At 48.5% G+C, this 72,089-nt stretch overlaps 1 protein-coding gene across 3 annotated transcripts; it reads right to left on the reverse strand.

Annotated features, from left to right (window-relative positions):
* Positions 1-8,765: 8,765 nt before the first annotated feature.
* LOC138249668 (uncharacterized) lies at positions 8,766-45,154 on the reverse strand. Of its 3 annotated transcripts, XM_069203627.1 has the most exons (7): positions 45,049-45,154; positions 28,216-28,254; positions 23,234-23,266; positions 20,559-20,603; positions 18,304-18,348; positions 10,385-10,516; positions 8,766-9,015 (listed from the first exon to the last, which is right to left on the reverse strand). In XM_069203627.1, the coding sequence occupies exons 2-7, from the start codon at positions 28,246-28,248 to the stop codon at positions 8,884-8,886; spliced, it is 420 nt and encodes a 139-aa protein (XP_069059728.1). In that variant the 5' UTR covers positions 28,249-28,254; positions 45,049-45,154; the 3' UTR covers positions 8,766-8,883. The 3 variants fall into 3 exon arrangements, with proteins under 3 accessions (XP_069059728.1, XP_069059729.1, XP_069059730.1); XM_069203628.1 differs by lacking the exon at positions 20,559-20,603; XM_069203629.1 differs by lacking the exon at positions 28,216-28,254 and having other exon boundaries at positions 45,049-45,145.
* Positions 45,155-72,089: the final 26,935 nt, after the last annotated feature.

The following is a 72,089-nucleotide window of genomic DNA, read 5'->3' on the forward strand; positions in this document are numbered from 1 at the left end:
TTTATCTCACCAGCTAAGGGTGAGCTGTGAAATGTAAGGACATTGCCCCTTCCTTGTGGGCACAAACCTGTGACCTTCCCTTCTATATGTTACTACCGATGATAGTGTATTTACTGTTTAGTCAAGTAAACACTGGGGCCTGATTGCTGCCAAATACTGCCGTTCATGATGTGTGACAAATATGAACTTCTGGGAACTCAGTCTTTAATCTGGTCTGTCAGTCAGTGTATGTTTAGATCATCAGTTGCATAAAATATGTAAGATCAGTTCTGTGAACTAGACTGAAAAGGCTCAACACTTTTAAGTTCGAAATAGAGCATGAAAGAGCTTTTGACAGCCCCCAGCCTTTAACTAACCCCCCCACCATCAAAGTACTTAAATACTTCAGGAGTGCCCTTACAAAAGCTTGGATTTTTAGAAAATTTCAGCGAACGCTGCACTGTAAAATGCACCATTTGGCAGCATTTTGCAAAGTTCTCAAAGTGTCGAAGCTTCTGCCTCCCCAGTCTCGACTGAAGAAGCTCCGTTCTCCTCTCACGCCTCAGCCCCGGTTCAGTTTTGCACATTTGAACCGGGCATCTGGTGCCCCAGTGATGGGCGGCACTAGTAGGACAACTGGGTCCCACCATCCACAGAACAGCGTGGGGTCTCCCACTTATGCTTTCACAAATGAAGCACTGCATTCTTATTACAGTAATAATACTGTATTATTCACTACTATTGTAATGAATGCACCTCCAGCAGAAGCAACAAGACCTTCACTGGCAGCTGAGGTAAGTGATTGTAAATGTGTGGTGTGCCGGTGCTTGCGGGTGAGAGTGTGTCTGTGCGAAAGAACATGTGTGTGTCAGAGCTTGTCTTTACGTGAACATGTGTGTGTTAGAGCATGTCTTTACCTGAACATTTATGTGTTAGATCCTGTCTTTACGTGAACATTTGTATGTTAGAGCATGTCTTTACGTGAACATTTGTGTGTCAGAGCATGTCTTTATGTGAACGTGTGTGTGTTAGAGCATGTCTTTATGTGAACATGTGTGTGTTAGAGCATGTCTTTACCTGAACATTTGTGTGTTAGAACATGTCTTTATGTGAACATTTGTATGTTAGAACATGTATTTACTTGAATATTTGTGTGTTAGTGCATGTCTTTATGTGAACATGTGTGTGTTAGAGCATGTCTTTACCTGAACATGTGTGTGTTAGAGCATGTCTTTACCTGAACATTTGTATGTTGGAGCATGCCTTTATGTGAACATTTGTGTGTCAGAGCATGTCTTTATATGAACATTTGTATGTTAGAGCATGTCTTTATGTGAACATTTGTATGTTAGGGCATGCCTTTATGTGAACATTTGTATGTTAGAGCATATCTTTATGTGAAAATGTGTGTGTTAGAGCATGTCTTTACGTGAACATTTGTGTGTTAGAGCATGTCTTTTCCTGAACATTTGTGTGTCAGAGCATGTCTTTATGTGAACATTTGTATGTTAGAGCATGTCTTTACGTGAACATTTGCATGTTAGAGCATGTCTTTATGTGAACATGTGTGTGTTAGAGCATGTCTTTACGTGAACATTTGTGTGTCAGAGCATGTCTTTATGTGAACATGTGTGTGTTAGAGCATGTCTTTACGTGAACATTTGTGTGTTAGAGCATGTCTTTACGTGAACATTTGTGTGTCAGAGTATGTCTTTATGTGAACATGTGTGTGTTAGAGCATGTCTTTATGTGAACATGTGTGTGTTAGAGCATGTCTTTACGTGAACGTTTGTGTGTCAGAGCATGTCTTTATGTGAACATGTGTGTGTTAGAGCATGTCTTTACGTGAACATTTGTGTGTTAGAGCATGTCTTTACGTGAACATTTGTGTGTCAGAGCATGTCTTTATGTGAACATGTGTGTGTTAGAGCATGTCTTTATGTGAACATGTGTGTGTTAGAGCATGTCTTTACGTGAACATTTGTATGTTAGGGCATACCTTTGTGTGAACATTTATATGTTAGAGCATGTCTTTACGTGAACATTTGTATGTCAGAGCATGTCTTTACGTGAACATTTGTATGTTAGGGCATACCTTTGTGTGAACATTTATATGTTAGAGCATGTCTTTACGTGAACATTTGTATGTCAGAGCTTGTCTTTACGTGAACATTTGTGTGTTAGGGCATGTCTTTACGTGAACATTTGTTTGTTAGGGCATGTCTTTACGTGAACATTTGTGTGTTAGAGCATGTCTTTACGTGAACATTTGTATGTTAGAGCTTGTCTTTACGTGAACATTTGTGTGTTAGAGCATGTCTTTACGTGAACATTTGTATGTTAGAGCATGTCTTTACGTGAACATTTGTGTGTTAGAGCATGTCTTTATGTGAACATTTGTGTGTTAGAGCATGTCTTTATGTGAACATTTGTATGTTAGAGCTTGTCTTTACGTGAACATTTGTGTGTTAGAGCATGTCTTTACGTGAACATTTGTATGTCAGAGCATGTCTTTATGTGAACATTTGCGTGTTAGAGCATGTCTTTACGTGAACATTTGCATGTTAGAGCATGTCTTTACATGAACATTTGTATGTTACGGCATGCCTTTACGTGAACATTTGCGTGTTAGAGCATGTCTTTATATGAACATTTGTATGTTAGGGCATGCCTTTATGTAAACATTTGTATGTTAGAGCATGTCTTTACGTGAACATGTGTGTGTTAGAGCATGTCTTTACGTGAACATTTGCATGTTAGAGCATGTCTTTATGTGAACATTTGTATGTTAGAGCATGTCTTTACGTGAACATGTGTGTGTCAAAGCATGTCTTTATGTGAACATTTGTATGTTAGGGCATGCCTTTATGTGAACATTTGTATGTTAGAGCATATCTTTATGTGAACATGTGTGTGTTAGAGCATGTCTTTACGTGAACATTTGTGTGTTAGAGCATGTCTTTACGTGAACATTTGTATGTTAGAGCATGTCTTTATGTGAACATTTGTATGTTAGAGCATGTCTTTACGTGAACATGTGTGTGTTAGAGCATGTCTTTGTGTGAACATTTGTATGTTAGGGCATGCCTTTATGTGAACATTTGTACGGACACATTGTCCCATAGACACAGAATGGATAAAACCCTTTGGTACATCTGGCCGCTAGTGCCGGTCAGTATCTAAGAATGACCGAGATTGATTGCTACTGTATATGAGTGAATCAGAGTGAGTGAGATTGAGCGAGTGAGAATAAAAGTGACTACAAATGAGAGATTGGGTGACTCAGAATAGAGTGTAAGTGACAATGGGCATGAAAGACAGAGAGTGTATCTGTGCGTGACAATGAGTGAGCCAGAGTTTGTGAGTGTAGGTAAGAACGATTAAGAGTGATTTCAAGTGAATGTGAGTAGCTGAAAAGTATGAATGAGTCAGAGTAAGAGTGAATGTGATTGAAAGTGAATGAGTATAAATGAATGGGAATGAGTGAGTGAAAAGGTGGGGTTGAGAATAAGTGATTTCAAGCAAGTGTGAAGTGTGAGTACCTCAAAATGGGAATGAGTGTGAGTGAATGAGTGCCAATGAGTGAGCAGTAGTGAAAGTAAGAGTGAGAAATAACAAGTGAATAGAAGTGAATGAAAATAAATGAGTGAGTGAGTGTGTGTGAGTGAGAATGAATCTGTGTGAGAGTGAATATAAGTGATCATGAGTGAGAATGTGGCTTCCTTCTGGTGAGTCTTCCATTGGCCCTGGCACACGGAAGATAATTCTTGTCTTACAAAGGTGCCTATGGCAAAATACTGGCAGTGGCACATCGGAAGCAATGTTCCGAAACAATACTGGCACTCTCACAGTCGAGGTGATTCTTGGCATGATGGGTATCCATTGTAGAATACTGGCGTTTGCATGCCAGATTTAATTCATGGCATATGGGCACCCTTGGACAAGGCTGGCACTAGCACACTGGCGGTGATTCTCTGCCGAAGGAGGGCAGCCAAGGCATGTGGACAGCGGCGGCAATGACAAGATGCTGGTTGTAACATACTAGAGGTGTGGGTTTACCCAGGACTTATGGTGCCCTTAATCACAGAATTCTAGCACTGACAAATGCTGGGCTTGACATAATGAAGTCATTTTTTTGCACATAGGGGCACCCATCACACATTTTGCAAAAGCAGGGATCAACTACTGGGGAGCATCAGGTTTCACTGGCCTGAATAGTTAATGACCCCCCCCAATGCCTGAGCCTTTTAGCAAATCAATGTGAAAGTTGTGCTTTAAGAAGCATTGGTTGACTCCAAACTTCCTATGGAAAAGATCAGGTTGAGGTGCTCCATTCGCTCAATAGAGTTCAGGGCAAGGATTTTGTCTCACCACTTTCAAAGACCATACCAGAACAGTAGGATTGTTGGTATCAAAAAAAGACATTTGTAAGTGCTGTGTTGTTATTTTAATCATACTGTTCGTCTGGCACGTCAGTGGTGTCAATTATTGTCATGCCAACAGGATCAAGGTTGTGTGACCTCCCTTCCTGGGAACACTCAGGGTCAAAGGTCATAAGTTGTCACTTCCTCTGATGTGCTTAAGGTCAAAGGGTGTGTGATGTCACTTCTGCTACCCTTGGCATGTTTGTGAATTGATACCCATGGAGGACCGCCCTGCTTCTACCAGACAGTTGTCCTGCTGTATACTTCGAGAAGGTGAGTTTTTCATCAGGAATAAACTGGTCCCTGTATCTGGCCTGCGCTCAATCATGTTTACCCTGAACCTGTGACTCCCCCCCATCTTGCGCAACCAGATAACCTCCAATTCTGCTTGTGCTTTTGGGCGCTTTCTTACCTAAATCTTTCAATCTCCGCTTCTACAGATTAGATTTTATCATTTGGGTTTCATGTTATTTATTAACGTTTACTTTAATTTATAAACTGGTGTGGAATTTATTGTTTTGTGTTTTCACTTGATCATTGCTTGTGTGCTGCATACATACTTAACAAACACATTAAAACTGCCTGGAAGTTAAGTCTTGCTGTTTTTGTACCAAGCTAGCAGGTGGTTTAAAATAGCTTGATTTAGTAACTTTTTGTTGTTCACCCTGACAAGGATTGTGGTTGTATTTGGAGTAGGGTTTCACCCCTTCAACCAATAACCCAATTTCACTCAACCTGGAAGATGAAAACATCAAAAGTGTTCAGTATACGCTTGGTGTAACAGATCTGTGCAGGTGACGGGGTTAGAGCAAATGAAACGTGTTAACCATCAGACATGAACAGGCGATGACCGAACTGAAAGGAAAGAGTCGCTGCCAGCAGAGGTTTGGAGGCGTGGCAGGAAGTTAGCAGCAGTTGATGGAGCCAGGAGTTAATATAATGGAGAAATACCTGCTTTATGGGAAAAGAGAGGTGTGGGCTGTTTTTCTCTCCTACACAAGATTTCTTTCTGCAGGGTGTAGTGTTCTGCTGGACACATTCTAGTGTTTGCTACCCAGCCCCCTGAGAGGGTTGGCCTTAACACTCACCCGCTCCTGTCCACCACAGGCATCACTGGTCAGGAGAGGCTGGCGCTGAAGGAGCGCGAGGGCCCGTGCGCGAGCCGAGTCTAGACAGTATACCTACGTGTCTGTGTGCTCGCTTTACTAAGCGTGGGGGCCGAGGGCCCACGACACAGCACAGGGGACATCTCTCTTCTCATTCATTGATTGATGAAAGTTATGGAGGTAACTGAGCAATGTGCGGAGAGAGTTATTGCTGGGCGTGGGGAACAAACAAGAGGTTGTTATTTAGGAATACACGTAGCTATGATTAAGTTGCTGTGGGTACATCTAACTAAAAGAGGATATGAACAGGGACGCCAGCACCAGATTAAGGGTGAGGAACAGAGAGCAGAGAGCAGGTGTCTGGACCACAATAAAATCCCTGAGGTTTGCCAGGAGCAGACTGAGGACATCTGACAGGTCAACATAAAGGCTGCTGAGCGGTTGAGACATTAGAAGTATTTGAGGCTTCCAAGGGTTTAACTAGTTCAAATGTTCGGGTGTCTTGAGGCCAGGAAAGAGGTCTTTGTATTATAGTTTTATGACAGGATGAAAAATAATGCAGTGTTCCATAAAGTCATGCACTGCCTCAATGAAAAGCGACTTTCATACAAACAAAAGTTTCTTGTCCAGAATCAGCAATTTCTTTTCTATTGCTGTGTTGCTCAAGGAAGACACAGGGGCTGGTGAACACATCTCTGATGTCCTTTCACCTAATACATTGGGTTGAGATGTCTTTCACTGAGAGATATATTTCTGAAATGTGACTTTAACCATTACACAGCAGTTATTGGTTCCTTGTGCCATCCTCTCATGGGGGTGTCTATGGCCCCCACACCTCTCCCCCACGTGTGCTGAGGAATCTCTGCAGTCCTGAGGGTCTCACTGCTGCCAAAGGGCACATGGGTAGCCACCACCATCACGTCTCCTGCGCGATTACCATGGCGGGAGTGGCTGTTGAGCACGCAGCGAGCAGTGGCGTAAAGAAACTTGAGGGCCCCCCTCATAGTACATGGACAGGCCACCCCGGAGACCCAGTCAGCAGCTCTCAGGCCAGGGGCTCACCGCCTGCGCATAGTGCATTGTGCAGAGGGGGCCCCTAGAGCTCGGACTCCCCCCAGCAGCACAGGGGATGCAGGAGCTCCTGCTATGCTACCGGCTGTGAGTTCAGAGCTTCAGGGGCCCACTTACAGCTCTTAGGCGTCCAACCTGGGGTGTTATTGCTTCAGCAGGATCCACAGCACCCACTGAATATGACAATAGCCTTTTCCCTGTTCAAGAAAGGAAATAACTTGCATATTATGGTTGCTTTTTTGTAATTTAAATTAAGTTGACATTTTAAATGTTGGTTTCCAACTATTTTCCCTCTACGGACTCTGGCCTAGCCCGCCGAGACTTTCTTTCATTTTATATGAGTTAAATTTAATTTTCGAAAGCTCTCTATCAAGTTATGACCCAAACATGCCATCCCGCGTGCCAGTCAGGTGCAGGCATGGGCACCTCCTCCAGAGCGTGGCTTCTCCGTTGGTACTTGTTTGTGTCTCATGAAGGCAGCATAGGAACAGAAGGTAAACACATGGATGGCTCGCCTTGCCTCCTCCTTGCCCCTTTCCCTCACACCGATTGTAGTGGATCCGATTTAGTTTTAATGGGAATCAGGAGTTCGCTTAGCCTTCTGGCTTGCAGGCCTGTGCCCCCGTCACCTAGTGGCTTTTAACCTACTTAGCTTACTCTGTTTTAGCCCATTTATTTAATTATTTCTTCCAAGATGGTGGCCATGTTTATATATAGGAAGATGTTTTGATTTCACATTTCAGTGCCACTCTGTGAAGGCGCCACTATCAGCATCAATAGCAAGTGATATACGTAGGTATTCACACCATGTCCCTTTCCCACTTACGTGAGACATGAACAGGATATACGTTTGGAGGGAATTATTTATATAATTGCCGCCCAAAGCATGTCTTCTTATCTATTGTTAGGAAGCATACCTTCGTCAGGGGTCCTACAAGATCTGTATAAGTACATCTCAAGCAGACAAGGTTATTAGAGGGATTCCTTACAGATGCCATCAACGCTATCTATGCTACATGTTGCCTTGAGGCAGACCCAACCTTTGTGACCCCACGGAGTCAGATCTAGAGACCTCATTCCAAGGTAACGAGGGTTGGGTGGCTCTTCTCACGGACATGGTACTGGCAGATTAGGTTTAACACACCTAGCTCTCTTCAGGATAGAGATTAGGTTCATCATGCTATGGTATTAAAGCCTATTTTACATCCTATGTTTATTGCAAGATAGATGGGGTCTTTGTATTCACGACTCTCATCTTCACAATTTTGTTTCTTGCATTGTTCATTACCTTAATCATTGCAGCTCATGCATTTTACAGTAAATTGCAGTCTTATTGATCAAACCTGTTGAAAGCGTCACTGCATCTCTTTCCTTGACTGTGTGTGACTGAGACTTATTGTTCATGTAAGAAAACGGTTCTCTCCGTTTAACCATGACTCCCCTGAGATGTCACATTCTTGAGTCCATGCGTAAAGGCTGCCAGAAATCACTTTTTACTGTTTGGGTTTTTAGTGAGGTACTGCTTGTAAGGCGGGGATTTGCCTGACAGTTGTAGGAATGGCCTCGTCGCGTACAAACAAAAGTGCTGTCACCCCTAAACTAGCCGTCTTGCCTAGAGCAAGAGTCTAACTACGACACTATCTCACAGTCAACGCCTTGAGCTGCCTCACCCTGCACCTCAGGGTCTCTCCCGCTCGACAAGATTTCCGTAGGATGCTGAAAACCTGGCTCTTCGACTGAGACCCTGGACCGTCCCAGCACCAGGATAGCCTCACGGGTGACAAGTCACGCTCAACAAGTCAACTGATTGGTTGATGAATTATGCATTCCTGGGCGGCACATGCGAGTTGAGGGCTAAGGGTGAGGGTTGGGACCAGTGGTTTAACATTTGATGCCATCCGGGTCAAAGGGTGCATGATGTCACCACTGCTAACCCTGGCAATTTGGGACATTGACATCCATGGTTTTTTGATCAATCCAAATCTCAGGATGAACTGGTGTGATTATGCATGGACAAGCTCTCTTTTTGTGCACAAGCTGCAAAGAATCGTGTGCAATCCAACTAAAGAGAAGACATCTGCCAGCTCCATGTAAACTAGTGCGACCTCTAGTGGATGGAAGTGTGAAGTACATTCGGGCAAGCATGAGGCTTTCTACATTACCCTCCCAAAGATGACAGCATCAATTTTGGTAGGAAAAAACACTTTATGCAGACAATAATTTACTCATAGCGGTACATCATAGAGACTTTACAGACTCCACAGTCTTTCACCAAAAACATGTTTTGCATTCTATGTGGGTGATTACGCTTCAGGCGTGTACGCAGCGTGCCCAGGCACATATTTGTGAATCACATCTATTGGAGCAGGGTCAGCAAAGGTCCAGGTGTTAGCAGGTATCATCGCTGAATCATTAGAAAAGTTAATGATGGTGACCTGCAAAAAGAAACACGGCACTGTTTATTTATTGCACCTGTGTGTTTAATGAAGGTTCCAGAACCAACACTCAGGCCCTCATCTACAACGTTTTTGCGCAGGGCAGTGCTGCAAGGCTTTTTGATGCGCTGCCCTGCGTCACAAGGAAATGGCTGGAAGGCACTGTATTATTGACATACGGCACATTTCTGTCCTTTCTGCCTGCACCAGCACACAAATTAGTGCCTAGTACCTATAGAGGCATGCTTTCACCAGGGTGCATGGGTGTCTGCATTGTTGGCACAATTGTTTTTCTGCAGGAATGGACTCCTTCCTGCACAAAAACAATGATGGGATGTATTTTCCTCTTTCTACGTGTGCAGCAGAGAGAGAGAGAGAAGGAGTGTGAGAGAGGAAGAAAGAAAGAAATTGATGGAGAGGAAGAGGGGAAGAGACAGAGAGAGCAAGACACAGAGATAAAGACATAGAGAGAGGAAGAGAGAGAGGGAGAGAGAGAGGTGAATGGAGACAGAGAGAGAAAAGGAGAGCAAGAGAGAGACAGAAAGAGACGAGAGAGAGAGATTAGAACAGAGAGACAGAGAGACAAAGATGGAGATGGAGAGACAGAGAAAGACAGAGGGAGAGAGAGAGAGAGAGAGAGAGAGAGAGATGGAGACAGAGAGAGAGAGAGGGAGACAGAGAGACTGAGAGAGACAGAAAGAGAGAGAGAGATGGAGACAGAGAGTTGGAGACAGAGAGTCAGAGAGAGATGAAGATAGAGAGACAGAGAGAAATATGGAGACAGAGAGACAGAGAGAGAGATGGAGACAGAGAGACAGAGAGAGAGAGAGAGATGGAAACAGAGAGAGAGAGAGATGGAGACAGAGAGAGAGAGAGAGAGATGGAGACAGAGAGAGAGAGATGGAGATAGAGAAACAGAGAGAGAGATGGAGACAGAGAGACAGAGCGAGAGAGATGGAGACAGAGAAACAAAGAGAGACAGAGAGAGAGATGGAGACAGAGAGACAGAGAGAGATGGAGACAGAGAGAGAGGGATGGAGACAGAGAGAGAGAGAGAGAGAGAGATGGAGACAGAAAGACAGAGAGAGATGGAGACAGAGAGACAGAGAGAGAGATGGAGACAGAGAGACAGAGCGAGAGAGATGGAGACAGAGAAACAAAGAGAGACAGAGAGAGATGGAGACAGAAAGACAGAGAGAGATGGAGACAGAGAGACAGAGAGAGAGATGGAGACAGAGAGAGAGATGGCGACAGAGAGACAGAGAGAGAGATGGAGAGATGGAGTAACGAGACAGAGAGAGAGAGAGGGGATGGGAACGGAGAGAGCCTCATGTTGACTGTCAGTGTACTTTACAGTGCTTCTTCTCACCTCCGCCTCCTTCGCATCTTGTTCCACCCCAACACCATTTTGTGATGACGCATTGTTGACGTCCTCGGCATGGGCGGGAAGGCCCACACTCCCGAGGGCACCGTCCAAACCCAGGAAAAAAGCCGAAAAACCCTGAAAAGATACAAAATAATTCAAAGTAAATTCCAGGTATTCATTCCTAGATGCAGATCTTTGTTGCCATTTTCAAGTCACGCTCTAGACCTGATACACCCTTAATTATGACATCAGTCCTATCAAGATATCATTCTCATGACCTGCAGGAGCCATCATGCTGCTGAGCAGCCAGACACACATGTGGCCTATGAAGACACATCTCCCTTGCTCTGGTGGTCCATGTCCTGCAGAACTGAGGTGGTGGGAGGGTGATGCTCTATGCCACAAGAGGCAGCATGCCCATCAGAGCTCTTTGTTACAGGCCTTCCCTGAATCAACCACTTTCCTTAGACACGCAAGAGCACCCCTCAGACCCAGCTGCGCCCCTCCACCCCTTGTGGAGCCTGTTCATGACATCTTCATCACAGCATCTCGTCTGTCACTGCAGGTATAAACTGCATCACCAAAGTACTTCCCATTTCATTTGTGTTTTTAATTTTTATGCATGTTTGAATGACACTGGCATCGGTCTGCGGGTTAGTCCATGGTATAAAACAAGGCCTGCAGACCTTGACATCTGCTGATGAGCGGAGATACCCCAAAACCGGTACCATGATGCTTGTTTTCCGGTCCACGGAGAAGGCCTGGTAGTACAGACTGTACTGTTTCCTTTGGAAGCAGGGTCAAGACTGATTTTCATATGCCTGAGCCAAATTGAAGTGGTGTGGCGAGCACAAAAACAATGGATGTAACCCAGATCTGTGATGGGGGAGTGAGTGTTTTGCGATGTTCAGCAGTCCGCCCTTCGTCTTTTTGTGTTGCTTGACATCTGCAGCAGCTGTCCTCTGTGGCCTCAGTCACCTCCAGGCACAGTCTGGTGACCTATAAAGTCCAGACAGATACCTTTGCAGGCCTCAGTCACCATCTCCCAGGCCCACCGAGGGACTTCTCACCCTCACGTACAGTTGTGGTGAGGCACATGTAAAACAACAGAGACTTTATTCTCCAAGCTATCCTAAGGCCCGTTCAACCTAACACCTTCCCAGAGTGCTAGCACTAAACTGAGGGTGCAGCGCCTACACGTCTATCTAGTGCCTACAAGGACGACCGTGAAATACATGTTCCTCTACCTCTTGCCTCCACCTCTCGCAGGAATTACGAACAATAATGTAAGCAGCAGCTGTTCACTCACATCTTTTAATAAAACAAAGAAATATAAAGAAACCTTGATGCGCAATGAAGATCAAAAGCTTCACCACTTAAGACTCTTGTAATTCACTGCCTCTGCTCAGTGAACATAAAAGAGTGAATGAGACGCTTCTGTCCATGTGGTGAAGACGCTGCAGCTTACCAGCAGCCTTGAGTCCCTCTAGTGGAATCACCCAGGATGTGCGGTTTAGTTTCCGGCCATCTGGGCGCCAAAACGCTGCTGTCACTTCCGCTGCTAAGATCCGCGGTTCCCAGCGGACTCTGAAGTTTGTGCACACTTTAAATGATGACATATTCTGGACATTCTTCCTATTGTGTAACTAAGCACAGTTTACTTTATAGACTCACAGTGAAAGTTTGTGTAAATGAATCAGCCGGTTGCAGTCACACACGTTGAATGTCTACACAATGAGGGTTCTCAGAACTATTAACATGGCAGGCTTAGGTCCTGCAGTCCTTGACCTGCTACTTACAGAGATATTGAGCTGTGACCTCCTGACCTCTCCTCAGCTGAGTATGCCGCTCACCTGAGTGAAACGAGTGACTGTCACTGAACACTTCTGATGGTCGCTGGACTAGGAGACTGCATCTGTGGAGCTCAGAAGTGAACATCTCTCTGGATGTAAAGTTCTAAGTCCAGCCTCCCGCATGAGGCCTGCTTCTCCACACACCTCTCTCTCTTATTCTCTCTCAGCTCCACTGCTTTCCCCGGCTCCGGCTGTTTCCTATCAGGAGTTCACCTGACACTCGGGACACCCAACAAAGACTTCATCTCAAGAAGACAAAGGCCGAGATTCATGGGCTTTTGGGGCAGTGGAGAGCAGCAAGGCACCCTGCTGTACTGCGTCAAGGTGAAACGGCACGATTGCACCATATTTATACAATATGTCACATTCCTCTCCTCTCCTTGTGGTGGTGCTGTTTTGGTAGAATAGTGTCTGCGTTATAAGTAGGATTGTTTTTGTGCAGGAAGGGGCAGCTTCCTGCACAAAAAGCAATCCTGAGAGGTGTTTTCCTCTTTCTAAGTGTGCTGCAGAATGCAGTGTACATAGAAAGAAGAAAAACAAGAAGAAACAGCGATATTTCTCATCATTATGCCTCCTCTGGGGAAGAATAAGGTTTTGGTGCTGCCCCAGGTTTACAAGTCCTTGTAAACCTGGAGCTGCGTCAAAATCCATTGGTGTTGCATGAGAACACCCAATGCAACGCCCGTGGAGCACCTCCCTCGAGCAGACTAAGGCCACGCAGAAATTTGCGCTGCTTTTCCTTACTCCACATCTATGAGGCCGTGAAATTCCACTCAAAGTGGCTTTACGTGGCCTCATAGATATGATTTCAAGGTTTATCTCACTGTTACAACACTAAAAGTGACACAACTGTGGAGCAAGGGGCTCTTATATATGCCCCTAAATGCTTTTCTAAATTTGCAACTGAACTGGGGCTGGAAAATGTTCTATACTAGTCCAAAGTAATGGCATAACCCTGTAACTGCTGGGGTTAGGACCATGTGCTGGAGTATTTTCAATACTAGTCCAAGGTAATGAGATAAGCATGTAACTGCTGGGGTTAGGAGCCCGTGCTGGAGTATTTTCAATACTAGTCCAGGGTAATGAGATAACCCTGTAACTGCTGGGGTTAGGACCATGTGCTAGAGTATTTTCAATACTAGTCCAGGGTAATGAGATAACCCTGTAACTGCTGGGGTTAGGACCATGTGCTAGAGTATTTTCAATACTAGTCCAAGGTAATGAGATAAGCATGTAACTGCTGGGGTTAGGAGCCCGTGCTGGAGTATTTTCAATACTAGTCCAGGGTAATGAGATAACCCTGTAACTGCTGGGGTTAGGACCATGTGCTAGAGTATTTTCAATACTAGTTCAAGGTAATGAGATAAGCATGTAACTGCTGGGGTTAGGAGCCCGTGCTGGAGTATTTTCAATACTAGTCCAGGGTAATGAGATAACCCTGTAACTGCTGGGGTTAGGAGCCTGTGCTGGAGTATTTTCTATACTAGTCCAAAGTAATGAGATAAGTATGTAACTGCTGGGGTTAGGAGCCCGTGCTGGAGTATTTTCTATACTAGTCCAAAGTAATGAGATAACCCTGTAACTGCTGGGGTTAGGACCATGTGCTAGAGTATTTTCAATACTAGTTCAAGGTAATGAGATAAGCCTGTAACTGCTGGGGTTAGGACCATGTGCTAGACTATTTTCAATACTAGTTCAAGGTAATGAGATAAGCATGTAACTGCTGGGGTTAGGAGCCCGTGCTGGAGTATTTTCAATACTAGTCCAGGGTAATGAGATAACCCTGTAACTGCTGGGGTTAGGAGCCCGTGCTGGAGTATTTTCTATACTAGTCCAAAGTAATGAGATAAGTTTGTAACTGCTGGGGTTAGGAGCCCGTGCTGGAGTATTTTCTATACTAGTTCAAAGTAATGAGATAACCCTGTAACTGCTGGGGTTAGGACCATGTGCTAGAGTATTTTCAATACTAGTCCAAAGTAATGAGATAAGCATGTAACTGCTGGGGTTAGGAGCCCGTGCTGAAGTATTTTCAATACTAGTCCAAAGTAATGAGATAAGTATGTAACTGCTGGGGTTAGGAGCCCGTGCTGGAGTATTTTCAATACTAGTCCAAAGTAATGAGATAAGCCTGTAACTGCTAGGGTTAGGAGCCCGTGCTGGAGTATTTTCAATACTAGTCCAAAGTAATGAGATAAGCCTGTAACTGCTAGGGTTAGGAGCTCAATACTAGTCCAAAGTAATGAGATAAGCCTGTAACTGCTGGGGTTAGGAGCCCGTGCTGGAGTATTTTCAATACTAGTCCAAAGTAATGAGATAAGCCTGTAACTGCTAGGGTTAGGAGCTCAATACTAGTCCAAAGTAATGAGATAAGCCTGTAACTGCTGGGGTTAGGAGCCCGTGCTGGAGTATTTTCAATACTAGTCCAAAGTAAACAGGAAAAATGCTGTCACTTAAAGTGCCTGATAAGCAAACACCAAAAGCTCTCTGATGGGTTAACCCAAAGTGTGATTCACAATGACAACAAGGCCAACTTCTGAACAGGGCTGACTAATTGCTCGTGGGCTGTTTCAAAAAATGAATGGCACTGCAACTGAGCAATGAATGAATAAACGAGGTGATTCATACAGCACGCAGCTACTCCGCAGAGTCCTAGTGCTAAAACTGTGACAGGCCCATTCACCTCTCTCTATTGGGCCAAAGAAAACTCTCTCCTGAAACGAGCTTCCAGTAATGGGTGAAGGGGGATGACCCAAAGCCCCTCCCCATGTGTATGTGTATCAGCATTATCAATTTTTGTAACATAAGTCTTGAGAAACAACTAAAGCTATCTCTAGCCCAGATCTAAAAAGTAAGCAAATTCTATTGGACAAGAGAGCTTATTCTCTTTTTTGGCCATTTCGGATCCACTGAGCGGTGAGCGTAACTTCTGCACTTCCATGTAGCGTAATCACGCGGAATTACCCAAACGCTCCACAAGAGCATGCAGAATTACGAGAGAAGAGTAATTCTGCAATTAGTGCTGTTTTCTGGATGTGATGCAAATGGACTCAAGGATGCGTCTTGCACTAATGAATAGCATTGATTGCAAGAGGTCATGACTACGCACATTCATGTCTAGACTTCCATTTGTGGACTCCATTAAAGGAGGCGGGTCATGGTCCACTCCATCAGAAAACCCTTTGAAAGGCTAACTTGGGAGAAGGGTGACCACACTCTGACCCCTAGGCCCACAGAAGGGCTCCGGCAGGGTCTGCCCATTGATTACAAACGGTGCATTCATATGGGAGGGACGGACTTCTGTAGCCCACTTAGTTTTCCTTCATCAAAATCCACCATTTACAAGTCTCTTTCCCAGACTGGTGAATAAACCCAGGGCCCTGGTGACACTGGATTCTTTTCCAGGCAGTCTTCCTTATTTCGGGGAAAAACGCTGACATTTCCTTCTTTTTCTGAGAAGACAAAAAGTGTCCAGAAAGGGCCAGTGGGACTGAGCATTGTCTGTTCCCATTGTGCTGATGCAGAGGTTAGACGGGTGGAAAGCTGTGCTGTGGTACAGAGTCTCTGGCCCCACAGCAGTGAAGGAGGGTCTGTGTCTATGGGCACTAAGGGCCTGATGTAGCAAAATTATATTTTGCGAGTTGGAAATAGCGAGTCACAGCGACTTGCAATTTGCAACTTGCAAAATATTATGCAGAAAGGTGTCTCAGACACCTTCTGCGACTCGCTATGGGGTCGCAGAGACCCACCTCATGAATATCTATGAGGTGGGTCGCAGTTTGCGACCCCATAGCGAGTCTAGGCACTCACAGGGATGGTGGCCTGCTGGAGACAGCAGACACCATGTCCGTGACTGCTGTTAAATAAAGCAGTCTTTTTTTTTCTTTTTGCAGCCCGTTATCCTTAAAGGAAAATGAGCTGCAAAAAGAAAAAATTCCGAAACCATTTGGTTTCGATTTTTTCAGAGTAGGCAGTGGTCCATAGGACCACTGCGTGCTCTGAACATTTTTTTTTTGGGGCATTCACAAAGGGGAAGGGGTCCCAAGGGGACCCCTTCCCTTTTGCGAATGAGTTACCATCTACTTCAAGTGGATGGTAACTGCGAGTAGGTTTGCGACCGCTTTCACGGTCACAAACCAACTCAGCATGGCGATGCGGTCGCAAATAGGAAGGGAACACCCCTTCCTATTTGCGAGTCACAGCCTCAAATTGTGAGTCGGTACCGACTCGCAATTTGAGGTGGTGCATTGCGTTAAGCCTTTTGAGCCTCGCAAACTGCGTTTTTCGCAGTTTGCGAGGCGCAAAAGGCTTCCTACATCTGGCCCTAAATGTTCGCGTGTGGTATTTGTAGAACCGATAACCCTGGAACCAGAGACACACCTGTGTCTCTGGGCACTAAATGATCCTGTGTAGTATTTGTCAAACCAATAATTCTGGAACGAGAGAGACTCCTATATCTCTGGGCAGTAAATGATCCAGTGTGGTATTTGTAGAACCGATAATTCCGGAATCAGTAAATAATCGGGTTTGGCATTTGTTGAACCGATAAATCCGGAAACAGAGAGAATTGGAATTCTGAGTGACATCCTTCTACCTAGAGATATTACTCTAGGTGAGATTGCGCTGCTCGTAATGAGGGACTTAGGGTCTGATTTAGAAGTCGGGGGAGGGGTTACTTGGTCACAACGGTGACGGGTATCCTGTTTGCCGAAATGTAAATCCCATATAAGATAATGAGATGTAGATTTCGGCGGATGGGATGTCCGTAACCGTTGTGACAAAGTAACCCCCGACAATGTGTAAATCAGACCCTTAGTCTTCCAGACTTTCTCTGCTCTAACAAACATCACCTACAAATACCCATCGAGTGGGACGGATATTTACTGAGGATATAACTAAACATCAAGGCCCATATTTATACTTTTTGATGCTAAACTGCGCTAACGCAGTTTAGCGTCAAAAAATTTAGCGCCGTCTAACGCCATTCTGAAGCGCCATGCGGGCGCCGTATTTATGGAATGGCGTTAGCCGGCGCTAGCAGACCGGCGCTGCCTGGTGTGCGTGGAAAAAAACCACGTAGACCAGGCAGCGCCGGCGTAGGGGGAAAATGGCTTTAGGGCATCTTAAAATGGGGCAAGTCAGGTTGAGGCAAAAAAATCGCCTCAACCCGATTTGCGCCATTTTTTCGACGCCCAGACGCCATTTAAATGACTCCTGTCTTAGTAAAGACAGGAGTCATGCCCCCTTGCCCAATGGCCATGCCCAGGGGACTTATGTCCCCTGGGCATGGTCATTGGGCATAGTGGCATGTAGGGGGGCACAAATAAGGCCCCCCTATGCCACAAAAAAAATTAAAAAAAATAAAAAATTATACTTACCTGAACTTACCTGAATGTCCCTGGGATGGGTCCCTCCATCCTTGGGTGTCCTCCTGGGGTGGGCAAGGGTGGCAGGGGGGGTCCCTGGGGGCAGGGGAGGGCACCTGTGGGTTCATTTTGAGCCCACAGGCCCCTTAACGCCTATCCTGACCCAGGCGTTAAAAAGTGGCGCAAATGCAGGGTTTTTTGCCCCGCCCACTCCCGGGCGTGATTTTTGCCCGGGAGTATAAATACGACGCATTTGCGTCGCCGTCATTTTTTTAGACGGGAACGCCTTCCTTGCATCTCATTAACGCAAGGAAGGCGTTCACGCAAAAAAATGACGCTATTTGCCCATACTTTGGCGCTAGACGCGTCTAACGCCAAAGTATAAATATGGCGTTAGTTTTGCGCCGAATTTGCGTCGAAAAAAACGACGCTAATTCGCCGCAAACGGAGTATAAATACGGGCCCAAACATCTTCATAATCAACACAGTGATGCTGTACATTACTCTTGTTAACCAGAGCTTGGGCCACACGTTCTATGGAATGATTGTGGTTTGTGCTGTTGGGGATTATGTGAAAAGCAGGATGTGTTGTGCTGCAGCAGCATCATGAGGGAGAGTCTCCAGGTTACATCCCTTGGAGTGTGCGTGGGGGATGGGGGTTCTTCATGTGGTGACTACAAGGCTGCATTGCTTTGTTCCAACTCACCTCCACCGCCTCCACCTCCTCCCCAGCCACCGTGGTCATTATGTCCTTGAAATAAGGAATAAAAGGAAAAATCAAAACATGCATTTCCAGCTGGACATCTTTATTCATAATTTTTTTTTAAATACATGAAAATTTGGTTTCACTTTTGATTCCTGTTGCGCACCTTATTATCATGGCGTACTCATGTGGTCACCCATGTTTTCTGGCACAAAACCCGATCTACTAGCAATAGTAGGCAGGGTGTTGCACCAATACACAATGCCACTTGAAACCTGGCGGTCAAAAGTGGAAATGCTTTTATTTCTCCCAACCTATTCCACTTTGCATGTGTGCTACACTGTACAGAACACATTCAACTGGGGAAATGTTTTATCATTTCTCTAGGCATAGCTGTTTTGTACTAAAAGGCTACCCTTTCTGTAAATGTCCCATGCTAGAATCACACAGGCACCTTTGCACTATGACGCAAAAGTGTGTGTATTATGCTCCATGCAACATTATGTGCCAGCACTAGTGAAAGATGAGGACAGTGCCATTTCTTTGTAAATATGTAGCTGAATTTGGGGCATTTTTTAATGCAAATTTGGTGCAAACTTAACTCCATATTTATACTTTGACGCTAGACCTGTCTAACGCCAACATTTTTGAGTTAAAGTCATTTTTTGCTAGTGGGAAACTACCTTGTGTCAATGAGATGCAAGGCAGGCGTTCCCAGGCAAAAAATGATGATATGGCCTTAGCGCAATATTTATCCCCCCATGCTAAAATCAAGCACAGGGGGGGGGAAGGGGGCCTTAAATAATGGTGCTAACCTTGCTTAGTCAGGGCGGGCATTAGAGGACCTGTGAGACTATTTCAATGGTCAGAGACCACAGAATGGGCCCACAGGTGCCCTTCCCTAGCCCCAGGGAAAACCCCACCCACACCAGAGGGACAGCGGAGGATGGAGGGACCCCATCCTCCGGCGAGTAAAGTAAGTGCAGGTAAGTATGTTTATTTTTTATAAGAAGTGCCATGGGGGGCCTTACTTGGGCCCCCCTACATGGCACTGGGCCCAATGGCCATGGCCAGGGGACATATGTCCCCTGGCATGGGCATTGAAGTGGTGGGCATGACACCTGCCTTTACCAAGACAGTAGTCATGTCCATGGGAGTTGTGCGTCAAAGGATGACGCTTGTCTGGTTAGAGGCGTTATTCATGCCTCCACCCAGACTAGTGTAATCTTTGATGCTCAACCTCCTGTTTCCCCTACGCCTCCCCCACCCAGCTAGTGTCCTTTTTCATGACACTAGCCGGGTCTTACCGGCTACTATCATTCCTTAAATATGACGCCCGGCCGGCATCTTGGAATGGCACTTTGCCGGAAGTACAGTTTGTCACGCAAAACTGCATTAGCGCAGTATTGGGTGAAAAAGTATAAATATGCCCCATGGTGGTTTCCTCCCCTCTCTCTCTCACGCAATGCAGTGCAGCCATTTTGGGTGCAGTGCCTCATTGTGTGGAATTTTTTTGATAATCTGAGGCTAATATTTGTGGACGGATTGTGAACGCTCGCCCCCCTGCTCTCAGGAAAACTTGAGGTCCGCATAGCCAAACATGGGGGCCATGCACTGAAACCAATCTCACTGCACTCTGTGCCTTGTCTCTGGACCCAAAAAGAAAAAGGAAGGGAAGGGCGGATGCCATTGGTGGAAATGATGTGTCATTCCTCAAAAATTAACCCAATGCTTTTTAGGTTAAAGAGATGACTACTGGTAATAAGCTCATTTGAAAAAGATGACTGATAGTGGCCAGGCCCTGATCCCATAGCAGATAAGGCACTTCCTGTGTTTATAGGCAGTAAACTATCAGGTGTGGTGTTTGTGGAACTGATAATTGTGGAACCAGAGAAACTTGGATTCCGGGCGGCATAATTCACCCAGAGATATCTCTCTGGGTAAGATTGTGGGACACAGTCAATTACATATACCCATCGAGTGGGACGGATATTTACTGAGGATATAACTAAACATCAAACATCTTCATAATCAACACAGTGATGCTGTACATTACTCTTGTTAACCAGAGCTTGGGCCACACGTTCTATGGAATGATTGTGGTTTGTGCTGTTGGGGATTATGTGAAAAGCAGGATGTGTTGTGCTGCAGCAGCATCATGAGGGAGAATCTCCAGGTTACATCCCTTGGAGTGTGCGTGGGGGATGGGGGTTCTTCATGTGGTGACCACAAGGCTGCATTGCTTTGTTCCAACTCACCTCCACCGCCTCCACCTCCTCCCCAGTGACCATGGTCATTATGTCCTTAAAATATGGAATAAAAGGAAAAATCAAAACATGCATTTCCAGCTGGACATCTTTGTTCATAATATTTTTAAATACATGAAAATTTGGTTTCACTTTTGATTCCTGTTGCCCACCTTATTATCATGGCGTACTCATGTAGTCACCCATGTTTTCTGGCACAAAACCTGATCTCCTAGCAATAGTAGGCATGGTGTTGCACCAATACACAATGCCACTTGAAACCTGGTGGTCAAAAGTGGAAATGCTTTTATTTCTCCCAACCTATTCCACTTTGCATGTGTACTACACTGTACAGAACACATTCAACCAGGGAAAAGTTTTAACATTTCTCTAGGCATAGCTGTTTTGTACTAAAAGGCTACCCTTCCTGTAAAAGTACAATGCTAGAATCACACAGGCACCTTTGCACTATGACGTAAAAGTGTGTGTATTTTGCTCGCTGCAACATTATGTGCCAGCACTAGTGAAAGATGAGGACAGTGCCATTTCTTTGTAAATATGTAGCTGAATTTGTGCCATTTTTTAATGGAAATTCGGTGCAAACCTAACTCCAAATTTATACTTTGGCGCTAGACCTGTCTAGCACCAAAATTTTGGAGTTAAAGTCATTTTTTGCTAGTGGGAAACTACCTTGTGTCAATGAGATGCAAGGTTGGCGTTCCCGGGCCAAAAATGATGATATGGCCTTAGCGCAATATTTATCCCCACATGCTAAAATCAAGCATGGGGATAAGGGGGCCTTAAATAATGGTGCTAAGCTTGCTTAGTCAGGGCGGGGAATAGGGGACCTGTGAGCCTATTTCAATGGTCAGAGACCACGGAATGGGCCCACAGGGGCCCTTCCCGAGCTCCAGGGAAACCCCCACCCACAACAGAGGGTCAGCGGAGGATGGAGGGACCCCATCCTCTGGCGAGTAAAGTAAGTGCAGGTAAGAATGTTTATTTTTTATAAGAAGTGCCATGGGGGGCCTTACATGGCACTGGGCCCAACGGCCATGGCCAGGGGACATATGTCCCCTAGCATGGGCATTGGAGGGATGGGTATGACACCTGCCTTTACCAAGACAGGAGTAATGTCCATGGGAGTTGTGCGTCAAAGAATGAAGCTTGTCTGGTTAGAGGCGTTATTCATGCCTCTGCCCAGACTAGCGTCATGCTTTGACGCACAACCTCCTGTTTCCCCTACGCCTCCTTTTTCGTGACGCTAGCCGGGTCTTACCAGCTACTATCATTCTTTAAATATGACGCCCGGCCGGCATCTTGGAATGGCACTAGCCAGGAGTATAGTTTGTCATGCAAAACTGTGTTAGCGCAGTTTTGGGTGAAAAAGTATAAATATGCCCCATAGTGGTTTCCTCCCCTCTCTCTCTCACGCAATGCAGTGCAGCAATTTTGGGTGCAGTGCCTCATTGCGTGGAATTGTTTTGATAATCTGAGGCTATGATTTGTGGACGGATTGTGAACCCTCGCCCCCCCCGCTCTCAGGAAAACTTGAGGTCTGCATAGCCAAACATGGGGGCCATGCACTGAAACCAATCTCACTGCACTCTGTGCCTTGTCTCTGGACCCAAAAAGCAAAAGGAGGGGAAGGGCGGATGCTATTGGTGGAAATTATGTGTCATTCCTCAAAAAATAACCCAATGCTCTTTAGGTTAAAGAGATGACTACTGGTAATAAGCTCATTTGAAAAAGATGGCTGATAGTGGCCAGGCCCTGACCCCATAGCAGATAAGGCACTTCCTGTGTTTCTAGGCAGTAAACTATCAGGTGTGGTGTTTGTGGAACTGATAATTGTGGAACCATAGAAACTTGGATTCCGGGTGGCATAATTCACCCAGAGATATCTCTCTGGGTGAGATTGTGGGACACAGTCAATTACATATATACATCGAGTGGGACAGATATTCACTAAAACATAACTAAACATTAAATGCCTCATTTACAAGAAAGTGGCACATAAGCTCCAATTCCCCACTTTTCTTGCGTCGCCTTGTGCCCCCCTAACATCACCATGGTAGCACTGTATTTACTATACAGCAGACAATGGCGCACGTTAGCACAATAGTGTCATAATATATGATGCCATTGTGGTGCCTCTCTGGATTAGCGCCGTAAATGATGTTGCTGGTCCAGCAAAGCACCGGGAGATCCGTTGGATACAATGGGAGCATCAGTTCAATGCCTGCCATGGGCAGGCATTAAAAATGATGGGAAAAATGGTGCAATGAAATCTTGTAGATTCCACTGCACCATTTTTCTGAGCCTCCCTGTGGGGGGGGGCCCTTGCATACATTATGCCTGGTGCAATGCCACTCTGTAAATATGTGGGACTCCCTAATGCCGCTTTAGCGTAAAAACAGAAATGAGGCTAGGGCGGCTCAAGGAAGCGCAAGCCCCTAAGCATCTTCATAATCAACATGGTGCTGCTGTGCAGGTGATAATTAGAGACCGGCCTGATTTTAATTTGATGGGACAAGTGTGGTTTGTGCTGTTGAGGATGTTGTGAAAAGCAGTATGTGTTGTGGTGCCGCAGCATCGTGAGTGAGACTCTCTTTAGGTTGCATCCCTTGGAGTGTGGGGAGGTTAATGTGGTGGCCCGGAGGCTGCATTTCATTGTTACAACTCACCTCCACCTCCTCCGTGACCGCCGTTATTATGCCCTACAAAGAAGGGAAAGAACATTTTAAAAGTGCATTGCAACCCATCCATTCTTGCTCATAATTGTATTTTTTATTAATACACAACATCGTTATATGACAATTTGGTTTTACTTTTAATACTTCAGATATATGAGTTCTCTGGAGTACCAGGTCTCTCTCACCACAGTAGCATACACCCTCTCCTCTCAGCAGCCACAGAAAATTCAATGTGATCCAAAAAACATATTTGTATAACTTTTTTGTGTTTGCTCTACTCTCCAGTTGTGTATTTCTGATTGTACAAGTCTTGCACAATTGAGGCAGTGTGATGTTGTTATGCCCCTTTCCTGGTGGTATCATTTTATGCTCCCAGGAGGTATTGTACTGCCCCCTGTGGGCCGCCTCCGAGGTAGCCTGAGGACCAAGTCACTGGGCTCAAAGGTCCTGCAGCTAATGGAACCATGATAAGGACATTGCAGCTGGAGGGTAGCTTGGAGTCCCCCATTTGCATGAGTACTTGAAGTCTGCGGGCCCAAGCAGGTGCTCGGCGGACTTAAAGCATCCTCCTTGAACTTCCTGCCTTGTTTCTGGACCAGAAAACCAAAAGGAAGGGAACAAGGGAAGCTGCTGTTGGACTCTATGGCCCACATTTATGGGCTTGTGGTGCAGGGCTGTTTATCAAGTCTTGCTGTGCTGCTCTGCGTCACAAGGACAGGGCAGGAGGGCACAGTATTTAACGCATACTGCACATTTGTGTCCTTTCCCAACGCACTGGCGCTGTTTAGTCAGCCTAGTGCCAATGCAGGCACCCTTACACCATGATGCAATGGTATCTGTGCTGTGAGCAGGATTGTTTATCTTCAGGAAGAGGCACCTTCCTGCACAGAAACAATCCTGGGAGGCTATTTCCCTTTTTCTATGTGTGTTCCAGCATGCAGCTCACATAGAAAGAGGGAAAAACAATAAGAAATAGCAATATTTCTCCCTGTTATTCCTCATCTTGGGAAGCGTAAGGTTCTGGTGCATCCCAATGTTTACAAGGTCTTGTATATGTGGGGCAGCATCAAAATCCATAGGTGTTGCGTGGGAAAGCCCACTGCAACACCCATGAAACACCTCCCAGAAACAGAAAAAGGCAAAGTAGCGACTTGCACCGCCTTACCTTACTTCTTATCTATGAGGCCACTCAAAGCCACGCGCAGTGGCTTTAGGTGGCTGCATAGATATAATTTCAAGGTTTGCACCGCTTTTCAATCTGAAAAAGTGATGCAACAAGGGTGGAAGCCTCTCGTAAATATGCGTCTATGTATAATTCCATGAAAAAGGAGATGATGCTCGGTAACAATACACCACCGCTGTGTGCTTTTTGTTCTGTGCTCCGGAGGCTAAAGAGATGACTGGGAGAAGATGGCGGGTGGTGGAGCTCAGGGGGAGACTCGACCACAGCGGCAGCACAGATGGAGGAGGGGGCTGACCTTTCGCAGGGCACAGAAGAAGCTGAGGCCATCAGCTCTGGGGAGAAGGCTGCTGCCTGAGACAACCATCTTTGTGAATTCTTCACTCTCTCTGTGGTTAAAATAGAAGCCAAACTGGAGGATAGTCATGTTCAAGCTGTGTGACCTTGGAAGATGCAGGGTCCAGAGGATTAAATATTTATTTGAAACCCACACAATGTGGAGGCATCTGAAATCAAGACAGGCTGAAGGACTTGCCAGATAAGAGTAGAACCAACAGAACAAGACTCCGAAACCCCACACCCCTCCTGCAGGGGGTTCAAGGTGCTAGAACTATTCCTTCTGCAGCGGAAGCATTATGCCACTCATCCATGGCTCTTTTGATTTTCACTTTGTTGCATGTGGTGTGAAAAGGCAGATCCAGTTGAGTTAAGGCTGTTTACCAGTTTTGAGAAAACACAATAAAAAAAACAAAAATGCTAAATTCAAATAAAAAAAGTTATTTTTAGAACCAGGTGTTTTCCCTGGATAAGTAACCACTGTTTAACCTTGCACATAATTGCTCTCCTGCTCAATTTGTCCTGCACCCTTAAGTTATCAATCATACTCCATAAGTTTGTATTCCTTTTTTATTCACATTTTCTGTTAATCGATTATCGTCATACCTCAAAAAATCAGTTAATACCATATGTCAAAAGAAAAAGTTATATCACATCAATTTTGTAGCTGTTGTACAACAACATTCATATCAGACCTGTGTGACCTGACCCTTGTGTTTTTACCTCACCACTGTAGTCACCCTAACAAATGATTTTTGATAATCTAAACAAGGTACATCGTCACGTTGCCATCTATATTCCACCGATCATCACCTGTTTTGAGGTATCCGATCACCACCAATCTCATATTAATCATTCTGAACCACCAATCCTAACATGGCCGCTCGCAAGTTGGTGGCAATTCCTGAGCCGCATGCTGAACGCATGGCTCAGCCTGCACCTTTGGGTACCCATGACCGCTGCTCAGGGTGGTCCCCCTTTGGAGTTGGCCGCTCATAGCTATGAAAAAAAACTGCAGCGTCAGTGTGGACCTGCGAGTCTCAATATTGACAAAAAACATTTTTTCAGCCCTAATCTAATACCATTGTCTTAAAATTAGAAAATGTGATTTACACGAATGTCTCCTGAGTGTAAATCACAAAAATAAATATAATGTTATAACTCTTTAAGGCACCTCAGCACGTTGCTAATGCTAATATTTAAAAATAACCGAATAAATTTACAACAGATTAAAAAAAGGATGATTTTCAAGTCAAATTCTTCTTTTATGACTGTTAGACTTGGCATCCTTGGCTTGATCTCCCCTAAACGTTTTGCCTCTACTTCCCAGGTTGTTTGGTGGACTCTGTTTTTGTTACTCTGGGCACTGCTGACCAGTGCAAAAGTGCATTTGCTCTCTGTGTGAAATGTATGTGTAATTGGGTTTTCCATAATTGGCATGTTTGATTTACTAGTAAGTCCCTAGTAAAGTGCACTAGAGGTGCAGCACTGGTTGTGCCACCCACATAAGTAGCCCTGTAAACATGGCTGAGACCTGTCACTGATATGTCTGTGTGTGCAGTTTTTAACTGCCAATTCAACCTGGCACAGTGTACCCACTTGCCAGGCCCAAATCTTCCCTTTTTATACATGTAAGGCACCCCTAAGGTAGGCCCTGTTCTGAAGTCTCAGGGCCATCAAAGACTTCCCCTACCAGCACCTGGACTCTGCTGAGACTCCTTTCATGCCAAGTGGTGCCTAAACCAGTCCCTGTGCCCTCGAAAGAGAAGCTGGTGGAAAATCAAGAGGTTCCAAGGAAACTGACTTCGGACGACTCCGGATGGACGCCGCTGCCAAATCCTGTGATGCTGCCTGCAACCAAAGCTGTGGTCCTCACTGGACTGTGACGACCGCAGCCCCGACGCCGGCGCAGCCACGCTGAAGTACGCAACTCCCTGGACGTCGCCGCACCACGTCGTGACTGCTGCATACTGACTCAGCCAGAAGTGCGCCGATCCAATGCTTCCCTGCCTCATCTCCATTGCTCCGCAGCAAGGACCCGATGCCTCTTCGTGACGCCTCCGCTCCTTTGCTTCGCAGCACCGAAAACTGTGCCGCATCAGATCCAGCGACGCCGCAATCCCTGACTCCGTGCGCCGGCTTGTTTCCTAACTTTCTGAACCTGAGGGTCCGCGTGACTCCGTGACCGGCGCCGGCTTGTTTCCTAACTTCCTGAACCTGAGGGTCCGTGTGACTCCGTGACTGGCGCCATTGGCATCCGATTGCTGGGAACGACTCTTTCGCGACACCGTGATATCACCAATTCGACGCATTTGTGTTTCTAAGTGCTATATTGAATTTGAATCTTTACAAATTCATTACGACTTGTGTGTGTTGGATTTCTGTCATTTTGGTCTTGTTTTGCTCAGATAAATATTGACTACTTTTCTAACCTGATCCTTTTGTAGTGTTTCCACTGTATTCTTATGTGTGTTGGTACAAATACTTTACACATTGTCTCTGGGTAAAGCCTTTCTGCTCGTGCCAAGCTACCAAGCGGGTGAGTTGGGGTTAACTGGGCGTCTTTCTCCTTTGTCCTGAATAGAGTGAAGGTCCCTGCTTGGACAAGGGGCAAACTGACTGCCAACCAAAGACCCCATTTCAAAAAATGACAAGTTTGGTTGAAATTTTCCAGCTGTAGATGAGAGTAAAATGTCCTGTGAAAGCTGAAATGAGAAGCCTCGCCCACTAACTTTATTTCTTGTGTACAGATCTTTACACCCTCGGGCATGCCAAAACTTATGTAGCTGAGTTCAGAGATTGCCACATGTTATATAACTGCGTCTACACAGCACTAGACCCTGACCATGTGGGTTTCACCATCATCAAACAGCCCCCCAATCCGGCTGCAGCTCTTCCCCTTCGTCATGGGCCCCAGGATAGGTTGGCAGCAGAGCTGTTTAAGGCAGGGATCGACCAGGGGCAAAGTACTATCCACTTTCTATCGCAGAATTATCGTGATCCAGTCAAGCTAGAAGCACAGTTTTTTTAGATGTGAAAATGATGTGGCATTCTATGTGACGTGCAGTGAATTCATAATTATGGAGTAAACACCTCTGGCACAGAATCACATAATTACTCTGGCCGTGACTCTTATCTTCTCATGAAAGATAAACACAACGAACATATTTCTATTCTATATATAGCCCATTGGTAGCTGCAGCCTGGAGGGAACGCTTTCAGCATGTGCCCAAGGTCACACAGGGAGGACACAATGCACTGGGTGGCACATGGACGAGAGGTGGGAGGTAGGGGGGCTTCAGGCATCACACAGAAGGGCTGGAGGGAGGGGCAGAGGGGCACGTGACCTGTGTGCAGCATTATTCTGAGTGAGACTCTCCGGGTGGCATTCTTTGGGGGGGGGGGGGTGCTCCTTCATGTGGTGGCCACGAGGCTGCATTGCATTGTTCCAACTCACCTCCACCTCCGCCGCCTCCGTGATCGTTGCCATGGGGGCCTGAAAAAGAACGGAGAGCAATGAAAAGTCAAACTGAGTCTCCAACTGGACACCTCAGCTCATTATTTTAATCTAATTATTAATGCACATTGCAAATAGAATGTGGTTTAAGGTTTCTCCCAGTTGCACACCTCACATCACGTGTCAGCAGTACTACCACAGGCACCGCAGTGACGTGACAGAGATGTCAGTGTCCTCCCAGTAAACACATCCTTTCCTCCTCCTGTGGTTCCTCAGGTCTCCAGCGCCGCATCTCTGATGGTCACATGTTACACACTTAAGGTGGTCTGATGTTGATCCTGTACCTTCTTCCCAAAGACTTTCTGTGCCAACTCCCCCACACACAGCTATAGCAACCGATGCTTCCAGCGGACCCTATTGTTACAGGGTTTCCTGAACCCCCCGCCTGCCCTGGAGAGACGCGCGTGTCTCACACACGGGTCACTGCCTCCATCCCACACTCCAAGCCCGGGACATCTTCCCTTTCCTGTCTCCTCTGCAGTATGTGGTACTTCACCTGCCTAAGACATGTTTCTTCTTGTGAGTTGTGAGGGCCATGGCTGAAGGAAGTACCCATCTATGACATTTTGAGCCTCCCCTTCACTTCTTGGCCTCTGAGGTAAACAAGCATTTGCAATGCAATAGGTCTTGCATTTGCTTGAGTTAGAGCTATTGGCATTGTAAATGCATGACTGAACTTTTCTTGCCACATAAATTGGTCAACCCTGCTGCATAATTTGGTCCTCTCTGCCACATAATTCCAGTGCCCTGCATATAACTAAAGCACTTCTATTTACCGTCTTTCTCTCTCTGCAATACAAAATGGAAATATTACCATTATTTGTTATATTTTTTTTAATTATTATTTTACCCCCCCCTACCTAGTGCGGGGACCCAGATAGCATATGTAAGAAACATGGTCATATGACCATATAGTCAGCCCCTAGAAAGCATAACAACATGAAAAAGAATGGCAGAATGTAATGCAGTATAACCATATATTTACCCCCTAGTGAGCATAGGGCATTACACATTTTCAGGCCTACTAGCACAATATTACAAACAAGGCCCTTGAAACACAAACTACTCCCAGCTGTAGAACAAAAGTTCCAGCCATGAGAGAGCATAAAAATACATTGAATGGTGGGAGGGGTTATTATTTTAGGGTCCCCCAACCTAGTGTGGGGACCCAGAGATGACCTAGACAGAAAGAGTGTGTCATGCTGAACATTATGACGGTGTTGTAGCGTGACAGTAATGCTCAGTACAGCCCCTAGAGGACAACACAATAAAAATAGCATTTGTAATAAACATTGTCATGTATCCATACATTCAGTTCCTAGAAGGGATAACCACATGAAAAGAAAATAGCAAAAAGTAATACAGTGTAATCATATTTTTAGTTCTTAGAGAATTTAGTATCTTACGTTTTTAGGCCTGGCAGGCCTGCTGCAATAATATTTCAAACAAGACCCGTTCAACCACAAGCTACTCCAAACCATACAACAAAAGCTCCAGCTATGTGAGCTTAAACAGACACTGAAAGTTGGGATAGGGTGCTATTTTGCAGTCCTGCCCAACCTAGTATGGGGACCCAGAGTTGACCTAGACAGAAAGACTACGTCGGGCTGAATGGTTTAGTGAGGGTCCCATTACCGTAGGACCACCACAAGCTGAGTTATGGGTAAAAATGTTTTTAAAAAGATATGCCCCGCAAAGCATTATGGGGCGAGTTTCCCGAGTGCAGTGAATATTGTAGTATTGGCTCTCCAACTGTGCCGAAAGAGCTGCATTGGGGATTTCTGTGTTTTTTCTGCTTTGAATGTGCTTATTAGTATATTTTTCAACTGCTAAACTTGTACCTAAGTGTTACTCATGTAAAGCACTCCCTCGATCGAGTTTGCACTAAATGAAACTTCGGCCCATATTTATACTTTTTGACGCTAAACTGCGCTAACGCAGTTTAGCGTCAAAAAATTTTGCGCCGTCTAACGCCATTCTGAAGCGCCATGCGGGCGCCGTATTTATGGAATGGCGTTAGACGGCGCAATCAGACCGGCGCTGCCTGGTGTGCGTGGAAACAAACCACGTAGACCAGGCAGCGCCGGCGTAGGGGGAAAATGGCGCTAGGGCGTCTTAAAATGGCGCAAGTCGGGTTGACGCTAAAAAATCGTCTTAACCCGATTAGCGCCATTTTTTCGACGCCCAGACGCCATTTAAATGACTCCTGTCTTAGTAAAGACAGGAGTCATGCCCCCTTGCCCAATGGCCATGCCCAGGGGACTTATGTCCCCTGGGCATGGTCATTGGGCATAGTGGCATGTAGGGGGGCACAAATAAGGCCCCCCTATGCCACAAAAAAAATAAAAAAATAAAAAAAATTATACTTACCTGAACTTACCTGTACTTCACTGGGATGGGTCCCTCCATCCTTGGGTGTCCTCCTGGGGTGGGCAGGGGTGGCAGGGGGGGTCCCTGGGGGCAGGGGAGGGCACCTGTGGGCTCATTTTGAGCCCACAGGCCCCTTAACGCCTACCCTGACCCAGGCGTTAAATAGTGGCGCAAATGCGGGGTTTTTTGACCCGCCACCTCCCGGGCGTGATTTTTGCCCGGGAGTATAAATACGACGCATTTGCGTCGCCGTCATTTTTTTAGACGGGAACGCCTTCCTTGCATCTCATTAACGCAAGGAAGGCGTTCACGCAAAAAAATGACGCTCTTTCTTCATACTTTGGCGCTAGACGCGTCTAACGCCAAACTATAAATATGGCGTTAGTTTTGCGCCGAATTTGCGTCGAAAAAAACGACGCAAATTTGGCGCAAACGGAGTATAAATACGGGCCTTCATGTATTGAAGTGGTGTCCATGTAAAGCACGAAGAAGAGGAAGAAACAACATATGGCCACGGAGCGCGGAGTGAAGAGGCAAAAGAAAAAAGTAGTGCGCCACACTAAGGTATAAAGCAAGTCGTACCATCATCCATGCAAAAGAGTCACTCTCCAAGGCAGTAACAAAGCAGCCTCAAGGTGGGACACATGTAAAACACTTACCTATGAAATCAAGGGAAGTTTGAAAGGCAGGCCAAGGAATGAACGTAAGTGATGGGCGTGAGCTGGGCTTGAAGAAAGCCCACAGAATTTGCTTACAATATGTCTAGAGACAGCTCATGCGTGCTGCCCAGGCTCCACCTAAAAATAGGTGATCACCATGACTACAAAACTCCAAACTAGCAGTATTCATGTCTGAATCGGACTCAGTTCCCCAGATCCAGAGAGAACACTCTAAACAACGATACAAGCACACAGCTTAAGCCTTCTCAATTTTGGGTTGAGAAAAAACACCTTACCAAAAGGGTGTTTAAATAAAACCTCACGTTACTTGCAAAAAATAAAAACCTGAAACTAGAGCACCAGCCCTTTTTCAAGAACCTGAATACCTGGTTGGATGCGTCAGGTTCAAAACCACTGGTACCAGAATGGCTTTCTAAATGTTTCCATTGAAAACATAAACATTTGCACATAGGCTTTGGGAAACACATTTCCCACAAAAGGGTTCAGGTGCTGTTTCTTCAGTTTTGTGACATTTTTCTAAGCAGATAGGTTGATTTGCAGCAAAATAAAGACATCTTCTTTCCATCTGTGCAGTACCAGTGTTTTTGTTTTAGCTGGCTACTTCAGGAAACAAGATTGGGTCAGGTGATAATGGGTGCGGAGAAGGGTCTTCTGTGGAGAGTTAGTGTGGTGCCCAATTCTAGCAGATAAAGCACCTCAGCTGAGCCTGCAGGGTTGTCAACCCATGTGGCTTCCAGTGATGAAGAACGTAAACAACTCTGTTTCCTTGTCACGCCAACTATTCTACAAGTTCAGAGAAGTTTGCCAAGCAAAGATCTCACTTTGGCACTAGGTGTTTATAAGGAGGCTGACAGGCCCCTAGTTAGACTAATTCAGTCACTGCCCGTAACAGCAGCTAAGGTAGGGCCCCTGGTATGAATGGAATCAGTCCAAAAACCTCAATGTAGAGAGTATATGACTAGTCGGTCCTCTGTTACCTGACAAAGCCAGCAGGTCAATGCACAGACTGGGTCCCTTTCCAACACTCTTAACAAATTAACAGCAAACGTGAAATGTCCCCCTGCAAATTAAAATCAACTGAGACATGGAAAGAGAGGCATAGAACATTTCAGATGTCCTATTTGTACTTGAGTCAATGGAAGGGAGTGCAACTACCATGAACTGCGTCCCACTTAGTACAGCATGGCCCAGCACTTCGCACCTCACAGAAAGAGGAGAGACCACTCCCAAGTGATACTGTCTATTTTCCATATTCCTTCTACTCTGTCAGGACAGAGAACCCCCTCACCTGCCTCGCTGATACCGAAGGCGCTTAATGGAGCACCAGGGTTTAGCTGTGACAAGACCTAAGATTCAAACAGGAAAAAGGATTCTGAGTGTGATAGGCTGAAGAAAAGCCATGCCAGAGGATTCCCTCTCACTTCCATCAGCCAGATCCAATATACACAACCCAAACACTACACCAAAGACCTGGTAGAGATGTCAATAGGATGTCTTACCCCATCCCCAATACCCATAGATCACAGAGATAGAAGAGGAGACCTCAACACCACACGTCCTTGCGGTAGTCCAAGAGGTATTTGTATTTCAATCTGGATCCCTCTCTTTGTCCTGTATTTCTATATGTAAGAACTCCCTCAGGTGTAGGTCTTACCAGAGGTGGAGTCTGCCCTGGTGGTGCAGCCCATTGGGTGGGGAGAGGTGGTCAATGATGAAGCATGACATGATACGTGAGTGAGACCACATCTTCAATTAAGGAAAACCCCACTTTGGACAAACTCAATGTTCCTCAGAATAACATCGGTACTCGGCACCGAGTCCCGCTAATCAGGGCAGACAAATAGTCCCTCTTTTAGCTCTACTCCACTACAACAACTTTGTTTGTTACCCCATCTCCATACCGTCTACCACGGCTATATCTAGACACACATGAGGAGTTAAACCTAGAAAGAAAAGCAGGTGCTTCCCTTCAGCCCTGCAGACAAGCACACTTTCAGCATCATTATTCTACACTCAGTGAGGAATGCCAAGCATCCTTCAGGTTCATAGGTAGCAGTGTGCTATAGTACAGAATTTCGCTTGCCTGAATATTTTGTGATTTCTTTTTTTAATTTACAGAATAACAAACCTCACACAAAAAAGTCATGTTCGATAGAGGAAGGAAACATTTGGAAGCAGAAAAGTTCTCTTCAAGGCACATTTTCTACACAAACCAGTCTACTGCGGGCAAAATTTGTGGGCAAAATTTACACTAACTTGCGTAAAATTTAAATTTTCTAAATTTTGCATAATGTGAAATTCGGAAATTTCCCAGTCATAATTTTAATTTCACAAACAGGCCTGGAATAAAATCCTTCCGTGAGAGGTAATTGCTAAAAACAAATGTGGATCAAGTCCTGTGCCACAAGGATGAATGCTTCCCAATAAATGGAAATATTACAGATTGTCCAAAAGAGTCAAAATATCAGAGGATCCCAATGAGGTTTAATGAGCTCATGATAGTTCGAGCGAAGCCAGTTTGTTCTTTCCTTGACAAGTATGTGAGGAGACACACAGGTTCTTTCAATATCACTACATTTCCCCATCACTTCTTGAATGTAACTGGATCTGCGCAAAACCCTGTAAACTACTACCTAGAGCCAGCAGAAGCCTCCGTGGCCTGGCAAGGTTGCACCTGGCCCAAGACCAAACAAGGAAAACGGCCTTCCTAACGGCTGTGCAGCTAGAAAAATACAGCAATGGTCATAGTTCCGTGGCCCCTCCAACCCCACTGTGGATAGCTCTGCCTCGGGACAGGCTTGGGAGGGTGGTACCACGCTGTGGATAGCTCTGCCTCGGGACAGCCTTGAGAGGGTGTTGGTATCCCACTGTGGATAGCTCAGCCTCAGGCAGGCTTGGGAGGGTGTCAGTACCCCACTGTGGATAGCTCTGCCTCGGGACAGGCTTGGGAGGGTGTCGGTACCCCACTGTGATGCTCTGCCACAGGACAGGCTTGGGAGGGTGTTGGTACCCCAATGTGGATAGCTCTGCCTCAGGACAGGCTTGGGAGGGTGTTGGTACGCCACTGTGGATAGCTCTGCCTCGGGACAGGCTTGGGAGGGTGTCGGTACCCCACTGTGATGCTCTGCCACAGGACAGGCTTGGGAGGGTGTTGGTACCCCATTGTGGATAACTCTGCCTCAGGACAGGCTTGGGAGGGTGTTGGTACGCCACTGTGGATAGCTCTGCCTCAGGACAGGCTTGGGAGGGTGTTGGTACCCCACTGTGATGCTCTGCCTCAGGACAGGCTTGGGAGGGTGTTGGTACCCACTGTCGATAGCTCAGCCTCAGGACAGGCTTGGGAGGGTGTTGGTACCCCACTGTGGATAGCTCTGTCTCGGGACAGGCTTGGGAGGGTGTTTGTACCCACTATGGATAGCTCTGCCTCGGGACAGGCTTGGGAGGGTGTTGGTACCCCCTGTGGATAGCTCTGCCTCGGGATAGGCATGGGATGGTGTTGGTACCCCACTGTGGATAGCTCTGCCTCGGGACAGCCTTGAGAGGGTGTTGGTATCCCACTGTGGATAGCTCAGCCTCAGGCAGGCTTGGGAGGGTGTCAATACCCCACTGTGGATAGCTCTGCCTCGGGACAGGCTTGGGAGGGTGTTTGTACCCACTATGGATAGCTCTGCCTCTGGATAGGCTTGGGAGGGTGTTGGTACCCCACTGTGGATAGCTCTGCCTCGGGACAGGCTTGGGAGGGTGTTGGTACCCACTATGGATAGCTCTGCCTCTGGATAGGCTTGGGAGGGTGTTGGTACCCCACTGTGGATAGCTCTGCCTCGGGACAGGCTTGGGAGGGTGTTGGTACCCCACTGTGATGCTCTGCCTCAGGACAGGCTTGGGAGGGTGTTGGTACCCCACTGTGATGCTCTGCCTCAGGATAGCCTTGGGAGGGTGTTGGTACCCCCTGTGGATAGCTCTGCCTCAGGCAGGCTTGGGATGGTGTTGGTACCCCACTGTGGATAGCTCTGCCTCGGGACAGCCATGAGAGGGTGTTGGTATCCCACTGTGGATAGCTCAGCCTCAGGCAGGCTTGGGAGGGTGTCAGTACCCCACTGTGGATAGCTCTGCCTGGATAGGCTTGGGAGGGTGTTGGTACCCCACTGTGGATAGCTCTGCCTCTGGATAGGCTTGGGAGGGTGTTGGTACCCCACTGTGGATAGCTCTGCCTCTGGACAGGCTTGGGAGGGTGTTGGTCCCCACTGTGGATAGCTCTGCCTCTGGATAGGCTTGGGAGGGTGTTGGTACCCCACTGTGGATAGCTCTGCCTCTGGATAGGCTTGGGAGGGTGTTGGTACCCCACTGTGGATAGCTCTGCCTCTGGACAGGCTTGGGAGGGTGTTGGTCCCCACTGTGGGTAGCTCTGCCTCGGGACAGGCGTGGGAGGGTGTTGGTACCCCACTGTGATGCTCTGCTCAGGACAGGCTTGGGAGGGTGGTACCACGCTGTGGATAGCTCTGCCTCAGAACAGGCTTGGGAGGGTGTTGGTACCCCACTGTGATGCTCTGCTCAGGACATGCTTGGGATGGTGGTACCACGCTGTGGATAGCTCTGCCTCGGGATAGGCTTGGGAGGGTGTTGGTACTCCACTGTGGATAGCTCTGCCTCAGGACAGGCTCAGGAGGGTGTTGGTCCCCACTGTGGATAGCTCTGCCTCTGGATAGGCTTGGGAGGGTGTTGGTACCCCACTGTGGATAGCTCTGCCTCAGGACAGGCTTGGGAGGGTGGTACCCCACTGTTATGTTCTGCCTCAGGACAGGCTTGGGAGTGTGTTGGTACCCCACTGTGATGCTCTTCTCAGGGCAGGCTTGGGAGGGTGTCGGTACCCCACTGTGGATAGCTGTGCCTCGGGACAGGCTTGGGAGGGTGTCGGTACCCCACTGTGGATAGCTGTGCCTCGGGACAGGCTTGGGAGGGTGTCGGTACCCCACTGTGGATAGCTGTGCCTCGGGACAGGCTTGGGAGGGTGTCGGTACCCCACTGTGGATAGCTGTGCCTCGGGACAGGCTTGGGAGGGTGTCGGTACCCCACTGTGGATAGCTCTTGGGAGGGTGTTGGTACCCACTGTCGATAGCTCAGCCTCAGGACAGGCTTGGGAGGGTGTTGGTACCCCACAGTGGATAGCTCTGCCTCAGGACAGGCTTGGGAGGGTGTTGGTCCCCACTGTGGATAGCTCTGCCTCAGGACAGGCTTGGGAGGGTGTTGGTCCCCACTGTGGATAGCTGTGCCTCGTGACAGGCTTGGGAGGGTGTCCGTACCCCACTGTGGATAGCTGTGCCTCGGGACAGGCTTGGGAGGGTGGTGGTACCCCACTGTGGATAGCTCTGCCTCAGAACAGGCTTGGGAGGGTGGTACCCCACTGTGATGCTCTGCGCAGGACAGGCTTGGGAGGGTGTCAGTACCCCACTGTGGATAGCTCTTCCTCAGGACAGGCTTGGGAGGTTGTTAGTACCCCACTGTGGATAGCTCTGCCTCGGGACAGGCTTGGGAGGATGTTGGTACCCCACTGTGGATAGCTCTGCCTCGGGACAGGCTTGGGAGGATGTTGGTACCCCACTGTGGATAGCTCTGCCTCAGGACAGGCTTGGGAGGGTGTTGGTACCCCACTGGGATGCTTTGCCTCAGGACAGGCTTGGGAGGGTGTTGGTACCCCACTGTGGATAGCTCTGCCTCAGAACAGGCTTGGGAGGGTGGTACCCCACTGTGATGCTCTGCGCAGGACAGGCTTGGGAGGGTGTCAGTACCCCACTGTGGATAGCTCTGCCTCAGGACAGGCTTGGGAGGTTGTTGGTACCCCACTGTGGATAGCTCTGCCTCGGGACAGGCTTGGGAGGGTGTTGGTACCCCACTGTGGATAGCTCTGCCTCAGGACAGGCTTGGGAGGGTGTTGGTACCCCACTGGGATGCTTTGCCTCAGGACAGGCTTGGGAGGATGTTGGTACCCCACTGTGGATAGCTCTGCCTCAGAACAGGCTTGGGAGGGTGGTACCCCACTGTGATGCTCTGCGCAGGACAGGCTTGGGAGGGTGTCAGTACCCCACTGTGGATAGCTCTGCCTCGGGACAGGCTTGGGAGGTTGTTGGTACCCCACTGTGGATAGCTCTGCCTCGGGACAGGCTTGGGAGGGTGTTGGTACCCCACTGTGGATAGCTCTGCCTCAGGACAGGCTTGGGAGGGTGTTGGTACCCCACTGTGATGCTTTGCCTCAGGACAGGCTTGGGATGGTGTTGGTACCCCACTGTGGATAGCTCTGCCTCAGAACAGGCTTGGGAGGGTGTTGGTACCCCACTGTGGATAGCTCTGCCTCGGGACAGGCTTGGGAGGTTGTTGGTACCCCACTGTGGATAGCTTTGCCTCAGGACAGGCTTGGGAGGATGTTGGTACCCCACTGTGGATAGCTCTGCCTCGGGACAGGCTTGGGAGGGTGTTGGTACCCCACTGTGATGCTTTGCCTCAGGACAGGCTTGGGAGGGTGTTGGTACCCCACTGTGGATAGCTTTGCCTCAGGACAGGCTTGGGAGGATGTTGGTACCCCACTGGGATGCTTTGCCTCAGGACAGGCTTGGGAGGGTGTCAGTACCCCACTGGGATGCTTTGCCTCAGGACAGGCTTGGGAGGGTGTTGGTACCCCACTGTGATGCTTTGCCTCAGGACAGGCTTGGGAGGGTGTTGGTACCCCACTGTGGATAGCTCTGCCTCGGGACAGGCTTGGGAGGGTGTTGGTACCCCACTGTGATGCTTTGCCTCAGGACAGGCTTGGGAGGGTGTTGGTCCCCACTGTGGATAGCTCTGCCTCAGGACAGGCTTGGGAGGTTGTTGGTACCCCACTGTGGATAGCTCTGCCTCGGGACAGGCTTGGGAGGTTGTTGGTACCCCACTGTGGATAGCTCTGCCTCGGGACAGGCTTGGGAGGGTGTTGGTACCCCACTGTGGATAGCTCTGCCTCAGGACAGGCTTGGGAGGGTGTTGGTACCCCACTGGGATGCTTTGCCTCAGGACAGGCTTGGGAGGGTGTTGGTACCCCACTGGGATGCTTTGCCTCAGGACAGGCTTGGGAGGGTGTTGGTACCCCACTGGGATGCTTTGCCTCAGGACAGGCTTGGGAGGGTGTCAGTACCCCACTGGGATGCTTTGCCTCAGGACAGGCTTGGGAGGGTGTTGGTACCCCACTGTGGATAGCTTTGCCTCAGGACAGGCTTGGGAGGATGTTGGTACCCCACTGTGGATAGCTCTGCCTCGGGACAGGCTTGGGAGGGTGTTGGTACCCCACTGGGATGCTTTGCCTCAGGACAGGCTTGGGAGGGTGTTGGTACCCCACTGTGAGGCTCTGCTCAGGGTGCATAGCACATGGAGAGCAGCTCCTCTCCTCACCTCCAGGATCAGCAGCCACAGGTACCGTGGCTGCGTGCAGGCCAGCCGGACCCGGTGCGTGCAGGTGAGTGGGCTCCGCCTGCAGAGGGATGGGGCACATAGAGGCGGGGATGTTTCACCACCTGTCACCAGCACGAGAGAAGCCTGTGCTTGTCGCACTGGCCTCACCACGACCCAGACAGCTTCTGTTATTGGAGGATGTTCCCCTGGGAAACTCCAGAGGAACTGCATTAACTTCATGCACATATGTCTGTTATGGAAATGCCAACGCTCCTGTGTGTCCTAACGAGCATATCATAGTTTGTGGATGTTTTGTGATGTGATTGTTCTATTAGTTTAAAGGGCAGTAGATCCTTAGAAACACTCGCATTACTAGGAGCGCAGCCTTGTCTGAAGCGGGCGCAAGGATGCGAGGACTGGAGGAGCCCGTGGGCTCAGCTCCGGACAGTGTTTGGTGTATTCTTCACCCAGGTGTACTCACATCCCTGGCACCTGCCCAGACCCCCAGCAGGTGCCAAGCTGTGGGCTCCTGCTTCCCGTCCCTACACTGCGAGGGGATGAGCGGCTGCGGGCGCCACAAGCTCCGGCTGATCAAGGGCGAAGCTCCGCGCAGACGGCGGGCGCTGTGTCCGGTGTTTTAGTGGTTGTGGCTGTTCTGCATTAAGCGCATGTTAGGCCTCTCTGCGCTGCGCCGAAGCTCGTGTTTGCTTTTACACACTGATGTTTTAAACTAGACAATCTTACTTACAGGGAATAATCCACAGAGCAAGAAAGCTGCACAATCAGAGGCCCAAATATCTATATAATAATCCACAGACACGGATGCACACCAATGAAACTGTTAAATAGTGTTCTGATACACAGCGGCCGCTTTGTTAGTGCAAAAAGAGCAGATGATGGACGGAGTGCTGAACAACTCACCCCAGTCACACGTCTGGGTTTAATCCATCGTTCTTCTGCTCACCATGCCACACCAGTTTGGACCCAGCCATAAGCAAATCAGTATTGACCCTGTTCCCTATGGGAACAGTCCAGCCCGAACTGCCAGGCCAGGTCCTCCCTGGACCGGAAACAAGCATCCTGGGACCGGTTTCAGGGTTTCACCCTTCTTCAGCATTCCAAGCACAAAAAACTGATGGATTAAACCTAGATCTGTGATTGGGGGTGAATGCTTGATTTGCTCTGCATTCCGCCCAACATCTGTTATTTCCTCATTATTAGTGGGCCAATAAATGTTAATAGCCGCAATAACCCCTGTTCCCACACATATTAGGATTCTAAGTTGTGTGATAAATATCGACAAATGAAGCCTGAATAATTTATCATGAGAAAAATGCCCGGTAAATAGTGCAACCGACAGATTTTAGTGCCAATACGTACCAGACACTACGTTATTCCCCACAAACACGCTGTAGACGAGAATGACAGCATTCTAGAGACTGGAGCCCACACCTCGAGGGCTCTGCGTTTGCTGTGCTCCTTCTGGTGGTGAGAAGGGGAGCCATCTAGCTCTTGGGGTTCTTGAGGGGAATGGATGTGAAACATCTGAGAAAGTATTAGGAGATCCTATTGGTAGACAACCCAGTGAATCAGCCACAAAGCCATAAACGGAATGCGGCAGCCACTATTAAAGATGTGATCAAATGTACACAGAGCAGTAACCAGCCAGGTCATCATGTCAAGTAATATATAGGAAAGAGCACACAGTGAGGCTATTCCATCATTACGTGTGTGGATACATGCAAGACAATGTACAGACAGGTGGACGTAAGGACCATGTAATACCATCAAGGTTTCTGAAACATAAAGACTTATGTACAGGTCACACCCCGCAAGGTGGCTGTTCAAACATTCAGTGTAGGGGCGTGTGTAAAGGGCTGTAAGAGAGTGTACAATGCATTACCATTGTGGTGTTTGATGACTAAAAAGTACCGAATGAAAGTATTCATGGCGAAATGTTCCTTCCATCAGGGACTTAAGTTCACAGAGTATATAGCTGCTGTAATGTGTACCCAATTATACTCTTCTAGTATTGGGGGCTCTGAAATACAGAGAGGATGAAGACACCCCTCCTCCCACTTAACACGAAGATGCTCTCCTCTGCAGGATGTCATCAGTTGCCTGGGAGTCACCCCATAAAGCCACAGACATTCACTTGTCTTGAGATGACTGTAGGCCCATGAAGAGTTGGGGCCCCATTTCCCACAGCCCCCACCCCACCCTCTGGCTATATAGGGAATCATACTTGGACCATGTTCTGCAGTGCAGAGTCCCTGCACTGTTTACTGCATAGGGACCCACAAATATTTGCCCAGGGCCCACAAAGTAAGGACTGTATTGTGACCGAGGGCCACAATGATGCCAACCGGCTGGCATTATGGGGTTCAGGTGGGTCAGGAAAAGTGTAAGGTGGTCATAGGGGAAGCAAAACATATACATCTAGTTGCTGAATTTCACAATGTAAACTCCCGGCTTTCCCCTTGAACAAACTGCGTGATCCTGGGCATGAGTTCAGAATGTGTGCCGTACAGAACCTTCTCCTCTGTTTGATTGTATATCGTCCACATATATGTGCAGCAACGACCTCCCAGTGAGTTTCCTCTTAGTTCTCTATCGGCATTGTTGTCAGGATGGGGTGGGGAAGCATGAATGTTTCCAAATTCAGTTACAAATACCTCTCAACGCAAGGTTTGTTAAAACTCTTCTGCATGATAATGAAATACACTTTTTTGAATTTTGAAGAAATATAATCCTATTTTTATACATTTGTTGCAAGATGTCTCCTACCTCGCCCCAAAACCTGGAACTCCCTCCCCACCAACCTCCGCAAGACCCAGGACCTCCTGTCTTTCAGAAAACACCTCAAGACATGGCTTTTCGAACACTAAAACGTCAGCCCAACCCCCCATCTTCCCCCCACCCCCCAGCACCTTGAGACCCTTAGGGGTGAGTAGCATGCTCGATAAATTTTTTGATTGATTGAAAGTTAAAGTTAAGTGGTGCAGGGCACTTCCTTAGTGACTTCATAACTTCCATTAACCTACAAATAAATGCTTACCCATGTGTTGAACATGTTGTTCTGAATATTAATGCGCAGCAGGTAGACAGCCCCTGTGCTGCTCTTCACCAGGGGGCTGCATGTGAAGGTCAAGAGTATCACTGCTCCAGACTCATCGGCTCGACTCATGTCTGCTGCCTGTCCATTACCTGAGGTAGATTTCGAGCCGTATATAAGACCTCTTGGGAGGGACAGGACTTCCACACCTTTTACGTGTCACTCAAGTGCCCGCAGCACCTTGTCGATCCACCTCCAGTCCGGAGGTTCCCTCGGTCAATCTGTGCCCGAGAGATGGTCCTATTCTGGGTCAGTGTAATGCGCATGTGAGCGCTGGCCCCATCTATCGCACTGCAGCGCTGGGTGCCGGCTGCCAGGGCGACGGTCCCAGCAGACTCATCCTGGCTGTGTGTGTGTGGGTGCTGAGGTGCCCCGGCCACGCTCCAAAGGTTTAGAGGTTCAGTCGTAGGCTCCATTTATAAAACAGTTGTTGTGTTTGACGCTCCGCCGGCTCCTGCACATGTCAGTGCGGTGCCAGAGGACAGCGGTGACTGAATGTTGCCCCTTCGCAGCCCTTCGACTCCCCTCCATTGCTAGAGGCCTGCACTGACAAAGAGACGCGCCTCTCCCAACACTTTGGCCCTCATTACAACTTTAGCGGTCTTTTCCAAAGACCACCGAATCAGCTGCTGCCAACAGACCGCCAGTGCTGGTGGTCTGATGACCGCCATATTTGGAGTTGTTGGAGGAAGTCCGACTTTGTTGGCCTGGCCTATGGAGTTGAAGAGGCCGGTGCATCGCCAGCACCACCACAGCAGCAAGACTCCGCCCACCACATTACGAGCCGTAATACGGCTTGGCACTTGGCAGAATCTTGCTGGCGTGGTGGTGCTGGTGGTGAAAAACCGCCAGGACCCATGCCCTCCTGGACAACCAGCTCACCGGAAAAGGTACTGTGATCGTACGAAATGGGGGAAGTGGGGTCTGTTGGGTGCATGTGTGTGGTGTATGTGTGCTAATGGGGGTGTATGGGTGCATGTTTGTGAGTGAGTGAGTGGGGATGTCTGTGTGCAAGTGTGCAGATGAAGGGCGGTGCGTTTGTGTGAGTACGGGTGTGTGAATGGATGTGTACGGTTGGGGGTTGTTTGTGGGTGCGTGTATGCAGTGCAGGGGGTGTCTGTGTGTACATGTCTGCATGTGTGAGTGCATGAGTGCGAGTATGCGGAGGGGGATTTAGTATGAGTGCGAGTACGCGGAGGGAGAGGGGGGTTGTGAATGCGTGTGTGTATGCGATTAATTGTGAATGTTTGTGTGCGTGAATGTGGGTGTTCATGTGTGCTTTGCATGGGTGTGCCTGAGTGCGTGCAAGTGCGTGAATGCGTGTTTCAGTGTGTGTGTTTGAGTGTGTGTCTCTGAGTGAATAGGGGTGTATATAGTGAGTGCGTGGGTGAGTGGAGTGTGTGTTTGTAAGAGTGTGATGCACCAAGCATTGCACGAGAAGGTGATAGGGGAAACCTTGTTTGATGCACCAAGGAAGGCTCAAGAAGTTGATAGGGTGAAACTTTGTTTGATGCATCAAGCATGCTGCAAGAAGGTGATGGGGTAAAACCTCGTTTGATGCACCAAGCATGGCTTGAGAAGGTGATGGGGTGAAACCTCGTTTGATGCACCAAGCATGGCTTGAGAAGGTGATAGGGTAAAACCTCGTTTGATGCACCAAGCATGACATGAGAAGGTGCACCAATGTCCTACTGGTCCAACACACGGCATCAAAGGAGCCTGGTCTGATACATACTGTTGGGAAAAGGGCTAGATGGCCTGAAAAAGCACGCAGAACTGATATACACTCATCCCAATCAGTGAAGAAGGGAGCCAGGACTCAAATTACTTTACACCGGCTCTCCAGGTACTCCAGTACCTCTAGAGAGTACCCAGTCCCTTGACAAGAGGTCTCAATCACCACTCATGCCGTTGGTCCAATCATATCTCCTCAGCATCCCTTGACATATCCCTAAATTATAAGATATGCCTAAAAAAAAAAATCACAGAAAAATGCAAACCTTTTTGGAATGTTACAAATCTAACTGGTGGGTGTGTGAGTGGGTTTCTGTAACTGACACGTCCACTGGGGCACAAACATCAGCAACTTAGAAGTTTGTTTTGATTTTGTCGCAATCATGCAAGCACTGATTCACACTCGTCTGATTCTGTGGAAAAGCATCTAATGCCAACTAATAAACGATGTGGCGTTCGGAAGTGTATCTCACCTGCGCAGTCACTCACTTCACTGCTAGGCTCCCAGGTGCCTACATGCTAATGCTGGAAAGAGGGACATCGAGGCTGGTACAATGTGTGAGTGACAACACAACAGAGCAATGGCAGAAGTGGGCTGATCCAAATGCTCTTTCTATTTAAGTAATATTTTGCATTATAGTTTTAGGTCTGGCCTGGGGACAGCTTCATGTTTCCCAAAAATATCATGATAAATATACAAATACGCATACATATGTACAAGGGCGTTTTGTCAGCTCACTTCACTCCCTCCCCCTCTGAACCGCACCCTCACTGGCAGACTTCAGAACGAGACTCAAGACCTGGCTCTTCGACACCCAGATACCCCTGAGGGTGACAGCGACGCACTCTACAAATGACTGATTGAATGATTGAACCCTTGCTCTGTTCAACTGCAGTCACATGTTGCTTGTACCCACCACTGCGTACAGGGGGGGGCAAGGCGTCAGCACACTTCATTCATTGGCAGACTAGTGTAAGCAAGGCCACTGGAATTATGCAACAAAGCGGCTGTAGCGATTTTCCCATAAATATAGATTTGCTAAATTTGCCGCATAATCAATCATCTGCCGCTTGATCTATGATTATAACAAAAAAAGGTTTGCTTCTAGCTGCAACAGTTCAAACGTTACTAAGAATGCAGCGGTACATGTTATAGCGCAGTGGAAGGCCCTTTGGTCACCTTTCTTTTCATGTTTCTTATTGCTATAGTTGGTTGGTAAACTGATACTAATGTGGTGCAATCAATGCCCACATAGTGTCAGCAAGTAAAAAAAAAATAATAATAATGAAGTATTACATGCATTAAGCTCCTTAATTTACCTTTACATGCCACATTACACGGCATAATTTACCTTTCATGCCATATAATTGACTGAAAACGCCACATAATTTTGCTGTCCCCTGCCACATAATTCCAGTGGCCCTGGATGTAAGTTGAAAGGAAGTGCTAGCTTCTCTCACCTTGTGGTGCTGAGGACACCTCCAGTGTCCAGAGGGCGAGCACCGCGAGGAGGAGGAGGAGGCAGCCTGCAGCCTTCATGGTGGTGCTGGAGAGGGCAGTCAATGCTCTGAGGCTAAGCCCTAGCCAGGTTTTATACTCTCCCTGGGTGGGACTGACATCCTGCAGGGCAGTGCGTCCGGCCTGGTCGGTCACACCTGTAAATCACTCAAGGCATCATCGATTTGTGATAGAGTGAAAACTCCCTGCATGATTACAGGTTCTATTCTAGGCCCAGTTTCTTCTAATTAAGTCATATTTTTAATCACCGATAATCTGTTAATTATTTAGTGCGTGAAACTCTCATGGGAAATCAGCCTAACACAGCGATCTCTCAAAACTAAAGATGCTGAACACAGCACCCACCTGGAACAGGTGGCACACAGTGGACAACAGAGGGTGGCCAAGCTTCCGGGGACTTGGTCATAGCAAATTGCTGACATTCGGGGCCATATTTATACTTTTTGACGCAAACCAGCACCAGCGCTGGTTTGCATCAAAAAAGTACCGCGGGCTAACGCCATTCCAACGCGCCAGGCGGGTGCCTTGTTAATGGATTGATGGTAGCCGGCGCTGCGGGCTGGTTAGAGTGAAAAACAATTACTCTAACCGGGCAGCCCAGGCATAGGGAAGAATGAGGGTTGTGTGTCAAAAAATGGTGCAATTCAGGTTAGAGTAAAAAATCATAGCTCTAACTAGACTTGCGCCATTTTTTGACGCACAACCCACATTGAAAGGACTCCTGTCTTAGCAAAGACAGGAGTCATGCCCCCCTGCCCAATGGCCATGCCCAGGGGAGTTCTGTCCCCTGGGCATGGCCATTGGGCACAGTGGCATGTAGGGGGCCCAAGTTAGGCCCCCCTATGCCACATAAAAAAAAATAAAAAAAATACTTTACACTACTTACCTGTTACTTACCTGCGATGGGTCCCCCCATCCATAGGTGTCCTCCAGGTGTGGGCGAGGGTGGCAAGGGGTGTCCATGGGGGCAGGGAAGGGCACCTCTGGACTGCTTCCATGGTCAGAGACCATGGAAATGAACCCACAGGTCCCTTAACAGCTGCCCTCACCCAGGCGTTAAAAAAGCGGCACAAATCAGGCTGGGTGCCATTTTTTAAGGCCCGCCCCTCCTGTGCATCAAAATGACGCAGGAGTATAAATAGGGCGCAAAGGACTTTGGCCCTCATTACAACATTGGCGGTAAAAGCCGCTTACCGCCGTGCAGAAGACTGCCAACACACCGCCGCGGCCCCGGAATCCCGCCACAGCTATTTTGACCAACATCTTGGAATACGCCAAAATTCCCCACAAGTCCGCCACTCCAAAGGTCAGCGATAAACTGGCAATAACAAAACCTCCACCGTCACGTAAACAGAAATACACCCACACTATCACGACACACGAATCCATGCGGCGGTCTTTCAACCGCGCTATTCCATAGGCGGTACATACCGCTGCACTAAAAATACACATACTTGTACAAAACATCCCCACATTGGACGAATCAAAATACACATACCTGAGACACATACACACACCAGTCCCACACACCCAATACAATATAAAACACACTCCCACATCACCCACAAACCCCCACGACAAAAAATTACGAAAGAAGGCCAGAGAGAGACACCACCAGCAAGTACAACAGCATCCACAGGCACATAATACCATCACCCACACAACTTCCACGCACCTCACACAACACACCACTACATATCACCACACTTATCACCACACACTCCACCCCACAAATCACCTACAACACCCCGTGGAACGGCAAAGACACCCCAGGTTCTTGGAGGAAGAGCTCAGGGTCATGGTGGAGGAAATCGTCCGGGTAGAGCCACAGCTATTCGGAGCACAGGTGCAGCACACCTCAATTGCAAGGAAGATGGAGCTATGGCGAAGAATAGTCGACAGGGTCAACGCAGTGGGACAGCACCCAAGAAATCGGGAGGACATCAGGCAGAGGTGGAATGACCTATGGGGGAAGGTGCGTTCCGTGGTCTCAAGACACCACCTGGTGGTTCAGCTGACTTGCGGCGGACCCCCACCTCCTCACCCACAACTAACAAAATGGGAGGAGCAGGTCTTGGCGATTCCGCACCCTGAGGGCCTTGCAGGAGTAAATGGAGGAATGGACTCTGGTAAGGCAAGTCTTAACTATTACATCCCCCACCCTACCTGCATGCTATCACATACCCCCATCTTCACCCTCACCCCCAGCACCCCAAATCCTCACATATGTCCCAACATCACAAACCACCCATCCCAACACCAAACCCTGCATGCAACAACAAAGCATGGGCACACATCACCAAAGCATGCCCACTGCACATACCGAGACACCCCCCTAAACCATCATCACACAAGCTCCCACACAGGAATGCTAGCACTGGGGTACACCGTCACCCGCCCATTGCACACCATGACACACACAGATGCAATAATCATGCCTTTCCACCCCTGCAGGACCCCTACCCAACGTCAACAGACAGGAGGGTCCACACATGTCCACTCCACCCACAGAAGGGGCCCACAGTGATGATAGCACCTCTGTCCAACTGGATCCAGATGACCAGCTAGGACCATCGGGGACCTCTGGACAGTCGGTTCCCCTCACACAGGCACAGGCCACCACAGACCTTCCCCCCTCTGGAAACTCCAACACAGCACCCACCCAGCCGGCCCATACCTCCGTCACCAGGACACGTCAATCAGCTGTGTGTCCACCACTACAGGGAACCCAGGATAACCCACCACCCCAACAACAACAGGGACCTGGGGGCAGTGGGCACACGGTCCAGGGGACGAAGGCCCAGGAACACAGGGGAACTGGGAGGGCTGCTGTGCGACAGGGGGCGGACAGGCCAAGGGAACCCACTCTCCACGAGGCCCTCTCCTCCATCATGGGAGCATACCACCACTCCCAGGAGACGATGGCAACGGTACTGGCCAAGTTTCAGGAGACCCAGCGCCTGCAGGAGGAACAGTATTTGGGCTTCAGGGAGGAACTCAGAACCATCAGCTCCACCCTGGGCACCATCGTAGGGGTGCTGAAGGAAGTACTCAACACCAGGAGGGACACTGTGGCACTACAAGGGGCCCCTGACACTAGCATGGACAATGAACTGCCCACCACCTCAGCCGGCGCTAGTGGACAGGATGCCCCACCACAGGACCACCACACCAGCACCCCACCCCCAGCAGAGGGAGAACCACCCTGCAAACGGCCCCTGAGATCCAGGACAAAGACACAAAACAATGCCAAGACCCCCGCCAAGATATGAGACGACCCTGATTGTCATCCCACTGTCCCACTCTGTCACCCTGTCCATACTTAAACTGCCCCAGCTCCACTCCCTATGCCCATATGGGCAATGCACCTGTGAGACTAATAGACTGGACTCTGCCATGGACATTCCTCCGCCATCACCCCTCACCATTTAACTTCCCCCTCCAATTTGTGGCATTTAAATAAACACACATAAATCACAAAATGATCTGGGGTCTGTCTGTGATTTCGAAATAGTATATTTGCAATTACAGTGACAAAATGTTTTTGAAATAGTGATGTCAACATACCTATGTCACACAGCTCTAGTCCATGAGGAATTTAAGCAGATGTCACACAGTGGGACCCACATCTGTGAAACCAGAAGGGAAAGTGACAACTCAGGGACCATGCACTGGGTGAAAACGACAGACAGGATAGAGGTAGTAGTGTAAAAGTACATGTAGTAGGCAGGATTGTATTCTTACCTGTGTTTCAATGGAAATATTGCTGGATCACTGAGACCGTGTTCTGCATGTCTTCTTCCTCTGCTTCATCCTCATCACTGTCCCTAGGCTCCACAGCTGCCACAACACCGCCATCTGGACCATCCTCCTGCTGAAAAGGCACCAGTCGTCGCAAAGCCAAGTGTTGAAGCATACAGCAGGCCAAGATGAGCTGGCACACCTTCTTTGGTGAGTAGAATAGGAATCCACCTGTCATGTGGAGGCACCTGTACCTGGCCTTCAGGAGGCCGTAGGTCCGCTCAATCACCCTCCTAGTTCGCCTCATTGTAGTGTTCCTCTGCCCTGGTCCTGGGATTCCTCACTTGGGTCAGTAGCCATGACAGGTTGGGGTAACCAGAGTCACCTGCAAATGGCGAGGGACGACTGTTAGACACACACTGACCTGGAGGGAGATACCCAGACAACCATTCCCACTGACTTGCTTCCAGGTGCTCACCTAATAGCCACACGGTGCCTCTGGAGTTTACCCATCACATAAGGGATGCTGCTATTCCGCAGGATGTAGGCGTCATGCACTGAGCCAGGGAACATGGCATTCACATGGGAGATGTACTGGTCTGCCAAACATACCATCTGTACATTCATAGAATGATAACTCTTCCGGTTTCTGTAATCCTGTTGACTCCTGCGGGGGGAACCAAAGCCACATGGGTCCCATCAATGGCACCTATGATGTTAGGGATATGTCCCAGGGCATAGAAATCACCTTTCACTGTAGGCAAATCCTCCACCTGAGGGAAAACGAAGTATCTTCGCATGTGTTTCAGAAGGGCAGACAACACTCTGGACAATACGTTGGAAAACATAGGCTGGGACATCCCTGATGCTATGGCCACAGTTGTTTGAAAAGACCCACTTGCAAGGAAATGGAGCACTGACAGCACTTGCACTTGAGGGGGGATTCCTGTGGGATGGCGGATTGCTGACATCAGGTCTGGCTCCAACTGGGTACACAGTTCCTGGATTGTGGCACGGTCAAGCCTGTAGGTTATTATCAAATGTCGCTCCTCCATTGTCGACAGGTCCACCAACGTTCGGTACACCGGAGGATGCCGCCATCTCCTCACATGTCCCAGCGGACGGTGCCTATGAAGGACAACAGCGAGCACAGAGTCAAACAACTCAGAGGTACGTACCCACAGTTTACACAGAACACCAATAATACACAAAATGTGGCCTCTATGTGTGTTGAGACTAGGCCTAGGTATGTGTGACGCAGTTGAAAATGATGCCATGTGGGCCCCTGAAATGGCGGCTGGTTGACCTCTAAAGTGGGACAATGGGATTTGAAGTAACTGCGCTGGCGTTGTACACCGTCGCGGTAGGCGGTGGGAGACCGCGGCGCAATGCTGCATTGGTTAACATTGGACCCTTTGGGTCCCAGGAGCCAATGACGATGTACGCCGGCGGTGATGGTACGCACCGCCGCGGACGTGACCGCCGCAGATGTGACCGCCATTTTCTATCACTTCAATCACTCGATACCTGATCTTCGACAGGAGAGGACCTACACTGCAACTGCTGCCGTGACCTTCGTCAGGAAGAGACAATGGCTCGTGCGTCTGGGATAAGGGCCCCTGCCTTCACATCGGAGGAGTTGGGGAAGCTCGTTGATGGGGTCCTCCCCCAGTACACGCTACTCTACGGTCCTCCAGACAAACAGGTAGGTACACAGGGAGCATGTTGTATGGGCTATGCCTGTGTGGAGAGGGCTGGATGTAAGAAGGAAGGGGGGAGAGTGCTGCATGCATGAGAGACGGTGAATGCATGTGCCACATGGCAAGGGTAGGGATAGGGGCCACTCACATTGAAGGTGCAGTTGGTAATGACTTCTCTTCTTCCCCTGTACAATTCATGTAGGTCAGCGCCCACCAGAAGAAAGATATTTGGCGTGCCATCGCCAAGGACGTCCGGACCCTGGGGGTCTACCACAGACGGAGCACCCACTGCCGGAAAAGATGGGAGGACATTCGCCGCTGGAGCAAGAGGACGGCGGAGGCTCAGCTGGGGATGGCCTCCCAACGTGGGAGGGGTGCCCGTCGAACCATTACCCCCTGATGTTCACGATCCTGGCGGTGGCCTACCCGGAGTTGGATTGACGCTTGAGGGCATCACAGCAGACACAAGGGGGTGAGTACACTCTCATTCTGCTGACGTTGCACACAGTGGAGGTGTCTGGGTGGGGGAGGAGGGCTGTGGGATTCCCTAGGCCAGGGCGAGTTCTGTAAGCAAGGCCCCTCCGTAAGGCATTGCCCAATGGCCCCCCACCCCACCTCTGTGGAGTGCCAAGTACAGCTATTCATGCCCCTGTGTCATCTATGTGTGCAGATGTCGGCCATTGCCTTGTAGGCCATTTCCCAGGAATTGAACTGTGGAGCCCAAGAGCGCGGCGTAGTGCAAGGGGCCTCTGTGTCTGTGTTGTCTGCCAACGGTAGCGGTATTGCATGCACTCAACATGTCTTTCTTCTGTCTCCCCCCCCTTTTTGTGGTCTTCCTGTTCTTGTGTGCATTAGCATCATCAGGCGGAGGTGCAGTGGCACCGTAGCACGAGGGAGCTGCATCCCACATGGCCCTGGAGGGCGATACTATGGAGACTGAATTCACCAGTGGGACGTAGGGTGAGGGGAGCTCTGTGAGAAGGTAGCCTCTTTCTAGCCTTGTTACCCCCACTTTTGGCCTGTTTGTGAGTGTATGTCAGGGTGTTTGTCACTGTTTTCACTGTCTCACTGGGATCCTGATAGCCAGGCCTCAGTGCTCATAGTGAAAACACTATGTTTTCAGTATGGTTGTTATGTGTCACTGGGATCCTGCTGGTCAGGACCCCAGTGCTCATAGGTTTGTGGCCTATATGTATGTGTCACTGGGACCCTGTCACACAGGGCCCCAGTGCTCATAGGTGTGCATGTATATGTTCCCTGTGTGGTGCCTAACTGTCTCACTGAGGCTCTGCTAACCAGAACCTCAGTGGTTATGCTCTCTCATTACTTTTAAATTGTCACTAACAGGCTAGTGACCAATTTTACCAATTCACATTGGCTTACTGGAACACCCTTAAAAATTCCCTAGTATATGGTACTAAGGTACCCAGGGTATTGGGGTTCCAGGAGATCCCTATGGGCTGCAGCATTTCTTGTGCCACCCATAGGGAGCTCTGACAATTCTTACACAGGCCTGCCACTGCAGCCTGAGTGAAATAACGTCCACGTTATTTCACAGCCATTTTACACTGCACTTAAGTAACTTATAAGTCACCTATATGTCTAACCTTTACCTGGTAAAGGTTGGGTGCAAAGTTACTTAGTGTGAGGGCACCCTGGCACTAGCCAAGGTGCCCCCACATTGTTCAGAGCCAATTCCCTGAACTTTGTGAGTGCGGGGACACCATTACACGCGTGCACTACATATAGGTCACTACCTATATGTAGCTTCACAATGGTAACTCCGAATATGGCCATGTAACATGTCTATGATCATGGAATTGCCCCCTCTATGCCATCCTGGCATTGTTGGTACAATTCCATGATCCCAGTGGTCTGTAGCACAGACCCTGGTACTGCCAAACTGCCCTTCCTGGGGTTTCACTGCAGCTGCTGCTGCTGCCAACCCCTCAGACAGGCAGCTGCCCTCCTGGGGTCCAGCCAGGCCTGGCCCAGGATGGCAGAACAAAGAACTTCCTCTGAGAGAGGGTGTGACACCCTCTCCCTTTGGAAAATGGTGTGAAGGCAGGGGAGGAGTAGCCTCCCCCAGCCTCTGGAAATGCTTTGTTGGGCACAGAGGTGCCCAATTCTGCATAAGCCAGTCTACACCGGTTCAGGGACCCCTTAGCCCCTGCTCTGGCGCGAAACTGGACAAAGGAAAGGGGAGTGACCACTCCCCTGACCTGCACCTCCCCTGGGAGGTGTCCAGAGCTCCTCCAGTGTGCTCCAGACCTCTGCCATCTTGGAAACAGAGGTGCTGCTGGCACACTGGACTGCTCTGAGTGGCCAGTGCCACCAGGTGACGTCAGAGACTCCTGCTGATAGGCTCCTTCAGGTGTTAGTAGCCTATCCTCTCTCCTAGGTAGCCAAACCCTCTTTTCTGGCTATTTAGGGTCTCTGTCTCTGGGGAAACTTTAGATAACGAATGCATGAGCTCAGCCGAGTTCCTCTGCATCTCTCTCTTCACCTTCTGATAAGGAATCGATCCGCTGACCGCGCTGGAAGCCTGCAAACCTGCAACATAGTAGCAAAGACGACTACTGCAACTCTGTAACGCTGATCATGCCGCCTTCTCGACTGTTTTCCTGCTTGTGCATGCTGTGGGGGTAGCCTGCCTCCTCTCTGCACCAGAAGCTCCGAAGAAATCTCCCGTGGGTCGACGGAATCTTCCCCCTGCAACCGCAGGCACCAAAAAGCTGCATCACCGGTCTCTTGGGTCTCCTCTCAGCACGACGAGCGAGGTCCCTCGAATCCAGCAACTCTGTCCAAGTGACTCCCACAGTCCAGTGACTCTTCAGCCCAAGTTTGGTGGAGGTAAGTCCTTGCCTCACCTCGCGGGGCTGCATTGCTGGGAACCGCGACTTTGCAGCTACTCCGGCCCCTGTGCACTTCCGGTGGAAATCCTTTGTGCACAGCCAAGCCTGGGTCCACGGCACTCTAACCTGCATTGCACGACTTTCTAAGTTGGTCTCCGGCGACGTGGGACTCCTTTGTGCAACTTCGGCGAGCACCGTTTCATGCATCCTCGTAGTGCCTGTTTCTGGCACTTCTCCGGGTGCTACCTGCTTTAGTGAGGGCTCTTTGTCTTGCTCGACGTCCCCTCTCTCTTCAAGTCCAATTTGCGACCTCCTGGTCCCTCCTGGGCCCCAGCAGCGTCCAAAAACGCCAAACGCACGATGTGCAACTAGCAAGGCTTGTTGGCGTCCTTCCAGCGGGAAAACACTTTTGCACGACTCTCCAAAGCAAGAGGGATCTGTCCACCAAAGGGGAAGTCTCTAGCCCTTTTCGTTCCTGCAGAAACCTCAGCTTCTTCTGTCCAGTCGAAGCTTCTTTGCACCCGCAGCTGGCATTTCCTGGGCATCTGCCCATCTCCGACTTGCTTGTGACTTTTGGACTTGGTCCCCTTGTTCCACAGGTACCCTAGATTGGAAATCCACAGTTGTTGCATTGCTGGTTTGTGTCTTTCCTGCATTATTCCTCTAACACGACTACTTTGTCCTTAGGGGAACTTTAGTGCACTTTGCACTCACTTTTCAGGGTCTTGGGGAGGGTTATTTTTCTAACTCTCACTATTTTCTAATAGTCCCAGCGACCCTCTACAAGGTCACATAGGTTTGGGGTCCATTCGTGGTTCGTATTCCACTTTTGGAGTATATGGTTTGTGTTGCCCCTCCCTATGTTTCCCCATTGCATCCTATTGTAACTATACATTGTTTGCACTGTTTTCTAAGACTATACTGCATATTTTTGCTATTGTGTATATATATCTTGTGTATATTTCCTATCCTCTCACTGAGGGTACACTCTAAGATACTTTGGCATATTGTCATAAAAATAAAGTACCTTTATTTTTAGTATAACTGTGTATTGTGTTTTCTTATGATATTGTGCATATGACACTAAGTGGTACTGTAGTAGCTTCACACGTCTCCTAGTTCAGCCTAAGCTGCTCTGCTAAGCTACCATTATCTATCAGCCTAAGCTGCTAGACACCCTATACACTAATAAGGGATAACTGGGCCTGGTGCAATGTGCAAGTACCCCTTGGTACTCACTACAAGCCAGTCCAGCCTCCTTCAAGCTCCACGGCGGGGACAGGAGCTGACATCAGCGACACGGACTCGTCCTCTGATGGGAGCTCCCTTGTGGTGGTGGCAACATCTGTGCCCCCCGAATCTACAGGTACAGCCGCCATCCCCCCTACAAGCACCGCCCTCCCCGCAGCTTCTCAGCCTTCGCCCCGTGCCCGCTCACCCAGGAGGGTGGGCATCACCTTCGCCCCAGGCATCTCAGGCCCTGCCCCAGTCACCCCTGCTGCCCTCCGTGAGGAGGCCATTGACCTCCTCAAGTCCCTCACTGTTGGGCAGTCTACCACTGTGAATGCCATCCAGGGTCTAGAAAGGCAGTCGCAACAAACTAATGCATTCCTGGAGGGCATTCATTCTGGTCAGGCGGCCCTTCACCGGTCTTTTAAAACTCTAGCCTCAGCACTGATGGCAGCCATTGTCCCCGTCTCTAGCCTCCCCCCTCCAACTTCCTCCACCCAGACCCGATCCCCTGTACCTCTGCCTATTCCAAGCACACCATCAGACCAGCCAGCACACACCTCACCACACAAGGGTAGCTCAGGCAAACATAAGCACGACACATCCCACAGGCACTCACGCAAGCAACACACACATGCAGACACACCAACATCCACTGCCTCCACTGTGTCCCCCTCCTCCTCGTCTCCCTCCTCCCTCCCAGTCTCGTCTACACTCACACCTGCATGCACTAACTCTACAGCCACTACGTACCTCACCAGCACACCCACCAGAACACCCCGCTCACGTGCAGTCACCACCCCCACTACCATTCACACGTCCCCTGTGTCCTCTCCCAGTGTGTCTGTGACACCCCCTCCCAAGATACACAAACGCAGGCACACACCCACCCAACAGCCATCCACCTCACGACAGCCTCCAGCGCATGCACCTGCACCCAAAGTCACCAAACGTACACCTCATACTACCACCACCTCTTCCTCCACTCCCAAACCCCCTCCAGCTACCCGTCCCAGTGTGTCCCAAAAACTTTTCCTGTCCAGCCTGGACCGTTTTCCCACACCTCCCCCAACCTGTCCATCTCATAGGTCCCGAACTAGCACCTCAGCCACAACATCTCAGGGACCAGAGGTGCCTGTAGTCACAGGTATGTGGAGTGCACCGGCCACCAGGACAGCCAGTGTGGCACGGAGCCACACCACAGCCAGTCCCCCGTGAAGCATCAGAAGTTGGCCAGTGCCCGGCGGGAGAGGGGGAAGACTCCAGCCACCAAAGCCGCTCACAGGGGTCCCGGTGGGAGTGTGGAGTCGGCTGTGACACCTCCCAAGGTGGGGAAGGGCCACAAGCAACCCAGCAAGTCTGGGAAGAGCTGCACGGCGGAGAAGACTGCCATCATCCCCACTGCCCAGAGGGCCCCGCCAGCCCTAGCCCGCTGCCCAGGAGGGCCCCGCCAGCCCCAGCCCAGCTGCCCAGCAGGGCCCCGCCAGCCCTAGCCCCGCTGCCCAGGAGAGCCCCGTCAGCTCTAGCCCTGCTGCCCCAGAGGGCCCCGCCAGCACAAGCCCCGCTGGGCCATGAGGATCACCAGCACAAGCCCCGCTGGGCCATGAGGACTGCCAGCACAAGCCCCGCTGGGCCATGAGGACCGCCAGCACAAGCCCCCTTGGGCCATGAGCACCGCCAGCACAAGCCCCGCTGGGCCATGAGGACCGCCAGGACAAGCACTGCTGAACAGGGAACCGCCAATTCAAGCACCGCCATACAGGGCACCGCCAACTCAAGCACCGCTGAACGGGGCACCGCCAACTCAAGCACCGCCGTACAGGGCACCGCCAACTCGCGCACTGCTGAACAGGGCACCGCCAACTTAAGCACCGCTGAACAGGGCACCGTCAATTCAAGCACCGCTGAACAGGGCACCGCCAACTCAAGCACCGCTAGTCCATGAGCGGCAGGGGCACTGACGCAACTGGGTCCGTCACGGGGTGAGTGATGCACTCTGGGCACCAGTCCCCCTCCAGAACCAGTGGAGACATGCATCCACTACCTCTGTCCTTCACAGGATGAAGCACTCTGGGCACCAGTCCCCCTCCAGAACCAGTGGAGACTGTTATCCACTTGAGAGACTGTGGCTTTGCACTTCCCAGGATATGGCAGTGGGCAAGCCACCCACTGTAGTGACTTGAGAGACTGTGGCTTTGTACTAACAAGGATATGGCAGTGGGCAAGCCACCCACTGTAGGGACTTGAGAGACTGTGGCTTTGCACTCCCCAGGATATTGCAGTGGGCAAGCCACCCCCTGTAGGGACTTGAGAGACTGTGGCTTTGCACTCCCCAGGATATTGCAGTGGGCAACCCACCCACTGTTGAGACTTGAGAGACTGTGGCTTTGCACTCCCCAGGATATGGCAGTGTGCAAGCCACCCACTGTAGAGACTTGAGAGACTGTGGCTTTGCAATACCCAGGATATGGCAGTGGGCAAGCCACCCACTGTAGAGACTTGAGAGACTGTGGCTTTGCACTCCCCACGATATGGCAGTGGGCAAGCCACCCACTGTAGAGACTTGAGAGACTGTGGCTTTGCACTACCCAGGATATGGCAGTGGGCAAGCCACCCACTGTAGGGACTTGAGAGACTGTGGCTTTGCACTCCCCAGGATTGAACAGTGGGCATTGAGCCACCTCGTGGATCTGGCGTTGTGCACTCATCCGGCTGAGATGCCCCCCCCCCTTCCCTTCCCCGTGAGGTGCCTGTTGTATTTCTAACTGATGCCCCTGCAGTGTTCTCTCTGTTTTGATCGGGTATCTTGTGTGGGCCTCGCCCATGCATTTTGGGCCCAGTGGTCCACGGACTATAAATGGTACAATACCTGGACTTGTATTATTGGTGTATATATTTGTTTATAGTGTATATATATTTTTTAGTACTGGATTTTAATAGATTACAATTGTTACAATCATTTCCTTTTGTCTTTGCATTATTCCAGGGGGCTTGGGGGGTGTAACTGTGATGTATTGATATGCATTTGTGTGTGTTGGAGTGGGTGAGGGTGGGGGTGTTGTGTGTGTGTGTCCCTGTTTTTTGCCTCCCCCCTCCCCTGTGTCGTAGGTTCAGTACTCACAGTGCTCTTCGCCGCCGGTGGTCGTGCTTCTGGTAGAGGAGCAGGAAGACTATCGCAGGTAGAATTTGGAGTTCTGGTTCCATGGTGTCCTCGTGGGGTGTGTAGAGTTGAGCTTTTTCCCTTCGAAATGCCTGTTTCTGCCGTGTTTTTATCTACGGTGAATCCGCCCCGGAAAAGGTGGCGGATTGGCCTGTCATAATACTGTGGGCGGTACATTGTCTGCCGCCTGTCTGTTTGCGGTGACTGCCGCGCTGTTTGTTTGTACTGCCGTGGCGGTCTGAGTGTTAAAGTGGCTGTCTTTGTTGGTGGTTTCTGCCACGGTCGTAATTGCAATTTTTTTACCGCCGGCCTGTTGGCGGTCTTACCGCCGCTTTAACACCGTCCACCAGGGTTGTAATGACCACCTCAATGTCATATTTTGTACGGGAACACATACCTTGCATGTCATTAACGCAAGGCGGTTTCACGCATCCAGAAAATGACGCACACTGCTGAATTTTGACGTTTGTGGGGTCGGGCGTCAAAGTATAAATTTGGTGTTAGGTTTGCAACGAATTTGCGTCAAAAATTTTGACGCAATTTCAGTGCAAACAGAGTATAAATATGCCCCTCGGTGTGAGCCTGAAAAAAATTACTCAGCTGTTCCTTGCTTAGGTATGCATGGCAGGTTGTTTAATAACAGGCCCTGTAGAAAATGTTCCCGCATCAACTCATGATTCATGCATTATCAGACGCTGTAGACTGTAAAATCAAAAGACTTTGGCAAAGTTGCATTAGATGGGGTTCTGGGACTGATGTACAGTTTGGGGACAGGTACTCCATTGGAGCAGCGACAGAGTACCCTGTCTGACAAACACAAGGTCTGCACACCTGATTTTGAGACGGGCGGACTGCAAGTAAAACTTACTCCAACAGCCCAGTGGAGTAGGTCCCATTGTAGGTAAGTCATCTGACCATCTGCCCTATTTACAGTAGAGCAGATGGTCTGATTTCTTTTTTGTTTTTTTACTGTTCGTCGCCTCCACGTATATCCTGTCTGTGAGACCATAAAAAAAAAAAAATTCACCTCACAGCTTGGTTGGAAGGAAACTGAAATGGCATGGGTGGTATTTGCTTTTTTATTTAAAAAAAATAAAACTTCCACTTTGAGAGTTTGTTTTTGAAAACTAAGTTAGCCTCCCGTCAAACGTTTCCTACAGTGATAGGAAGCGCCATGATGGAGGTTCCTGCTAATGTACAGAGATGTCTGCAGGGTCACTTGATCTCTCTAAATTTGGTTGGGGGAATAAAGGCAGGGAGGCAGATGTCAAGCCTCCCCCACCGTGTCTGCCTTTATTGTGCCTACCAAACCCTAACCCAGACCCTCTGTCAGTGTGGCACAGTAGGTGAAAAACAATGGTTCATAATGCCAAGCCGGGTGATTGCCAGTGGTGAGACTATTTCCAAGTATTCATCTAACCCCCTTTTGGGGGTTTTATTGCCGGTAGCATGCTTGGAAGTCTGAGACTGGTGTAGCTTTCCAAGTCTATCACTGCCGGTGTTTGTGAATTCCCACAATACTACATTTGCAAACATTAAAGGATTACTTCTATGGTTGCACATGTGCTCCTTTTTTGGTAAACTGGTCACTACATATACTTTCCAGTTTCTGATCCAAAAAGAAAAACAAGTTAAAACCTCTGAGTGTACGTTGGGTGCGGCTTGTCACTTGTTCAGCATGATGGCACTCTGGTGAGGCCTCGCGGGATAGCACGATGGACGGTGTGAGAAGGTAGCTTCTTTCTAGCCTTGTTACCCCCACTTTTGGCCTGTTTGTGAGTGTATGTCAGGGTGTTTGTCACTGTTTTCACTGTCTCACTGGGATCCTGATAGCCAGGCCTCAGTGCTCATAGTGAAAACACTATGTTTTCAGTATGGTTGTTATGTGTCACTGGGATCCTGCTGGTCAGGACCCCAGTGCTCATAGGTTTGTGGCCTATATGTATGTGTCACTGGGACCCTGTCACACAGGGCCCCAGTGCTCATAGGTGTGCATGTATATGTTCCCTGTGTGGTGCCTAACTGTCTCACTGAGGCTCTGCTAACCAGAACCTCAGTGGTTATGCTCTCTCATTACTTTCAAATTGTCACTAACAGGCTAGTGACCAATTTTACCAATTTACATTGGCTTACTGGAACACCCTTATAATTCCCTAGTATATGGTACTGAGGTACCCAGGGTATTGGGGTTCCAGGAGATCCCTATGGGCTGCAGCATTTCTTTTGCCACCCATAGGGAGCTCTGACAATTCTTACACAGGCCTGCCACTGCAGCCTGAGTGAAATAACGTCCACGTTATTTCACAGCCATTTTACACTGCACTTAAGTAACTTATAAGTCACCTATATGTCTAACCTTTACCTGGTAAAGGTTAGGTGCAAAGTTACTTAGTGTGAGGGCACCCTGGCACTAGCCAAGGTGCCCCCACTTTGTTCAGAACCAATTCACTGAACTTTGTGAGTGCGGGGACACCATTACACGCGTGCACTACATATAGGTCACTACCTATATGTAGCTTCACCATGGTAACTCCGAATATGGCCATGTAACATGTCTATGATCATGGAATTGCCCCCTCTATGCCATCCTGGCATTGTTGGTACAATTCCATGATCCCAGTGGTCTGTAGCACAGACCCTGGTACTGCCAGACTGCCCTTCCTGGGGTTTCACTGCAGCTGCTGCTGCTGCCAACCCCTCAGACAGGCAGCTGCCCTCCTGGGGTCCAGCCAGGCCTGGCCCAGGATGGCAGAACAAATAACTTCCTCTGAGAGAGGGTGTGACACCCTCTCCCTTTGGAAAATGGTGTGAAGGCAGGGGAGGAGTAGCCTCCCCCAGCCTCTGGAAATGCTTTGTTGGGCACAGATGTGCCCAATTCTGCATAAGCCAGTCTACACCGGTTCAGGGACCCCTTAGCCCCTGCTCTGGCGCGAAACTGGACAAAGGAAAGGGGAGTGACCACTCCCCTGACCTGCACCTCCCCTGGGAGGTGTCCAGAGCTCCTCCAGTGTGCTCCAGACCTCTGCCATCTTGGAAACAGAGGTGCTGCTGGCACACTGGACTGCTCTGAGTGGCCAGTGCCACCAGGTGACGTCAGAGACTCCTGCTGATAGGCTCCTTCAGGTGTTAGTAGCCTTTCCTCTCTCCTAGGTAGCCAAACCCTCTTTTCTGGCTATTTAGGGTCTCTGTCTCTGGGGAAACTTTAGATAACGAATGCATGAGCTCAGCCGAGTTCCTCTGCATCTCCCTCTTCACCTTCTGATAAGGAATCGACCGCTGACCGCGCTGGAAGCCTGCAAACCTGCAACATAGTAGCAAAGACGACTACTGCAACTCTGTAACGCTGATCCTGCCGCCTTCTCGACTGTTTTCCTGCTTGTGCATGCTGTGGGGGTAGTCTGCCTCCTCTCTGCACCAGAAGCTCCGAAGAAATCTCCTGTGGGTCGACGGAATCTTCCCCCTGCAACCGCAGGCACCAAAAAGCTGCATGACTGGTCCCTTGGGTCTCCTCTCAGCACGACGAGCGAGGTCCCTCGAATCCAGCGACACCGTCCAAGTGACCCCCACAGTCCAGTGACTCTTCAGCCCAAGTTTGGTGGAGGTAAGTCTTTGCCTCACCTCGCTGGGCTGCATTGCTGGGAACCGCGACTTTGCAAGCTACTCCGGCCCCTGTGCACTTCCGGCGGAAATCCTTCGTGCACAGCCAAGCCTGGGTCCACGGCACTCTAACCTGCATTGCACGACTTTCTAAGTTGGTCTCCGGCGACGTGGGACTCCTTTGTGCAACTTCGGCAAGCACCGTTTCATGCATCCTCGTAGTGCCTGTTTATGGCACTTCTCCGGGTGCTACCTGCTTCAGTGAGGGCTCGTTGTCTTGCTCGACGTCCCCTCTCTCTGCAGGTCCAATTTGCGATCTCCTGGTCCCTCCTGGGCCCCAGCAGCGTCCAAAAACGCCAAACGCACGATTTGCATGTAGCAAGGCTTGTTGGCGTCCATCCGGCAGGAAAACACTTCTGCACGACTCTCCAATGCGTGGGGGATCCATCCTCCAAAGGGGAAGTCTCTAGCCCTTGTCGTTCCTGCAGTATTCACAGTTCTTCAGCCTAGTAAGAGCTTCTTTGCACCAACCGCTGGCATTTCTTGGGCATCTGCCCATCTCCGAGCTGCTTGTGACTTTTGGACTTGGTCCCCTTGTTCCACAGGTACCCTCAGACAGGAATCCATCGTTGTTGCATTGCTGATTTGTGTTTTCCTTGCATTCTCCCTCTAACACGACTAATTTGTCCTTAGGGGAACTTTAGTGCACTTTGCACTCACTTTTCAGGGTCTTGGGGAGGGTTATTTTTCTAACTCTCACTATTTTCTAATAGTCCCAGCGACCCTCTACAAGGTCACATAGGTTTGGGGTCCATTCGTGGTTCGCATTCCACTTCTGGAGTATATGGTTTGTGTTGCCCCTATCCCTATGTTTCCCCATTGCATCCTATTGTAACTATACATTGTTTGCACTGTTTTCTAAGACTATACTGCATATTTTTGCTATTGTGTATATATATCTTGTGTATATTTCCTATCCTCTCACTGAGGGTACACTCTAAGATACTTTGGCATATTGTCATAAAAATAAAGTACCTTTATTTTTAGTATAACTGTGTATTGTGTTTTCTTATGATATTGTGCATATGACACTAGGTGGTACTGTAGTAGCTTCACACGTCTCCTAGTTCAGCCTAAGCTGCTCTGCTAAGCTACCATTATCTATCAGCCTAAGCTGCTAGACACCCTATACACTAATAAGGGATAACTGGGCCTGGTGCAAGGTGCAAGTACCCCTTGGTACTCACTACAAGCCAGTCCAGCCTCCTACATTGGTTGTGCAGCGGTGGGATAAGTGCTTTGAGACTACTTACCACTCTTGTCATTGTACTTTTCATAAAAGAAAAATATACAAAACAAGGTCAGTGTATATACACATAGCCAAAAAGTTTTGCATTTCCTCTTTTCACTCTTTTCTAAGTGCTGAAAAGTACTTCAAAACTTTCAAAAAGTTCTTAAAAGTTTAAAAAGTTTTTTTTCTGTCTTTCCAAAAAGTTCTGAAAACTTTTTTCTCTTTTTCTATCACTTTAACTCTCTCTAAAAAATGTCTGGCACAGGAAAAAATGTTGAACTGTCCAAACTTGCATATGATCACCTTAGCTGGAAAGGAGCAAGGAGTCTCTGCATAGAGAGAGGTTTGAGTGTAGGGAAGAATCCTTCCTTAGAACTGTTAATTAATATGCTTAGAGTACAGGATAAGGCCATGAGTGCCAAATCTGGTGAAAAAGTAGCTAATGGTTCTCAATCTGATCCAGGGACTCCCCCAGGAAAAGGTTCAGGAAAGAAACTTCTCAGCCTGCCCATTACTAGACAGTCTAGCATAGTTGGTACAGAGGTTGAATCACACCATACTGATGGTGTGCTCTCACATTATACTGGTAGCCAAGCTGTTAGGGTGCCCTCTGTAAGGGACAGGTCTCCTTCTGTTCATTCCCATCATACCTCTGTATCTAGAAATGTCCCTCCCACCCACCCTGATGACAGATTGTTAGAAAGGGAGCTCAATAGATTGAGAGTGGAACAAACCAGACTGAAGCTCAAGAAGCAACAGCTGGATTTGGATAGACAGTCTTTAGAATTAGAGAAGGAAAGACAGAAGTTGGGTTTAGATACCCATGGTGGCAGCAGCAGTATTCCCCATAGTCATCCTGCAAAAGAGCATGATTCCAGGAATCTGCACAAGATAGTTCCCCCTTATAAGGAGGGGGATGACATTAACAAGTGGTTTGCTGCACTTGAGAGGGCCTGTGCTGTACAGGATGTCCCTCAAAAGCAGTGGGCTGCTATCCTATGGCTATCATTTAGTGGAAAAGGTAGGGATAGGCTCCTTACTGTGAAAGAAAGTGATGCCAATAATTTTACAGTTCTTAAGAATGCACTCCTGGATGGTTATGGCTTAACCACTAAACAGTACAGGATAAAGTTCAGAGAGACCAAAAAGGAGTCTTCACAAGACTGGGTTGATTTCATTGACCATTCAGTGAAGGCCTTGGAGGGGTGGTTACATGGCAGTAAAGTTACTGATTATGAAAGCCTGTATAACACAATCCTGAGAGAGCATATACTTAATAATTGTGTGTCTGATTTGTTGCACCAGTACCTGGTAGACTCTGATCTGACCTCTCCCCAAGAATTGGGAAAGAAGGCAGACAAATGGGTCAGAACAAGGGTGAACAGAAAAGTTCATACAGGGGGTGACAAGGATGGCAATAAGAAGAAAGATGGTGAAAAATCTCAAGATAAGCATGGGGATAAGGGTAAAACCAAACATCCCACTTCAAATCTTAAACACTCTTCAGAGGGTGGGGATAAAACAAATTCTTCCTCTTCTTCCCAACCTGCACACATTAAAAAGCCTTGGTGCTTTGTGTGTAAAAATAGAGGCCATAGGCCAGGGGATAAGTCCTGTCCAGGTAAACCCCCTGAGCCTACCACCACTAATACATCAAGCTCTAGTGCCCCTAGCAGTAGTGGTACTAGTGGTGGGACTGCTGGCAACAGTCAAGCAAAGGGTGTAGTTGGGTTCACTTATGGGTCCATAGTGGAAACTGATGTAATCAGTCCAAAGACAGTTTCTGTCACACCTAGTGGCATTGGCCTTGCCACACTGGCTGCTTGTCCCCTTACAATGGATAAGTACAGGCAGACAGTTTCAATAAATGGTGTTGAGGCCTTGGCCTACAGGGACACAGGTGCCAGTTTCACTTTGGTGACTGAAAACCTAGTGCCTCCTGAACAACACATCATTGGACAACAGTATAAGATTATTGATGTCCATAACTCCACTACGTTTCTTCCCTTAGCTATAATTCAGTTTAGTTGGGGTGGAGTTACTGGCCCTAAGCAGGTGGTGGTATCACCTAGCTTACCTGTAGACTGTCTCTTAGGTAATGACCTAGAGGCCTCAGGTTGGGCTGATGTAGAGTTTTATGCCCATGCAGCCATGCTGGGCATCCCTGAGGAATTGTTCCCTCTCATTTCAAGTGAAATGAAAAAGCAAAGGAGAGAAGGCCTGAAAACTCAGGATCCCTCTCCATCAACAGGTAAAAAGGGTATCACAGTATCCCCTAACCACCCTACCATTCAGGATACTATTCCTGTGGTGGGAGAAACCTCTCCTGGGGTGGCACCTGTTCCAAGGGAATCATCAGCTGGCAAAGCTGGACTCCCTGAGGTGGAAGTACCTCTCTGTGGGATAACTAACATTGGTGAGAAAAACAGCACCATTTTAGTTAACATGGAGCATCCCTCCAACCCTCCCAGAGAAACTTTAGTGCAGAAACCCTGCACTACCTCACAACACTTAGGACAGCATCCCTGCCCTAGTGTGGAGCTCATAGGACAGCACCCCTGCCCTGCTCCAACTCAAGAGAAACAGCATCCCTGTTCTCTCTTCCAGCCAGATGGACAAAGTTTTTGCCCAGCTATGGCTTTTCTGAGACAGCATCCCTGTCTGGCATTTCCATCACTACAAATAGGTTCAGTGGACAATTCCCACTGCTCGAAACTAAAACTTACTGATAGAAACTCTGAAAATACATCTTCACATTGTTGCTTAGCTAAAAAACTTCAAACAGGGTGGTTTACATCCCCACAGGGAAGTAACCATATAGTGGATGATAAAGGGAGTAACCAGTCTATTGCAGAGCTACTCTCTACTTATCACCACTTAGACAATAAAGTCTCAACTGGCCAAGGTTAGCCTTATTGTCCTTCGTTTGGGGGGGGGTTGTGTGAGAAGGTAGCCTCTTTCTAGCCTTGTTACCCCCACTTTTGGCCTGTTTGTGAGTGTATGTCAGGGTGTTTGTCACTGTTTTCACTGTCTCACTGGGATCCTGATAGCCAGGCCTCAGTGCTCATAGTGAAAACACTATGTTTTCAGTATGGTTGTTATGTGTCACTGGGATCCTGCTGGTCAGGACCCCAGTGCTCATAGGTTTGTGGCCTATATGTATGTGTCACTGGGACCCTGTCACACAGGGCCCCAGTGCTCATAGGTGTGCATGTATATGTTCCCTGTGTGGTGCCTAACTGTCTCACTGAGGCTCTGCTAACCAGAACCTCAGTGGTTATGCTCTCTCATTACTTTCAAATTGTCACTAACAGGCTAGTGACCAATTTTACCAATTTACATTGGCTTACTGGAACACCCTTATAATTCCCTAGTATATGGTACTGAGGTACCCAGGGTATTGGGGTTCCAGGAGATCCCTATGGGCTGCAGCATTTCTTTTGCCACCCATAGGGAGCTCTGACAATTCTTACACAGGCCTGCCACTGCAGCCTGAGTGAAATAACGTCCACGTTATTTCACAGCCATTTTACACTGCACTTAAGTAACTTATAAGTCACCTATATGTCTAACCTTTACCTGGTAAAGGTTAGGTGCAAAGTTACTTAGTGTGAGGGCACCCTGGCACTAGCCAAGGTGCCCCCACATTGTTCAGAACCAATTCACTGAACTTTGTGAGTGCGGGGACACCATTACACGCGTGCACTACATATAGGTCACTACCTATATGTAGCTTCACCATGGTAACTCCGAATATGGCCATGTAACATGTCTATGATCATGGAATTGCCCCCTCTATGCCATCCTGGCATTGTTGGTACAATTCCATGATCCCAGTGGTCTGTAGCACAGACCCTGGTACTGCCAGACTGCCCTTCCTGGGGTTTCACTGCAGCTGCTGCTGCTGCCAACCCCTCAGACAGGCAGCTGCCCTCCTGGGGTCCAGCCAGGCCTGGCCCAGGATGGCAGAACAAATAACTTCCTCTGAGAGAGGGTGTGACACCCTCTCCCTTTGGAAAATGGTGTGAAGGCAGGGGAGGAGTAGCCTCCCCCAGCCTCTGGAAATGCTTTGTTGGGCACAGATGTGCCCAATTCTGCATAAGCCAGTCTACACCGGTTCAGGGACCCCTTAGCCCCTGCTCTGGCGCGAAACTGGACAAAGGAAAGGGGAGTGACCACTCCCCTGACCTGCACCTCCCCTGGGAGGTGTCCAGAGCTCCTCCAGTGTGCTCCAGACCTCTGCCATCTTGGAAACAGAGGTGCTGCTGGCACACTGGACTGCTCTGAGTGGCCAGTGCCACCAGGTGACGTCAGAGACTCCTGCTGATAGGCTCCTTCAGGTGTTAGTAGCCTTTCCTCTCTCCTAGGTAGCCAAACCCTCTTTTCTGGCTATTTAGGGTCTCTGTCTCTGGGGAAACTTTAGATAACGAATGCATGAGCTCAGCCGAGTTCCTCTGCATCTCCCTCTTCACCTTCTGATAAGGAATCGACCGCTGACCGCGCTGGAAGCCTGCAAACCTGCAACATAGTAGCAAAGACGACTACTGCAACTCTGTAACGCTGATCCTGCCGCCTTCTCGACTGTTTTCCTGCTTGTGCATGCTGTGGGGGTAGTCTGCCTCCTCTCTGCACCAGAAGCTCCGAAGAAATCTCCCGTGGGTCGACGGAATCTTCCCCCTGCAACCGCAGGCACCAAAAAGCTGCATGACTGGTCCCTTGGGTCTCCTCTCAGCACGACGAGCGAGGTCCCTCGAATCCAGCGACACCGTCCAAGTGACCCCCACAGTCCAGTGACTCTTCAGCCCAAGTTTGGTGGAGGTAAGTCTTTGCCTCACCTCGCTGGGCTGCATTGCTGGGAACCGCGACTTTGCAAGCTACTCCGGCCCCTGTGCACTTCCGGCGGAAATCCTTCGTGCACAGCCAAGCCTCGGTCCACGGCACTCTAACCTGCATTGCACGACTTTCTAAGTTGGTCTCCGGCGACGTGGGACTCCTTTGTGCAACTTCGGCAAGCACCGTTTCATGCATCCTCGTAGTGCCTGTTTATGGCACTTTTTTGGGTGCTACCTGCTTCAGTGAGGGCTCGTTGTCTTGCACGACGTCCCCTCTCTCTGCAGGTCCAATTTGCGATCTCCTGGTCCCTCCTGGGCCCCAGCAGCGTCCAAAAACGCCAAACGCACGATTTGCATGTAGCAAGGCTTGTTGGCGTCCATCCGGCGGGAAAACACTTCTGCACGACTCTCCCATGCGTGTGGGATCCATCCTCCAAAGGGGAAGTCTCTAGCCCTTGTCGTTCCTGCAGTATTCACAGTTCTTCAGCCTAGTAAGAGCTTCTTTGCACCAACCGCTGGCATTTCTTGGGCATCTGCCCATCTCCGAGCTGCTTGTGACTTTTGGACTTGGTCCCCTTGTTCCACAGGTACCCTCAGACAGGAATTCATCGTTGTTGCATTGCTGATTTGTGTTTTCCTTGCATTCTCCCTCTAACACGACTATTTTGTCCTTAGCGGAACTTTAGTGCACTTTGCACTCACTTTTCAGGGTCTTGGGGAGGGTTATTTTTCTAACTCTCACTATTTTCTAATAGTCCCAGCGACCCTCTACAAGGTCACATAGGTTTGGGGTCCATTCGTGGTTCGCATTCCACTTCTGGAGTATATGGTTTGTGTTGCCCCTATCCCTATGTTTCCCCATTGCATCCTATTGTAACTATACATTGTTTGCACTGTTTTCTAAGACTATACTGCATATTTTTGCTATTGTGTATATATATCTTGTGTATATTTCCTATCCTCTCACTGAGGGTACACTCTAAGATACTTTGGCATATTGTCATAAAAATAAAGTACCTTTATTTTTAGTATAACTGTGTATTGTGTTTTCTTAGGATATTGTGCATATGACACTAGGTGGTACTGTAGTAGCTTCACACGTCTCCTAGTTCAGCCTAAGCTGCTCTGCTAAGCTACCATTATCTATCAGCCTAAGCTGCTAGACACCCTATACACTAATAAGGGATAACTGGGCCTGGTGCAAGGTGCAAGTACCCCTTGGTACTCACTACAAGCCAGTCCAGCCTCCTACATTGGTTGTGCAGCGGTGGGATAAGTGCTTTGAGACTACTTACCACTCTTGTCATTGTACTTTTCATAAGAGAAAAATATACAAAACAAGGTCAGTGTATATACACATAGCCAAAAAGTTTTGCATTTCCTCTTTTCACTCTTTTCTAAGTGCTGAAAAGTACTTCAAAACTTTCAAAAAGTTCTTAAAAGTTTAAAAAGTTTTTTTTCTGTCTTTCCAAAAAGTTCTGAAAACTTTTTTCTCTTTTTCTATCACTTTAACTCTCTCTAAAAAATGTCTGGCACAGGAAAAAATGTTGAACTGTCCAAACTTGCATATGATCACCTTAGCTGGAAAGGAGCAAGGAGTCTCTGCATAGAGAGAGGTTTGAGTGTAGGGAAGAATCCTTCCTTAGAACTGTTAATTAATATGCTTAGAGTACAGGATAAGGCCATGAGTGCCAAATCTGGTGAAAAAGTAGCTAATGGTTCTCAATCTGATCCAGGGACTCCCCCAGGAAAAGGTTCAGGAAAGAAACTTCTCAGCCTGCCCATTACTAGACAGTCTAGCATAGTTGGTACAGAGGTTGAATCACACCATACTGATGGTGTGCTCTCACATTATACTGGTAGCCAAGCTGTTAGGGTGCCCTCTGTAAGGGACAGGTCTCCTTCTGTTCATTCCCATCATACCTCTGTATCTAGAAATGTTCTTCCCACCCACCCTGATGACAGATTGTTAGAAAGGGAGCTCAATAGATTGAGAGTGGAACAAACCAGACTGAAGCTCAAGAAGCAACAGCTGGATTTGGATAGACAGTCTTTAGAATTAGAGAAGGAAAGACAGAAGTTGGGTTTAGATACCCATGGTGGCAGCAGCAGTATTCCCCATAGTCATCCTGCAAAAGAGCATGATTCCAGGAATCTGCACAAGATAGTTCCCCCTTATAAGGAGGGGGATGACATTAACAAGTGGTTTGCTGCACTTGAGAGGGCCTGTACTGTACAGGATGTCCCTCAAAAGCAGTGGGCTGCTATCCTATGGCTATCATTTAGTGGAAAAGGTAGGGATAGGCTCCTTACTGTGAAAGAAAGTGATGCCAATAATTTTACAGTTCTTAAGAATGCACTCCTGGATGGTTATGGCTTAACCACTGAACAGTACAGGATAAAGTTCAGAGAGACCAAAAAGGAGTCTTCACAAGACTGGGTTGATTTCATTGACCATTCAGTGAAGGCCTTGGAGGGGTGGTTACATGGCAGTAAAGTTACTGATTATGAAAGCCTGTATAACACAATCCTGAGAGAGCATATACTTAATAATTGTGTGTCTGATTTGTTGCACCAGTACCTGGTAGACTCTGATCTGACCTCTCCCCAAGAATTGGGAAAGAAGGCAGACAAATGGGTCAGAACAAGGGTGAACAGAAAAGTTCATACAGGGGGTGACAAGAATGGCAATAAGAAGAAAGATGGTGAAAAATCTCAAGATAAGCATGGGGATAAGGGTAAAACCAAACATCCCACTTCAAATCTTAAACACTCTTCAGAGGGTGGGGATAAAACAAATTCTTCCTCTTCTTCCCAACCTGCACACATTAAAAAGCCTTGGTGCTTTGTGTGTAAAAATAGAGGCCATAGGCCAGGGGATAAGTCCTGTCCAGGTAAACCCCCTGAGCCTACCACCACTAATACATCAAGCTCTAGTGCCCCTAGCAGTAGTGGTACTAGTGGTGGGACTGCTGGCAACAGTCAAGCAAAGGGTGTAGTTGGGTTCACTTATGGGTCCATAGTTGAAACTGATGTAATCAGTCCCAAGACAGTTTCTGTCACACCTAGTGGCATTGGCCTTGCCACACTGGCTGCTTGTCCCCTTACAATGGATAAGTACAGGCAGACAGTTTCAATAAATGGTGTTGAGGCCTTGGCCTACAGGGACACAGGTGCCAGTTTCACTTTGGTGACTGAAAACCTAGTGCCTCCTGAACAACACATCATTGGACAACAGTATAAGATTATTGATGTCCATAACTCCACTACGTTTCTTCCCTTAGCTATAATTCAGTTTAGTTGGGTGGAGTTACTGGCCCTAAGCAGGTGGTGGTATCACCTAGCTTACCTGTAGACTGTCTCTTAGGTATTGACCTAGAGGCCTCAGGTTGGGCTGATGTAGAGTTTTATGCCCATGCAGCCATGCTGGGCATCCCTGAGGAATTGTTCCCTCTCATTTCAAGTGAAATGAAAAAGCAAAGGAGAGAAGGCCTGAAAACTCAGGATCCCTCTCCATCAACAGGTAAAAAGGGTATCACAGTATCCCCTAACCACCCTACCATTCAGGATACTATTCCTGTGGTGGGAGAAACCTCTCCTGGGGTGGCACCTGTTCCAAGGGAATCATCAGCTGGCAAAGCTGGACTCCCTGAGGTGGAAGTACCTCTCTGTGGGATAACTAACATTGGTGAGAAAAACAGCACCATTTTAGTTAACATGGAGCATCCCTCCAACCCTCCCAGAGAAACTTTAGTGCAGAAACCCTGCACTACCTCACAACACTTAGGACAGCATCCCTGCCCTAGTGTGGAGCTCATAGGACAGCACCCCTGCCCTGCTCCAACTCAAGAGAAACAGCATCCCTGTTCTCTCTTCCAGCCAGATGGACAAAGTTTTTGCCCAGCTATGGCTTTTCTGAGACAGCATCCCTGTCTGGCATTTCCATCACTACAAATAGGTTCAGTGGACAATTCCCACTGCTCGAAACTAAAACTTACTGATAGAAACTCTGAAAATACATCTTCACATTGTTGCTTAGCTAAAAAACTTCAAACAGGGTGGTTTACATCCCCACAGGGAAGTAACCATATAGTGGATGATAAAGGGAGTAACCAGTCTATTGCAGAGCTACTCTCTACTTATCACCACTTAGACAATAAAGTCTCAACTGGCCAAGGTTAGCCTTATTGTCCTTCGTTTGGGGGGGGGTTGTGTGAGAAGGTAGCCTCTTTCTAGCCTTGTTACCCCCACTTTTGGCCTGTTTGTGAGTGTATGTCAGGGTGTTTGTCACTGTTTTCACTGTCTCACTGGGATCCTGATAGCCAGGCCTCAGTGCTCATAGTGAAAACACTATGTTTTCAGTATGGTTGTTATGTGTCACTGGGATCCTGCTGGTCAGGACCCCAGTGCTCATAGGTTTGTGGCCTATATGTATGTGTCACTGGGACCCTGTCACACAGGGCCCCAGTGCTCATAGGTGTGCATGTATATGTTCCCTGTGTGGTGCCTAACTGTCTCACTGAGGCTCTGCTAACCAGAACCTCAGTGGTTATGCTCTCTCATTACTTTCAAATTGT

The sequence above is a fragment of the Pleurodeles waltl genome, chromosome 8 (genome assembly GCF_031143425.1).
Source record: "Pleurodeles waltl isolate 20211129_DDA chromosome 8, aPleWal1.hap1.20221129, whole genome shotgun sequence".
NCBI classification, from domain to species: Eukaryota; Metazoa; Chordata; class Amphibia; order Caudata; family Salamandridae; genus Pleurodeles; species Pleurodeles waltl.

Excerpts from the sequence above, each read along its gene's own strand:
- LOC138249668 (XM_069203627.1), bottom strand. The coding sequence starts at position 28,248 with ATGGCAACGATCACGGAGGCGGCGGAGGTGGAG. Across the intron at positions 20,604-23,233 it reads CGGTCACGGAGGAGGTGGAG|GACATAATGACCATGGTCAC; the intron begins GTGAGTTGTAAC and ends CCATATTTTAAG. Across the intron at positions 10,517-18,303 it reads AGGAGGTGGAGGCGGTGGAG|GGTTTTTCGGCTTTTTTCCT; the intron begins GTGAGTTGGAAC and ends GTATCTTTTCAG.